Genomic DNA, 62216 nt, shown 5'->3' on the forward strand with positions numbered 1-62216 from the left:
CCGCTTTTGACCTCCTGCAGATCGCTGGCCATGATGTAACTGAGCATACATGGGTTAAAAAGAGACCAGTCCAGCCACTGACAGCTGATCTGTAAGCCCATTCAACTTCAAACTCTGTGTTAGACGGATCCCTGATTCAGGTGACCTTCATTTAGGTATTTCATTATGTGAAGTCCATGCATGAAATAACTAATGGAAAAATGAAGGTCACCCTATTCCAGTGGTTGTCAAACTTGTTTGGCTCAGGGTACCCCTGTAAATATTGTTTCCATCCACGGCACCCCTGAATGACATTGTTTGAATGACATTGTTACTTTATAGCACCTTACATTTATGTCATATTACGGGACGTAAATATATAAATCTTTCCCCCTAAGATGCAGTATGTCAGATACAGTATGTCACGAGGAAAACGGGGAATGTCAGTTTCCATTAGGACAAATTGAAAATAACTTTGTACTTAACCACTTGATCTACAAGCTCGCAACGCGGACGCGTAGATCTAGCTTGTAGATCTGCTATTTTTAGGTGAAGAGATTTGGTGTAGATGAAAAAAGAACGCACCAAGCATCTCAGGTCCGTTTGACCAAGAATAGAGAGTTACGGTTAAAGTGGTTAAATTGAAGTGATATTGATCAATTCCAAACACTATCAAAGTATTCTGCAGCACCCCTGGACTTGCGTCACGGCACCCTAGTGTGCCATGGCACCCACTTTGAGAAACCCTGCCCTATTCATTGAAAGGACAATATCAGTCACCAGAACCAGGGACGTGTTTTCCATGAGTCTAACACAGAGTTTGAAGTTGAATGTGTGTGTGTGTGTGTGTGTGTGTGTGTGTGTGTCTATCAAAAGAAAGTCAAATATTTAAATTTTGAATCAGCAATATGATAAACTGTCTGAGGTTTCACACAAGTCTGAGTAGACGTGAAAATGATCCCGGAAGTGTTATAAATGGAAATCCCCCTTTAATGTGTGCAGAGTTTCAAGCTCACAACGCTCATAAAAACAGTTAAATAATAATTTCGAACGCTATTAGCAATGGCAACAAATACTGTATCAGCGTGCACTCTTGTATAATAGCAACTGTTTTTGTTGACATAAAAGGTGTGTGTGACTTAATAATTTTCTATTTGTTCTGTATCAATGTTTGTGCTTCTTCCACAGCTCCATGATGAAGACACTCAGAGGAACACCTAGACTACACCTAGAGTATTATCATTGTCTTTAATGATATAAATCACAAGACAATGTGTCTTCATCATTTGGTTGGGTGAGGCCTGTCTGTCACCCTGCGACTCGCCAGTGGTGGAAAGTAACTAAGTACATTTACTTAAGTACTGTACTTAAGTACAATTCTGAGGTATTTGTACTTTACTTGAGTATTTCCAATTTCCAATACTTTCACTTCTACTCCACTACATCTCAGAGGCAAATATTGTACTTTTAATCCACTACAATTATTTGAAAACTGAAAACTTTAGTTACTAGTTACTTTTCAGATACAAATTATGATATAATGAAACATACATTAACCACTTCAGCCCTATTTTATAACTAGGCTTTTTGAAAATAGCAGATCTGTAGCTCTCCTATTTCCTATTTTCAAACATGTTAGCACTTTTCCTTTTGTTACTTTAAGTACATTTTGATGCCAATACTTTTGTACTTTTAATCAAGTAAATTTCGAATTCTGGACTTTTACTTGTAACAGAGTATTTCTATATTGCAGTACGTCACCTTGCTAAACTAATGGCCTAAGTCATTTTTTGAGGAAAATTAGATTTTTGCCTATTAAAGTCAGCTCCTCATGACACTGGCCACCTCTGGTAAAATGGCCCATCTCCTAATTGAAAAGGATCATGCTGTTCCCTCCCCTTTTAGTATAATGGCCTAACTCCCTAGTGTGACTTAGGCCAAAATAGGCCTTTTTTTTTGCCTAAGTCACATGGTTTTGTGACTTAGGCCAAATTATTTACTGATTTAGGCCTTTTTTTTAAATTTTCTTTTTGGCCTAAGTCAGATGTAATCCTATATAAACCTATTTAAATATCTTATGTTACATAACTGACAGTGTTATTTCTATTTAAATAGTCATAATTTGTTATAAACATTTTGGGTGAAATGATTAAGAAATATATAGTTTTGTTTTGGATCAGTTTTTTATTTTTCCTGAAAAACTTTTAAATAATTACATACCGTAGGCCATTAGTTTAGCAAGGTGACGAGTATTGATACTTTTACTTAAGTAAAGAATTTGAGTACTTTTTCCACCACTGCGACTCGCTCTGATTGACTGTCTATTGACTGACTGTCTCTCTCTCTATGTATGTCTGTAATCCTGGTCAGAAATGACCTCCTGATGGCGGTCGATGATGGCTCCCCCTCTCTGCTCATCTTCCTCCTGGTCCAGCCATTGTTTTCCACTGCTATGTCATTTTATTAAGTACTAAAATGTTTGAAAATAGCAGATCTACAAGCGACGTGCGCTTGTAGATCTGCTATTTTCAAATAGCCTATGTATGAAATCGGGCTGAAGTGGTTAATGTATGTTTAATAATGCAATGATTTATATCTGCAAAGTAACTAGTAAACTAAAGTTTTCAAACAATTGTAGTGGAGTAAAAGTACAGCACTTGAGTAAATGTACTTAGTTACTTTACACCACTGCCAATAGTACCTTGGTAGTACCGTGTGTACGGGCCGACCCGGCCCTTCCCTATTAAGAGAGTAACCGTTACTTGTCACTTTATTTTCATAATCTTTGCCTCACTGACTTATTGCCCTGATATTTTAATAATCTATGTATTGTATAGCTAATTGTTTAATAAAGTCATGTTCTATTTTTCCACAAACTGCCTCTGGTAAATTGTTCCCGTTGAAGACCGGGACCGCCTCCGTGTCATTTTTGTTATTTCTTTGGGCTATTAAAAAAATAGCAGATCTACAAGCTCATAGCGCGGTGCTATGAGCTTGTAGATCTGCTATTTAAAAAAAAAATCATGATTCTTTTTTTTGCAAATCTTTGAATATATCTATATTTATTTTTTAAAGGGTACATTTTTAACTCAAATCTTTGCTTCTGGGGGGATTCTACAAATCTCTTCTAAATCCTGACATTAATTTTTTCAGTGGCAGAGTGGGTTTGCTTGGTTTTTATGTACAGTTGTGTCATCAGCATAGCAGTGGAAAGATGTTCCATGACGCGGCCAAGGGGTAGCAGGTACAGGGTACCTGCTACCTGCTTATTATTATTATTATACATATAGAGATTCTGTGCATTTATTGTAAGATGACTGACAAGAGGAAGTGATGCCCACAATTGAGACACACCTCCTTTTCCCCAGTAAGCTCCTTGGGAAACCTCTGGATAGAAGATGAGTTTACCTGCAATTCTAGTTAGTTTTGCAGTCTTCTTTTTACGTTTTTAATTTCAGTTAACATTATTTTTTCTTTTTTGTGCTGTAAATTGTAATTATTGTAGACTAGAGTACAGCATATATTTGAGTGAGAAATAGTCAGTCAGTCAATAGACAGTCAATCAAAGAGCGAGTCGCACAGTAATTCAGTTTTTGTAACCAGAGTGAAATGACTTTTATTTGAGGGTGACAGACAGGCCTCACGATGAAGACACATTGTCCTGTGATTTATATTATTAAAGACAATGATAATACTCTAGGTGTAGTCTAGGTGTTCCTCTGAGTGTCTTCATCATGGAGCTGTGGAAGAAGCACAAACATTGATACAGAACAAATAGAAAATTATTAAGTCACACACACCTTTACGTCAACAAACCGTTGCTATTATTCAAGAGTGCATGCTGATACAGTATTTGTTGCCATTGCTAATAGCATTAGAAATTATTATTTAACTGTTTTTATCTCTAATAAATTAGCGTTGTGAGCTTGAAACTCTCCATTTACAACACTTTCGGGATCATTTTTTGTGTGCACCCCAGACAGTTTTTTATATTGCTGATTCAATATTTAAATATTTGACATTTATTTGATAGACACACACACACACACACACACACACACACACACACACACATTCAACTTCAAACTCTGTGTTAGACTCATGGAAAACACACGTCCCTGGTTCCTGATATTGTCCTTTCAATGAATAGGGTGACCTGCATTTTTCCATGAGTTATTTCATTTCATGCATGGACTTCACATAATGAAATAACTAAATGAAGGTCTCCCGATTCACGGACAAATAGGCTACCAGTCACCAGTCTCAGTAACGTGGAGTTTGAAGTTGAATGGGCTTACAGATCAACTGATATCGAATCGAGCAAGAGCAATAAATAACCGTTCAAGCTCTCATGAAGAACCTCCCCTTCTGTGTGAATAAGTCATGTCAGGAACAAGTACGTTTGATATATTAGGTTTTGAACCATGGTCTCCAGCATGGTGATACAAACATCCCCTGGCCCCACCCCTCTCTCAATCTTTCAGTAACATTTCAGCTGCCCGTTCATATTTTTTCTATAACCCCTCTGCAGATATGCTATTTGTGAATAGCCAAAGTATAATGGTTAAATAAAAAAACCTCCCTCCACATGGACTCTGCCTTGTCGTGGCGTGGAGGCTTGCGTGCCTCTGTGACCCTCGATCCCTGGAGGTCAGACCAAAGAGTCCAAATCCACAACACTTGCGGTGTTCTGCGACCCAACCCATCTGGTACCATTGTACTGCCCCCTGGTGGATGATGTGTGCTGCCGGCCCAGCCCCACGTTAGTAGCAACACACACACACAACTCGCCCTATATAAACTTTGGCTATTTGAAAATAGCAGATCTACAAGCTCACAACGCGTCACGAGCTTGTATATATGCTATTTTCAAAAGCCTTTGACACATTTTAGACGGTTATTCTGCCCACTAGTACTTTTACTTTGTACCCGAATTCATTGCAGTATTGATACTTTTACTTAAGAAGTAAAACATTTGACTTATTTTTCCACTTATTCTTTCTGTAAAAATTTCAGCTGCCTGTTTATATTTTTTCTATAACCCCTCCGCTTTATTGTCTGGAAACCAGGGGGAATAACCCCCCCGCCCAACCCGCTCTCACATGGTCGGGACAATCTTCAGTACCTGGCTTTATGGTGCTTAGCAGGATTTGAACTTAGTACGGCAAGCGGTAGCAATCGAGGTCTGCCAGGCTTGGTGACTCTGACTTAGGTACAAATCTGGATTCGAACCCGCGGCCCTTAGTACGGCAGGCAGTAGCAACTCGGGTGTACTAGGCCTGAATGACTCTGACTTAGTCCGCTTCGCTATGGTACCGGCTAAGTCTCGTTGCGTTCTGTGTTGCTTTTGACTAGTGCTTCAGGGTAAAGAGTGAGTGGAGTTTGAAAACCCACGATCAGATCATGAAGGCAGTGCGTCTCTACACAAGAATGAATATTCAATAAGAGTAGAGACTGCCTCATTATGAGGTCTGTGGCCAACCACACGCACAGGGAGAACGGGATCGACTCCTGTCAGAGGCGGCCATAGCTGAGTGGTTAGTGAGCCCGCCTAGGGAGCCAGAGGCCCTGGTTGCCCCAAGTACGATTCCAGGCCAGGCCAGCAAATGTGTCGATGAAATGACCATTTGTCCCTGAGCAAGCCTCTTAACCCCTAATTGCTCACAGGCCCTCATTGGAAACAAGACCCCGCAAGGACTTTCATGAACAGACCTGCTAAAGGAATTATCCTTTATGCCCGAGCCGAGCCAACTGTGGCCATTTCAATACTGTAGGCTACCATATAACGTAACATACGTACTCTTACTATTCATTCTGTCAGATGATCAAAGCATTACTATTTGCTAGCTGTAGTATACAACCCTCGTAGACGTATTTATGATTCTGACGTCTTCAATCTACGAGAAGACGTCAGAATCATAAATACGTCTACGAGGGTTGTATACTACAGCTAACTATTTTTGCCACGCTTGTAGCCGATAATGCACCATTAACCTGATCAAACTATAAGCACAGTTATTGTCATTGCAGAACGAGAGCTTTTACTGACTCACTTAATGTCCAATACGTTTTATTCCATAGGTGAATTGTTTTCACCCCTCACATTTGGCTCTTTTTTTTGGGGGCCTCTACAGCACCAAACATGGGAGATACAAGCTGATGAGGCGAGCTTGTAGATCGGCTATTTTAGGTTCAAGTGGTTAGTGTAAAAAAAAAAGAAGTCTATCTCACATAGATCTGGCGCAATTGGCGGACCCCCTGTAGTACTATGAGGACCCCCTAGAGTAACATAATGCTATGGTTTAAAACATTATCCAATTGCTTTCTTGTTTTTACATCATATCAGACGGCAATTCATTAACGTCTCTTGTTCTAGCTTCCCCTAACTAATAAAATAGCCTACATTTTTCATTCAGTCATGTCATTGTTATCCAAGTTACTTGCATTTACTCATCGGTGGAAAAAGTATCAATACAGAAATACTCTGTGACAAGTAAATGTCCGGAATTCAAAATGTACTTAAAGTACTCATGCAGAAATCCTTTGAAAAAATCTGATCTACAAGCTCATGATGTTAATGTGTTAATGTATGTAATTAATGTATTAGTAATATAAATGCTTTATCTCCGCGCTGACGTGTATGTAATTAATGTATTAGTAATATAAATGCTTTATCTCCGCGCTCGCCCCGTCAGCCCTCTAGGCCTAACGGGGAGTAATCTCAGGCATATTCATGTAAATATATCTCCTCCTATTGCTAGACCCACATCCAACACGCTGCATTCGTCTGAGTCTATCCCAGCTCCCACTTTAACTCCACATACTTTTAAAAATAGAAAAGGTCTGGGTATAATGCACCTTAATATTAGAAGTATTTTAGCAAATGAAAGGCTAGATCACCTAAACATTTTGGTATCACAAACTGACCCTGATATTTTGGTTTTAAGCGAAACTTGGCTAAAGGAAGGTGTCTCTGATTCTGAAATATCTCTAATTGATTTTAACTTGTTTAGAATAGACAGAAATACCAGAGCTGGTGGAGTGGCCATTTTCATTAAATCACGCTTCTCAGTTACTGTTTTGAAAACCTTAACTATGCCAAATTACTTTGAATTTATTGCTCTTTTGGTTAACCTGGGGCCAAATAATTCTATTACTGTGATTGGGGTTTATAGACCTCCCTCTTAAATTGATTTCTCAATATAGTGCCTCTGAAATTTTATTTTTTGGAGATCTAAATTATAACTGGTTATCAAATGCTTCTGACTGTCTGAAGGTCATATGTGGTAATCTAAATCTAGTCCAACTGATTACTGAGCCTACCAGACCTAACCTAAATAATATGTCACGATCAACCTTAATTGATTTAATTTTAGTAAATAAGCCTGATAAGATTACTGCTTCTGGTGTCTTTGATCTAGGAGTAAGTGACCACTGCCCAATAGCCTGTATTAGAGATACACATGTAAAGAAAGCTCACTCAGAAATTGTAATAAGGAGAAATTTTTAACATTTTAACGAGATGGCCTTCTTATCTGATCTTCAAAATAGTAGCATTGCTAATATTCTAAACATCATGGATGTAAATGTAGCACTGGATCATTTTATACAAGTTTTTAACTCTATTGTAAATATGCATGCCCCTTTCAAAAAGCAAAGAATACAAGCTAGGACTAATCCTTGGTTCACTTCAGGATTATCATCTCTGCTTCAGGCGAAAAACAAGACCTGGGTTTTAGCCAAGAAGTCAGGAAACCCCTCTCATTGGCTTGCTTTTAGGCAACTGAGAAATGCCTTCACATCAGCTGTAAGGAAAGCCTTCACATCAGCTGTAAGGAAAGCAAAATCGGATTACTATCTAGATGCTATACTTCGATGTGATTCTAACCCAGCTAAATTCTGGAAAACTGTAAATTCAGTCAGAGATAAAAAAGGTACCTCACTACCTGCACATGTAAACGTCGGTACCTCACTACCTGCACATGTAAACGTCGGTCAGTGTGTCTTTTCTGACCTAAGCGATATATGTACAGTTTTTAATGAACATTTTGCTGCTGCAGGTCACCTTTTTGAAAATGAGGTCATAGCAAATGAAAACTCTGGAAGCACACATGTGGACGTTGTGAGCCATGTCTCTCACATTGAGAGACATGACTCTCATTTCTCTCTGAAGCCTTTTATTTATAATGATATTTTTACTGCCTTGCTCTGCATTGATTCGAAAAAGTCAACTGGGGAAGACTGTTTGGATCCATTTTTCCTTAAATTAGCTGCTCCATTAATTTCTGAGCATATAACATGGCCCATATCTCACCACTACACAAAGGTGGAGTTGGAAGTGACCCAAATAATTATAGGCCAATTTCCAAGCTTTCCTGCTTAGCGAAAACTCTGGAGTCATTGGTAAATAAGCAGCTTAAAATATTTTTATCAAACAACTCTGTATTAACCCCACTTCAGTCGGGTTTTAGAGCTAAGCACAGTACAATCACTGCCACTACCCTAATTGTAAATGATATTGTTTCTGCTGTAGATAAAAGAAAACATTGTGCTGCACTATTCATAGATTTATCTAAAGCTTTCGACACAGTTGATCACTCATTACTCTTAAATATACTACACAGCACTGGGTTTGATAGAGATACCTGCACTTGGTTTCAGAGCTATCTGACTGAGAGATCCGTGCGTGAAAGCTGGGAGAGCCCAATCAGGGTTCTTACCAATTTCCAAAGGGGTCCCTCAAGGGTCAATTCTGGGCCCTATTTTATTTACCTTATATATAAACAACATGGCTTTGTCTCTGGGTAGCTGTCAAGCCCATTTTTATGCAGACGACACCATCCTTTATTGCATTGCTGAGTCTGTCCAGCTGGCAACTGAAAAATTGCAGTTGTCATTTAATGTGTTTCAGGATTCCCTTAAAGAGCTGAAACTTGTACTTAATGAAGGAAAAACTAAATACATGCTATTCTCTAGGGCCAGGGAAATAGATTATAATAGCCTACATATTACTACCTCAAATGGAACCATCATAGAAAGGGTTACTGAATATAAATATCTTGGAATCTGGCTTGACGAAAAATTAACTTTTAAATATCATCTAGACAATCTTGCCTGCAAGCTCAGACAAAAGATTGGCTTCTTCTATAGGAATAAAGCTAGTTTCCCAATGACCTGTAGAAAAAGAGTCATTGAAGCTGTTGTTCTCCCTGTTTTAGACTATGGTGACGTCATCTATAGGAATGCTTCCCCTTCTACCCTCAAGGTTTTAGATTCAGTTTACCACTCTGCCCTGCGCTTCATTTCTGGTGAATATTTTAGGACCCATCACTGCATCCTATATGACAGAGTAGGTTGGCCATCCTTGGCTGACAGGCGAAACAAACATTGGTACCTATTTATTTTTAAGGCAATTGATAGGACTTTGCCATTATACATTAATTCTTTGATGGAATGGAATCCTGGAGCGCATGGGACACGCTCAAATAACTGGCTGACGCTAAAAGTCCCTAGGGTAAAAACTGAACTGGGGAAAACAGCCTTTTGCGTTAGTGCCCCAACTACGTGGAATGACCTGCAGCTGAAATTTAAGATCAGTTCGCCCATAACATATGGTCAATTTAAATCTTTGATTGCAGATCTCCCCACAAATGTCTGTAACTGTTTTTAATTTTGTTTTTGTTCTGAATCTGTTATTGATATGAATATGATGTTGTATATATGTTGTACTGTGCTGTATCTCGACGACACTGCAAATGAGGGCAACCTCAATGTCTTTTGAGAATAAATAAAGGTTTGAATGAATGTTCTGTAATAATAATCCAAATCAACTACATTTTGTCAAATAATTGTAGTGGAGTAAAAGTATGATATTTGCCTCTGAGATAGTGGAGTAGAAGTACTGAAATGTGCTAAAAATGGTACCTAAGTACAGTACTTGAGTAAATGTACTTAGTTACTTTCCAGTTTCCACCGCTGCCTTTAGAATTTATTGACGTGTATGCAAATGAACCATGCGGTCTTAGAACGTAAACAAGCACGCGCTAGCCCGGTTGTCTGTTAGACGTTAGACCGTCATGGATGAACCTTCAACCTGGTGTTTGCACTTTCTCACGGTTTGCTCCATACATCTACATAAACGTTCAGATTTCAAATATAAAGTGGCCATTTTATAATAAAATACTGGAGCATAGCTTTGGGTCTGCACGTTTTTTATACTTTGCAATTGCAGGGGTGATGTTTCAACCAGTGTTTTACTCAGACTATAACGCCAGTCCATCAACATAATTAAAGGTATTGGCTGTAACATTATGATCAGTCAATCAAATTGGATACTAAAGAAATGAGGCCCACACAGTCCGTATTTTGGCAGATCCAGTGCGGTTGTAGATTGGCTCTTTTTTCAGCAAAAAAAAGAAAATAAATCCGAGCTAGATGTGTTTTTCTAAATCTCATAACATGGGAGTGGATGGACTAACAGTTTAGGATGATGTATTATTTTTTAATTGACTTGTCAATGGCAGGGAATGTGTTAAAGTATTGATAGTGTTCTAAGTGAAAATAACAATGAATCATACTGAATGACTTTTCTCTTTCACTGCTGTAGAGTGTGACTGACTCCCCTAACCAACATGGACGTAAGTAAAAGTATCAATATACTCTGTTACAAGTCAAAAATTCAGAATGTACAAAAGTAGGCCTATTATGCAGAAATGTCCCATTTCACATGTATAACAAATATTTTGATTTTGCCGAAATGTATATAGGGCTGAAGTGATTAATGTATATTTTGCAATAACTAAAGTTTTCAATAATTGCAGTGGAATAAAAGTATATTTGCCTCTGAGATTTAGTGGAGTAGAAGTAAAATATTTTTTACTTTCCACCATGCACTGATCACAAGGTCTTGATACAGACAGGGATAAGTGATATTCCTTTGGTACAGACAGGGATAAGTGATCTTCCTTTGGTACATCATTATGGACAACCTATTAGGCAGAGGTAAGTACATACTCCACCACTGGGTGTGATACAAACTGTTCATCACTATCTAACACTCTATAACATCAGCAGTGAGTTTAGGAGAGGGGCAACAGCTTGCCCTGTCCTACACTACGTTAAAGACAGAAACATTGAGTATTTCCATACTTTTATCGCAGATACAAATATTGAACTTTTACTCCACTACAATTATTTGAAAAATGTAGTTACTTTGATTATTAACCACTTCAGCCCTATATAAACTTTGGCCCTATATAAACTTTGGCTATTTGAAAATAGCAGATCTACAAGCTCAACACGTCACATGTAGATCTGCTAAACCAATACCTTGAATTCCGGACAACCAATACCTTGAATTCCGGACTTTTACCAGAGTGTTTCTACATTGCAGTATTGATACTTCTTTTAGAAAACACACTGGTATGGAACTCCTGGTTTACAATTCCCTACAGTGTCCTATACTACTACACTATATTACTACTAATAGACTATACTATATTACACTATATTACTACTAATAGACTATACTATATTACACTATATTACTACTAATAGACTATACTATATTACTACTAATAGACTATACTATATTACTACTAATAGACTATACTACACTATATTACTACTAATAGACTATACTATATTACTACTAATAGACTATACTATATTACTACTAATAGACTATACTATATTACTACTAATAGACTATACTATATTACACTATATTACTACTAATAGACTATACTATATTACACTATATTACTACTAATAGACTATACTATATTACTACTAATAGACTATACTATATTACTACTAATAGACTATACTATATTACTACTAATAGACTATATTAAACACAAGTAAGACGCGCGAACGCAGTTCGAAAATAACGAGCAATTTGTAGAGAAGTGGGTTGAACGCACGCACGCACGCACGCACGCACGCACGCACGCACGCACGCGGTTGCATAGTAAGCTCCACTTGGGCGGAGGCGCGGCTCCTTCCGCAACTACACTATATTACTACAAATAGACTATACTACTACATATAGTTGTAGTGTCCTTATTATTTTCATCTCTCTCTCATCCCTCTCTTGCTCCGCCTCGCTCCACCCCTTCCTGTAATATTTCAGCTGCCCGTTTATATTTTTTCTATAACCCCCTCCGCTTTATTGTCTGGAAACCACAGGGGAATAATCCCCCGGGCTCACCCCGCTCACGCATGGATGAGATGATCTTCGGTACCCGACACTGGTGTGACTTATTTCGACTAGTCCTGGCAATGCCAGTCCTTGTGACTTGAATTTAGTCCACTAGGCCATCAGTACCGGCTGAAATTCACTGCTTTCTGTGTTGCTTTTAAGGGTTTCTGGGTGTGTGAGTTCAAACCTCACTCACTCCTTACCTGATTCATGGTAAAGAGTGAGCGCGGTTTGAACCCACAGCCTCTGGATTATGAAGGCAATGTCTTACCCACTGAGGCTGAGCTATCAACTGCCTGTCTATGATAAGGTTCTTCATTCCTATTTGACGAACAACACACACAAAAAAACGGATCCTCTTTGAGGAACAACACACACACACAAGGATCTTAACAGCTTATTTTGTCTATGATTTGTAGTACTGTTGCTTGTCTAGATGTTTGAATGTTAATGAACCCCAATAGAAACGAAGCCTTTGGCTTTTCTGTCATTTTCTACTTGGCCTTCAATCCTTAATACAGCACAGTGTTCCACTGGATTAAGAGCCTGCCTGAGAAACCAAAGGTTATAAGTTCGATTCTTATCTCTGACAATGTGTGAAAATATGAACACATTTGGAATAATGTTTTATTTTTAGTAAATCTTTGTCATGGGGGGCCCCTGACACTACATCTTTTTTCACAATGAGGTCCACTGCCAAATAAATCTCAATTTGGGGGTCCGGGTCCTTGACAACAAAATGTTTTAGAACCACAAATTCCTAGTTCAGCTGTAGGTGAATGGTTAGTGTGACTGTCTAGTGAGCCATAGGTTACAGGTTCAAGGCTCAACCACAGCAATTATTAGATCAGAAATCCAGAATACAGAGCTTTAACTTAAGAAGGGGGGGGATAAAAATGATTATTTAACACCTTTCAAATTAGTTTAGCCTGACTTTCTGTAAAGCAGCTTGACTCAGTCTGCCTTTTGTTTTCCTTTAAAATGAAAGTGCCATAGCTGAGTGGTTAGTGGGCCTGCAATATGGTGTATGCTTAAGAATGATTTGAGGCTGCTAGTTGTTGTTATAGTGAAGAGGACACATTTGTGACTGTGGCTAGAAAAAGGTTCCCCTGCAAAGTTATGTTGGCTTATTTTCCCCCATATTAACACAGTTCGAATGTTGAAATTCCAACAGATATCCGTTTTAAAGTAAAGTAGGCTGCTTTTGTGTAAAGTAGGCTGCTTTTGTGTGTGTTGCATAGTGGTAGGCATTGTAAAGTGTCACATATGTGCAAATCAAGGGAGTCCACACAAAGTCAAACGTTTTAAATTATATTTATTGATCTTAAAAAGAAGCGGGTGTGAGATGTGAGCAAGTCAGTAATGTCTGCGCTGTGTGAGTTTTGTATAAAAAGGTAACAGGTGATAGCCTCATACACCGAGTGATAAATATTTTACACTAACACTTTAAAGCACAAAGCATTTAACACCTTCGACCCTTAGAAAGAAAACTAACAGAGTATTTCTAGTAAACACACATGAGTACTTTTTACACCACTGCTCACTGTATCCCGTCATAAGACAAATAAAGCGTCCATTACAATCAGTGGCTCACCGTATGCCGTCAGACACAAAGTGGGGGTGGGGGGGGATGGTTGACTTTCACTGACCACGCAAGAGGGTCACAATTCAAACTGAAAAAAGTGCTCCTCGGAGCACAGGTCTCCGCCAGGTCAGGTAGGTTAGTGTGAAACTGAAACACCCGTTTCGTTTAATGACTATAGAGATACTGTGTACCGATTCGCGTGACGTTTGGACAAAATCTATTAGATTACTGTCAAAAAATGTGTTTTGCAAAAAGCGGCCTCCTGGTGGGGCAGAGGTTCGGAAGGTTTTGGCATCCAGGGAGTGTGCGCGCACAGTTTCGCTGCGATCAAGCCAACGGAGCCAGAGATTCGGACGGACAGGGTGCAAAACATACTCTCTCGCGACAACAAAGTGCGGTGAGGCACTTATTTGTGCAGCCTGGTGAAACTACGTGTCAATTATTTGAAATAATCACCATTCTTTTCCATAATCGTCAAATTACGATGTTGAAAAATTTCCGTACATTTTCAAATCTACAAGCTCACAACGCGTCACAACGCGTCACAAGCCGTGTTGCGTGAGCTTGTAGATCTGCTATTTTCAGATAGCTTAAGTGTGTGTACGGCTGAATGTTTTACAGTACTTAGTTAGTTAATTTACATCACGGCCCACATGGTGTTTGTATATGGCGTGTGCACGGGCTGCTGGTTGGGTGAGCCGAGGCGTCCTCTTTTACCTCCCTCTCCTTCACGCGCTGGACGAACGACCGCCTCATCGCGGTGCTGCAGCTCGGCCTGGAACTCCAGGCCTCCTGCAGGCTGGTGGATGGATGATCATGCAAGCAAAACGACCACAGCAGTGGTCAGGATGTCCCTGAGCAAGACATTTCTAATTACTCCTCTGAGTTAAAAAAAAAAAAAAACACGATTTTTCAAAAATAGCAGATCTACAAGCTCATAGCGCGGCCGCGCTATGAGCTTGTAGATCTGCTATTTTTGAATAGCCAAAGAAATCAAAAAGTGACACAGATGCGTTCCAGGTCTTAATGGGTTATATACAAATCTTTCTTATGACACAAAATATTTTTCAGATATTTAACCGTCTTTACTGCATAAACGCACGCTCGCGTACACACACACAGATAGCATTACTTTTAATTTGACACGGTGATCTACCCTCCGCATCCATTATTTATGACTGCTAATGGCTGGAGCCGTGTCTATTGATTGGGCTTTTCTTACCTCAAACCTAATCATACTGGTGCCTGTCTGGAGGGTGAGGCCGACTCTGGTCTTCACTTTCACATCTATATATGAGCTATGTCTGTGTTGATGGCGGTTCTTATTGTTACGTTCTCTCCTGAGTCCTTTGTATTGCCTTGATGGCGGTTCTTATTGTTACGTTCTCTCCTTTGTATTGCCGTTTACGACAGTACTTTCTTTACTCTGAACCTGTAACTCTTGACCAATTAATTAATTAACCCTTTAAGGCCGGGAAGGGAACGCATCCGTGTCATTTTAAGATTGCTTTGGCTATTCAAAAATAGCAGATACACAAGCTCATAGCGCGGCGGCACTCGGTGCCGTGCTATGAGCTTGTAGATCTGCTATTTTTTAGAAAAATCGTGAACATTTTTGCAAACATTTTTAACTCACATCTTTGCTTCTGGGGGTCGCTGCTGGAACAATATATTTTTAGATGGGAGGGGGTCCGCGGACAAATACATATGACATGAAAAAAGTTTGAAAACCATTGATAATATTGCAACATAAGTATTTAAAAAAAAAGGAAAAAAAACTGTTAGGATTTAGAAGACATTTGTCAAATCCCCAGAAGCAAAGATTTGAGTTAAAAACGTTCACATATATATATTCAAACTAAAGATTTGCACGATTAAAAAAAATAGCAGATCTACAAGCTCACCGAGTGCCGCGCTATGAGCTTGTAGATCTGCTATTTTTGAATAGCCAAAGAGATCTAAAAATGACACACATGCGTTCCCTCCCCGGCCTTAAAGGGTTAACAAACAGGAGATGTACCGACTCCTTTATCCAGACACTTATTATATTATATTCAACACTGATGTATTTTATACCTAGTTTTTAATGTCCGACTTGTTTTCTCTCTCTCGACTTTTCTTGGAGGCTGCAGGTTTGGAAACAGGGAACAGCATACGTTTTTCCGGAAACAATTAGGAATTAGAACAGTGGTTCTCAAAAAAATAGCAGATATACAAGCTACATCCGCTATTTTAGAAAAATCTTGAAAGTGTTTCCGGGGGTCCCTGGCTGGCACAAAACATTTTTAGATGGGGGGGTCCGCGGCCAAATACACCCCCCACCCCCCCTTTCCCTTTAAAAAATATATATATATTCACAAGATTTTTCAAAAAGTAGCAGATCTACAAGCTCAGTGCCACGCTATGAGCTTGTAGATCTGCTATTTTTGAATAGCCACAAGTACAAAATAATGGTTTAAGTGGTCACACAGATGCGTATCCCGGTTATAATGGGTCAGTGCCTTAACTCTTTGACTGCCAGAGTATTTTCATAAAGTACTCCCCCAGTGCCAGCAATTTTCGTGTTTTTTTATTTTGAATTTTTCTCATGAAAATAATTTAAGGACACATAATTTAAAGACCCAGCACAAATCCACCACTAGAGAGCAGCACATGACAGCTTGATCAGGTCGTTGGGTCTCTCTCACCCTTCTTGATAGATTAGACAGGGAAAAACATGAAAACGGATGTGACCTCGTCCCAGATTGTCTGATCGGCCAAAATTACGATGGCGATGACTGATCGTCACCCAGACCATAGATTATAGAAGAGAACCTGTCCGTTTGTCCGTCATACCGTGTGAAAAACCGTTTATTTACCTATTTTGGACGAAAATGACTGGGGAAAAAAATAAAAAAACCGAAACGGAATCCAGGTCATGAAACCGGATGCAGATGTCCGTGAAGTAAGTGGAACTCGAGAATAACATTGAATATTAAGCAGCATAGCGCAATCAGAGATTAAACAATGAACGCGCGTCCAGCGCGTCGAACGCGTCGACGGCCAACTGGACAAAGTAGCACTTGACGAAGTAGCACTTGACGCGTTATCGCGTCGTCCGCAGTCAAAGAGTTAAAGATGACCATGACGGTGTAGTCTGGCCGCACGTCGTTGATCTGAACTAAAGCTATGCATGCAGATAGATTCTGATGAATAATTATGACTGCAACAAAATCAACATAGAAATTGTGTTTTTTTTTAATTGAAGCACTACTGTATGTGGGGAAACGTGGGTACGGTAATATCCAAAGACAACCCACCTCATTGGCTTTCTCAGCATTCAAAAGGTTTATTTTTTTTTCCCCTCTCAGGCTGAGCTTAAAGGAGTAGTTCCACCCAAAAGAATGACGCATTTCCTATCAATTACACACCTCACGAAGCCTAGTTTATTGTCGCATTCCTAAGCCAATAATTCGATGACCGGCGGAAAATATGCTATTATAACGTCTCTGGTAGGAGACTCCGCATGTCATCAAATTATTGGCCCTAGGAACGCGACGCAAAAACAAAACGATCTCCATGAATTCAAGGCTTCGTGGGGTGTGTAATCTTATAGAAAATAAGCCTTTTTTTTTGGGTGAACTATAGTCCTTTAAAACAAAGAGACCACAGACCCGGGCTGGGCTGTAGTGAAGATCTCTCGCCAAAGTGTCTTTGTCCCGTGGTTGACACATAATCCAGGAACAGAGGACAGTCAGTACGCCTCAAACACGCTTGCCGCTTGGGGAAGGTTGCCCCCCCCCCCCCCTGGATTGGGTGGGTACAGGCCCACCCTGGGGTCTATTTGGAGGTAGTCCAAAAAATGTTTAAACATGGCATCATATAACACAAAATCCTAACTCGCTTTCATCCACTCAATGCGATATCAGTCCCAACTTTGTTATAATAGAAAACATTCTTTCTAAAAATGTTCAAAAATAGCACACAAAAAAAAGGCTCACAGGCTCACGACGCGCTGTGAGCTTGGAGATCGGCTATTTCTTTTGCTATTCATCGCACAAAAAAAATATGAAGGGCTTGAAGTGGTTAACGGGTCTGAAAAACACAAGAGTGCGTGTGTGTGTGTGTGTGTGTGTGTGTGTGTGTGGTGGGTTTCAGCTTTTGACCGAAGTAAGAAGAGGGAGGGGCTCCAAGGTAAAAAAAAAGTTGGTAACCACTGGTTTGGGTGTGTGGGTGGGGGGGTGAGGGGGTGAGGGGGGTCCTCCACCATGAGGACCATGATGTGAGGTGGGCTCGGTCGGTAAAGTCTCTGCCTCTCTGCTCAAAGTGGGCCCACCCTTTTCCACCGTAGGTTGAACTGGTTCCGTTCCTTTCCCCCCCCCCCGCCTAATTCTGAACCAGTTCAGAGTGTTTCCACTGAAAATGAATTGGGTTCACAAGCCTAAAAAGTTGGTTTGGAACTGGAACCGAAATAACTATTTCTTTTTCTGGGAACCAAACTGGGCGTGTCACTATTCTACAGGTTTGGAAGATGCAGATGCAATATAAACAATGTAGTCAGGGAATATCATCAGAACAATGTCATATCTAGGAATAAATTCCTTACCAAGAAATTTCTTCACCAATGTGTCTGTAAAGGTGTCGAGTAACACATCTCACAAAGACTGAAATGCAGTTTCACTAGGAGAATTTTTGACAGCTGCTGAAAGTTGGGGTACCCACCATAACCTTATGCGGGGATTTAAAAAAAAAAAAAATTCTGTGTGTGGGGTCAAACTAACTAGGGTGTTTTTATGATTCTGAATCCATTGCAAGCATTTTTTTTGCACCAAAACCACTCCTTGGGCTAAAAACGGCCCAATCTCAATGGGCTTTTGTTTTTACACAAAAAACTTACCTGGAAATGGTTGACTATGGCCGTTTTTAGCCCAAGTGCCGTTATGACACTTTTACAAACACATTGGTGAAGACATTTCTTCACATTGGTGAAGACATTTCTTGGTAAGGAATTTATTCCCAGATTTTTTAAATATCCCCTGACTAATGGCAAAGAGTAAAGAAAAGGGAAACTGTAACTCAATGGTTCTCAAAATTTTACATTTTGAGGTCTCCCTTCAACTCTGACAGTATACAAACGGAACCAAATGGACCCGTTAGGGTCCATTTGGTTCCGTTTGTATACTGTCAGAGTTACAGACTTGTACGGGTCTTGTAGACCCCCCCTAAAGGAACAGAGTGGATTCCAGAGAGTCCCTGGAATCCACTTTGAGAACCACTGCTGTAACTGCCATTGAATTTCCCCCCGTGAAATGGGACACTTTGGACCGGTCATATTCCACACATCTCTGGCCAGGCCTGGATGGAATCGAACCTGAGGGGGGGGATTGGGGATTCCTGCTCCCCAAACGGGCTCTCTAACCATTCAGCTACTGTCTGCCGCCCCGAAATCACAACGGTTCTGCTTGAAACATGGTGGAAAAACGCAAGCCGCCGGGTTCACGGCCGCCGGTTCCCGTGAGAAAAGCACCTACGGGTTCCAAGAATCTACAACGGAACCGGGTTCTAGAACCAACGTTCTTTAGGTGGAAAAAAGGGGGGGGGGGGGCCAGTGTGTGAGCCAGCTGGAGGGGGTTCTTCTATGTGGCGGAGGGGGGCGGGTTAACTGGGTCCTCCTCCTTCCTCCTCCTGTTTCATCCTCTTCCTCAGCTGCTCAGCGATGTCTGCCAGAGGGTTGGCCTTGGAGGCCAGGCTCTTCGCTGCCTCGCCGAAACGGCTGCTCTCCGTCTCTCTGGAATAAAAAATACACAGAAATACGGATATATATAAATTACATTGTTTTGTATTAAACCCACTTTAATTTTAGCCATAACCATATTCTTTTAATACTTTGCCTATTCAAAAATAGTAGATGTACAAGCTACAAGCTACGAGCGTGTAGATCTGCTATTTTTTTTTAAAATCTTGGAACAATTGTGCAAATCTTTGAATAGCCTACATATTTTTTTTTTTAACTGGTGGGGGTCCCTGGAACAACATATTTTGACGGGGGTCGGCGGGCCAAAAACATCTAATTTTGGGGGGTCCTTGACATGAAAAGGTTTTGCTCCAGGGACCCCCCCCCCCCCCCCAGAAGCACATTTTTGAGTTAAAAATGTTTAAAAAAAAATATTCAATATTCAAAGATTTGCTAAAATGTTCAAGATTTTTTTTTGCAGATCTACAAGCTCATAGCCGCACTATGAGCTTGTAGATCTGCTATTTTTGAATAGCCCAAAGTACAAAATAATGGTTATAGCTAAACATTTAAAATGACACAGATGCGTTCCCGGATTGAATGGGTTAAACAGAGAACAAACCAACAAACCAGTGTTACTTTTGACAGCAAATATTTATTTAGTTTTAGTCATAGTCTTTTTGCATAAATTAAATGTTTTAGTTTTAGTCTAGTTATGGTTGACCAAATATCATAAGAGTTTAGTCGACTAAATCTACAGTGTGTATTTTGGCAGGCCTTGCTGCCAAAATAATAATGCATGATTTATACTGAAAATAGCCGATCTCCAAGCTCACAACGTGGCTGAGGTTGTAGATCAGCTATTGAGAGGGGGGGGGGCAGGAAGTGGGGTCCCTTCCTGGCACAAAAAGTTTTCATATGAGGGGTCCGCGGCCAAATACACATATTGTTGGGGGCCAAAAAAAGTTTGGCAACTACTGATTTAGAAGGCAAGAGGCAACTGGGCTCTAACCCTCTGGGCAGAGAAAAGCCTGGTCACGACCTAATGCAGAGTGTGTCTATAGAGGGGCGGGACTTCCGTCGTACCCATTTCCCCCGGAAACTATCTTTTTCGACCAATCACAACAACTCGTTTCATTCACAGAGAATGGGCGGTATACTTCCGCCAGATTCCGGTACTTCCGTTTAGACACTCAGTCGGCTGTGTCTTGCCCAGCATGGTGGGCAGGGGGAGAGTAATGTTTCTCACTGTGGTGGCTGTCAGCGGGAGGAGTATTAGGTCGGAGAGGTGCTACTGTACATCCTCCTGGTGGGGGCGCCTCGCTGGCAGGTGAGCCAGTAGGGTTGAACAGTGACTACAAATGTGTGGGGACTCAGCATAAACCTATATATATATATAATAAAACTACATTGGGAGGAGAAAAGGGGGAAAACATAATTGGCTAATCTAAATAAATACAAATTGAACATATTTTAGCTGCTATGTGAGCGAGTAGTCAGGGGATATTAGCAGAAAGATTTCCAATCTTGGAATAAATTCCTTACCAAAAAAAATCTTCACCAATGTGTTTGTAAAGGTGTCTAGTAACACATCTCACAAAGACTGAAATGCAGTTTCCCTAGGAGAATTTTTGACAGCTGCTGAAAGTTGGGGTACCCACCATTTCCCTGCATCTCCAAAAAAGAAAATCTAATTTTAATTCTGTTTTAAGTAGCATGTGAGGGGTCAAACTAGGGTGTTTTTATGATTCTGAATCCATTGCAAGCATTTGTTTTGCACCAAAACCACTCCTTGGGCTAAAAACGGCCATAGCCATCCTTGTCCAGGTATACTTTTTGCGTAAAAAGCCCATTGAGATTGGGCTGTTTTTAGCCCAAGGAGTGGTTTTGGTGCAAAACAAATGCTTGCAATGGATTCAGAATCATAAAAACACCCTAGTTTGACCCCTCACATGCTACTTAAAATAGAATGAAAATTCTTTTTTTTTGCCCTGCATGGAAATGCAGGGAAATGGTGGGTACCCCAACTTTCAGCAGCTGTCAAAAATTCTCCTAGGGAAACTGAATTTCAGTCTTTGTGAGATGTGTTACTAGACACCTTTACAAACACATTGGTGAAGATTTTTTTTGGTAAGGAATTTATTCCAAGATTGGAAATCTTTCTGCTAATATCCCCTGACTAGAGGCCAGAAAACATTTCAAAAGTGTTTCAAAAACATTCGAGCGGAGCTGAATTAATTCTGAAATCTCTCTCCATTCCTTGCCATGAAACTGAAAAGGCCAAGAAAAGTGAACATATGGGTTATTGCATGAATGCGGTGTCTATATTCATAAAGATGCTTTGAAATTGAAGCTGCAGGAAAATGCTATGATCTTTTATTTTTACTTTTTACCCATTTTTCTCCCTAATTTAGTCGTTATGCCAATCAATTCCTCCTTCCCCCTCTATTACCCCCAAAAAAGAAATTTCAAACGAAAATCGGCGATCGGAAACTGGCGAAAGTGGCCGTTTCAAGATGTTTCGGCCATTATCTCTGGAACGGAAGGTCCAATCTGCTCAGTTCAAAGCTTGTTGGATGCGTGACTTTGAGGACATTAAGCACGCATGACATGTTGGCACCACATTTTCGGGTTATTTGGGTTTTCTAGGGGAGGCGAGATCTTCGTTGGGCAGGCGACCGACCGACCGCCCGCCCCGCCTCTACAGTGGGTACGCCACTGCTGAACACTGTGTTCGTATAGACCAGCGGTTCTCAACCAGTGGTCCTTGAGGGGGTTCCAGGTGGTCCCCAGCTAAATGATGGAAGAGTTGGTAACCAAATGCACCCTTATAGATCTTTAAAGGGATAGTTCACCCACCAAAAATGACTTTTTTTCCCTATGGATTAGTCACCCCATGGAGACTTGAATTCATGGATATTTTTTTTGTTTTTGTCGCATTCCTACGCTCTCAAGAGTTACATTATTGTTAAACATCTGCTTTACTTAATTAAAGAATTGTTATTTTGATCAACGTCTCTTCATCTCTTCTATGGTACCAACATCAATACAACATGAGTGGAATTGTGGACAAAATGTTATCCAACGACAACGAAATATAATAATATATATTAATAATCTAAGTCTTGGGGTCTGAGAGGCTAAATGTCATCACACGATGGTCCGTGGCTCAAATGCCAAATAAATAAAAAATAGCAGAAATAGCAGATCTACAAGCTTACAGCGCGTTGTAAAGCTTACAGCGCGTCACTTCTATTTTTGCATAGTCGTCATAATCGTTTCCATGTTGAAACATTTTCACACATTTTCAGATATATAAAAATAGCAGATCTACAAGCTTACACATGTCTAAGTAATCCTGGGCGCTAAAGCTTACAACGCGCTGTAAGCTTGTAGATCAGCTACTTCTGCTTATGTATAACATTATTAAATATGTCAATAATTTCTTTGTATATTTAAATTGTTTCTCATATTCTGACCCGTTGTGTATTGACAGCCCCTAGTTTGTCCCTGCTGAGTGTCTCCTTATTATTATTGGTGTCATATCAACCATTATATGGATATACAACATGAGCTGTGCAATGTTTGATAACGAAGCCTAAAAGGCAAACGTTATTAATATGTTCCTTCTGATGTTCAATGCCAAACACAATTAACTTAGTGAGATCCTTTCAGGGTCCATTTGTACACCCTCAGAGTGGAATATAAACACTCAGGATTTTATGGTGTGTGTGTTTGTGTGTGTGTGTGTGTGTGGTGGTGAAAAACGAGGTGTTATCTTACAGGAACTTGCGTTTCTGAGGCTGCTTCATCAGGCTGAAGTCTGTGGGCTCTGGCTTCTTCTTCACCGGTCTGGAGGTCAACATGGAGGAGAGAGAGAGAGAGAGAGATACAGGTTATACAGTTATATATACAGGTCTGACATGAACCAAGGTTATTATAGTTAACCAAAACTAACACAATAACGAAAATTGAAAAGAACATTTTCGTTTGACTGAACTAAATAAAAACTAGAATAAACATAAACGATAACTGTAAATGTGTTGTGTGTTTACAAAACTAACTCAAACTAAAACGAAATTATAGACAAAATGCCCTTAGTGTTCGTTTATTTATTCATAACAGTTGTTTGTGGATGCGGTTTGGTGGTTCATCTGTAACTGAATACATTTTTAAATGCTATCTTCTGTTTTTATTACACAAGTTTTTATTACACAATACTTACCTTTTCAATCCTGCACCTGACAAATAACTCAAGTACAAAACAAACTAAAACTAACACTAAAACTAATAAAAACTAACTAAAACTATTAGCATTTTCAAAAATAAAAACAAATACAAACTAGCAAATCCACTCTAAATGAAAACTAAATGAATTAGAAAATAAATATTCAAAACAAACTACTGTAAAAACTAAACTAAAATTAAACATATTGTTGATACCGGCCAGAAATCTCGAATCTCCATATTCTAAATGTTTTATATTTTTTTGTAAATTAACACCCTGTACTAAAGCGTGACCAAAAAAAAGCATCAAAAGTAGCAGATCTACAAGCTCGAAACGCTGGGCGAAGCGGCGCGTTTCGAGCTTGTAGATCTGCTACTTTTGTTATTTTTGAATTAGGATCCTGAAAAGATAACAGTTTTGGACCCATGAGGTTTCCACCCGACAGAGACGATATTATAGCTAAATAGGGTTTGGGATCCGTGGGTTAGGCCCCCCGAATGAATACATATTATTTTGGGGGTCGCTCACATGAAAATGTTTGAGAACTAGTGCATCGGTGCAGAAGACAGTTTGCTCCGAGCTGTGAAGTCAGCCGGACGTTTACCACCCCCCCCCCCCCCCCCCGTTCCCCCCCCGGTCACAATAAGTGCTCTCTGCTGTGACCTTCCCCCAGGAGAGCTGGAGCATAGTGCACAGAACAGGGTGGGAGAGGCGTTCATGATAAACCCAGAGAATGGGAGGGAGGAGGGCTAACTGGAAAGATTCAAACGGGAGAGAGAGAGAGAGACACACAGGCTGCTTTTACTGTACAGCAGAGGAGGAGAGACTCCTCTCTCTGTCGGCCTCCTCCTGCCCGTGGCCTTCAGGCCATTGATGTTCTCCGTTTATCACACCTTTAACCTATTAACACATTGACCGCCGGGCCCGTAGTTCTACGGGCTGTGGTGCTTTTTCTTTTTTTTCCGAAAAAAAAAACTTTTTTCAATTTTCTAGTACGGCACATTTCATTGTAACACCACCGGAAACAGAATTATTTGGGATCACGTTTTGACGATCACGCCGGCTCCCATTCTAAAGCGCACACTGATACGCCATTTTCTTCGATTGTAGTTTTTCTCCTCGCTGATCACTGTTTAACATAAACCGTTCTAACTCAAACATGGATGCCCCGTTTGACACGTGGTTTGGACTGGTAGACGCAGGGAGATGTCCGCGATGTTTACAAACAGTGCACAGATCAATCTTAAGGATTTTAACGAGGTCTATGGCGACGTGAAAAAAACAAAAAACAACAATAAAACGTTGGCACTGGTGAGTACATTATGAGATTAACCTCTGGCTGTCAATGTGTTAAGACCTGAAGCCGATTCTACAAATGTCTTCTAAATCCCAACAGTTTTCTGAAAAAAACTTATGTTTCTATATCAGTGGTGCTCAAACTTTTTCATGTCAAGGACCCCCCAAAAATGATATGTATTTGGCCGCGGACCACCATCTCAAAATGTTTTGTTCCAGGGACCCCCCCAGAAGCAAAGAATAGAGTTAAAAATGTTTGCTTTAAAAGAGTATACTGTATATTCAAAGATTTGCACACATTTTCACGATTTTTCAAAAATAGCAGATCTACAAGCTCAGTGCCGCGCTATGAGCTTGTATATCTGCTATTTTTGAATAGCCAAAGTGTAAAATAACGCTTTTTAGCTCAAATGAAAAAGTGACACAGATGCGTTCCAGGTCTTAATGGGTTAACATTATTCAACCCGGGAACGCATATCGTATCATTTTAGATTTGTATAGCTATAACAGTTATTTTATACTTTAGGCTATTATTGAAAAATCTCTAACATTTGTGCAAATATGAATATATATATTTAAATAGAACATTTTTTACTCAAATCTATGCTTCGGGGGTCCCTATTACAACATATTTTGATGGGGATCGGCGGCCAATTACACATAATTTTGGAGGTCCTTGACATGAAAAAGTCTGAGCACCACCGATATAGCAACATACGATTTTTCAAAAAACTGTTAGGATTTATGTCAGAAACATAAGTGTTTTGTTTGCTTTAAACAAAACATATATATATATTCCAAGATTTGCACAGATTGTCAAGATTTTTTTTTTTGCAGATCTAGCAGATGAGCTTGTATATCTGATATTTTTGAGTAGCCCAATGTATAACATAATCATGGTTATAGCTAACAAAACTAACTATAACAAACTGAAATGATAGACAAAATGCCCTTCGTTTTGTTTTTTCTCGTTGATTGTCCAACAGTAACTGGATATATATTTTTTAAATGGTATCTTTTGAGTTTTTATTACACAATACTTACTCTGACCTTTTTGAATACTGCACCTGACAAATAACCCATAGTATGAAAAAAAAACTAAACTAAAACTAAGCGTTGTCACAAAAACGAATAAAAACTATCAAACCAGCTCTAAAAACGAATTAAAGCTAACTGAATTAGAAAACACATATTCAAAACAAACTAAAACTAAACTGTAATGAGAAATGCCAAACTATCATGACCTTGGTCTACACACACTGTGTCTCAGAGGTAGACTGTGGATGGTTTGAACATGTGCAGCGCGCACATTCAGCATGATAACTTTACATGAAGAGAAAAGGCTGCCGTTTCCATTACAGTATTACATTATAATCAGTCAGTGGTGTAAAGTAACTAAGTACATTTACTCAAGTACTGTACGTAAGTACAATTTTGAGGTATTTTTTACATTACTGGAGTATTTCCAATTTTCAGTACTTTTACTTCTACTCCACTACATCTCAGAGGCAAATATTCTACTTTTACTCCACTACAATTATTTGACAACTTTACGTTACTAGTTACTTTGTAGATTTTGATTATTATTACAAAACACACATTGACCACTTCCGCCCCATTTACATTTCGGCCATTTGAAAATAGCAGATCTACAAGCTCGCGATGCGACACATTGTGAGCTTGTAGATCTGCTATTTTCAAAAGATATTTATACATTTGAAAACTGGAAATGGAACATTCTGCATGATGAGCACTTTTACGTTTTGGTACTTTAAGTACATTCTCATGCCAATACTTTCGTACTTTTACTCAAGTACATTTTGAATTCTATATTGCAGTATTGATACTTTTAGTAAAAGTCAAACCATCCAGTGTCACGTTTTTTACTTAAGTAAAAGTAAAAAACGTGACTGTGGATGGTTTGAGCATGTGCAGCACGCACTTTCAGCATGATAACTTTACATGAAGAGGAAAAAGGCTACACTTTCCATTATAGTATTACATTATAATATATATCATGTTAAGCTAAGAGTCCCTATCTATACAGCCAATGACAGGCAGGTTTCTGAACTGTTCCCCCCCCCCCCCCCCCCGGCCCTGAGTAGACAGAAACGGTCCCGTCTCATAATGAGCATGAGGACCAATTATAAAGCTCAATTATAAAGCTCGGCTGTTTCCGCTATATCACGTTTATAGGGCTTAAGTGGTTAAACACTTTACTGTCAGTATTCCCCGACACTCCGAGGGTTGATATGATCAACGCAAACTCTGTGTGTGTGTGTGGGGGGGTGTGTGTGTGTGTGTGTGTGTGTGTGTGTGTGTGTGTGTGTGTGTGTGTGTGTGTGTGTGTGTGTGTGTGTGTGTGTGTGTGTGTGTGTGTGTGTGTGTGTGTGTGTGTGTGTGTGTGTGTGTGTGTGTCACCCCAGGGACATCAGGGCTTCCTAGCCGTGCTTCATTAGGCTGGGCTCCATTCCAACAGTGAATTCGTGTCCTGTGCTTCTAGCGGCTCTGGTAAAAGGACGTTACATTACTGCTCTGGCGTAGCGGAACCTGCCTGACTGAAATTTTTATTCGGTTTTAGTCATATTTCAGTCATCTGAAATGTTTTTGTTTTTGTCTAGTTTTTGTCTAGTTTTAGTCGACTAAATCTACGGTTGATTTAGTCGACTAAAATGTATTTTTGGCGGTGCCTTGATGGCGTCGTAATGGCTGATTTTACACTTGGTCGCATGCTGAAAATAGCCGATCTACAAGCTCACAACGCGTCGCAGCGCGACGCGTTGTGAGCTTGTAGATCTGCTATTTTCAGAGTGCAACACCCGAGCGCAACCACACATAAAACGACTTGTCATTTAGTTCTACTGGATCTCTTCTCCACTAGATCCCTCACTAACATTTTGGTCTAGTTTCTATTTGTTGACGAAATTGTCAATATATTTTAGTCTTAGTTTTAGTCACTGGGCTGAGTTTTTGTTCAGTTTTTGTCAGTGAGAAAAAGGTAGTCGACGAAAATGTTTCGTGTCACAGTTTTAGACGACAAAATCAACACTGCCTGACGGTGGTGAAAAGGTCAGCATTTAACTCTCTCAGTGCCAAGGAAATAAAAAAAATATGTTATTATTAAGTTAAAAAAAAAGTGCTCAGGAGCCGAGATACAGCCTTTTTCAGTAATAAGTTAAACAAGGAGTGAATGGAGCAGCAAATCTTCGGATCACGAAATCTTGGGTTCTGAACATTCTCAACACACTTTTCCAAAATAATAATAATAATAATAATTTAAAAAAAATGTTTAAACTCGGAAGAACTCGTTCTTGGCACTGAGGGTAGGCGAGGAAAGAAGGACATCTTGGACAGGGATGTAACGATGTGAAAATTACATGTCAGAATTATTGTGGCAAACATCCATATAACCGCCTATAACCGATATTATCACGATATTCAAAATATGCTTAAAACTTAAAATGCCACATTTTGTCAACCACTTGAATCCCCAGCATCCCTGTTCTGGGGGGGGGGACGGGGGGGACGTTCACCAAAAATAGCCGATCTACAAGCTCACAATGCATTGCAACACGGCTTTAACCCATTAAGACCTGGAACTGTGTCATTTTTAGATTTGAGCTAAAAAGCATTATTTTACACTTTGGGCTATTAAAAAATAGCAGATATACAAGCTCATAGCGCGGCACCGAGTGCCGCGCTATGTGCATGTAGATCTGCTATTTTTGAAAAATCGTGAAAATGTGTGCAAATCTTCTGAATATATATATTTTTAAAGCGAACATTTTTAACTCAAATCTTTGCTTCTAGGGGGTCCCTGGAACAACATATTTTGATGCGGGTCCGCGGCCAAATAGATATCATTTTGGGGGTCCTTGACATGAAAAAGATTGAGCACCACTGATATAGAAACATACGTTTTTCAGAAAACCGTTGAGATTTAGGAGACGTGTAGAATCGGCTTCAGGTCTCAATGGGTTAAGATTAGTCCACTCTTACAACAGACCTGGCTCATCATTACTGAAACCTTTATTCACATCATTTGTTCAGTGACTACCTTTATCTGATGTTGTTATATCGTAGAACGTGTGGTACAGTAGAACATTTTCATAAAACGTGAGCGGACGGACGGTCCATGCACTAGATCGCGTTATTTGTATCGCTTTTTTCCGTCGATATCTGACTATTCATAATGACAGAAACCTCGCCACAGTGTTTTTAGTCCCAAATGGGCCGCCGTAGTGTTTACAAGCCGACTTGGATGAAATCACGGGGTGAAATCTGGTCTTGCGGAGGGGGAGCATCTAACACAAACACAGTGGAGAGTTTTCTGTCAATATGAAGGTCAGATCTCACCAAAAAACAAAGCGATAAAAATACACAACTTAGCGCAAGGACCATCCACTCACGTTTTTTTAGCTGCGGATGGAGTTATGAAAAGATTCAGCTGTACCACTCGTTCTAGGATATAATAACATCGGATAAAGGTAAGAAAAAAAGCTGGAATTCTCCTTTAACCCTGGCGTCCATATTTTGGGGGCATGTCGTTATAGAGGCACAAACCTCTCAGAAAACAACCTATTATGCTTCATTGTCACGCTGGGAAACGGCCGATCAGCTTGTAGCTTGTAGATCAAACTTATTTTCGCCACGCCACACCATCGTAAGACGAAACATAACTCAAGAGTAGCAGAGGAAGAACAGACTGGAGATGGAATGTCATCTTTACAGCAGACAGACAGACAGACAGACAGACAGACAGACAGACAGACAGACAGACAATCTACATTCATATTAATCACACTTGTCACAATCCATCAGCTGATCTCAGATCATCTGGTTCAGTAGGTTCTGCTCAGCGCTGCTACCTAGGGGTGGGACGATATGGGTACCTCACGATACGATATACATCACGATATTAGGCCCACGATAACAATATATATCACGATATTCGACGATGTTCGATATATTGCGATATCACGATATTCGATATATATTGCAAGAAATTTCACCAACGATATATCACGATATCTGAAAATATCGATATCACGATATATTGCATGTAAATTCACCAACGATATATCACGATAGTCCTTGTATTCAATTCATAAACACATAAAATAGCACCAAACAGTTCAAAATCATCATTACACAAATACAGAGTAGGAAAAACAACATCTCAATCCGCAGCTTGTTTTGTCCATAGTACATTATTTAGTTTGATTATTGGAAGGTTATCTGTCATATCAGCCCCCCCCCCCCCCCCCCGTGCTTAAGGTCATTACACACCGAGAGCAGACGCGAATAAACGATACGAAATTATTTCACAATCAGACTTTTATTTTGTTAATGCCTCCATTCATACAGGTCGATGATTTTTTTTTCGTGCTGAAAAATCAACCTCGTTTAAAAAATTAGGCAAACAAATGAAATTTTGATTGATATGATCCAAATGTTCAATGCCAAAAACGCAATTAAAATCTTTAACTCTTTCACTGCCAAGAGTATTTTCATAAAGTACTCCCCCAGTGCCAGCAATTTGCGTTTTTTTTAATTTTGTAATTTTTCATTCAAATAAATTATCTGATTGGGTTAAAGCAGTTCTACCAGTAGAGAGCAACAAATCGACACATTGATGACCTCGCTGGCTCACTCGCCCCCTCCCAAACAGGCTCACGTCACATCCGGTCATAACCGGATGTTGACATTTTTGACAATCGTTGATCGGGCTAAATTACGATGTGATACACGACTACGATGACTGATCGTCACCCAGACCAAAGAGAGTAGACGTGGACCTCTCCGTTCGTTTTTTATACCGTGTGAAAAAACGTGACTTTCCCTATTCTGGCCGAAAATGACCGCGGGAAAAAAATGAGAACCGGGAACGGAATCTGCGTCATGAAACCGGAAGAGTTAATGGCAATCGCAATTATTATGATTATTTTATCAAATTGGGGTCCGTGACCTAATGCATATTAAACTGAGGGTCCATGAAATTAAAAAGATTGAAAATCACTGGTATAAAGGTATTACCCAGTACTAAAACTGCTTCCCCCTCACCCCACCACCCTACCCCACCAAAATAAACTGAACAAACAAACAAAATACAACAGTTCAGAGCTGTGTCCACCAGCTTTTCCCAGCATTTAAAACAAAAAAAAAACTTCAAAAACTGCTGAAAGAAACACGCCAGACTTACACTTTATTCTTCCTGTTGTTGCGGCGCTGTGAGGTGGAGGCTGTGGAGGGCGTGGAGGAGGGCGTGAGGAGCTGGGAAAGCTCCGGCAGGGCCTCGGCCAGGGGCTTCATGTCTCCCACCACCGGCATGGCTTTCCGGCGCGCCTCCGCGACCTGCTCCTCCCTGGCCTGTTTGATGGAGCTGATCTCTGGAGGGGAGAGAGAGAGAGAGGGGCGGACAGACAGACGGACACAATACAGGTCAGGAGGGCCAAGGTTTACCGGCACCGCGCCCTGTGGAACGCCTTTCCCAACGATTTAAGGACACAACTCTTATACTGCCAAAAACGTTTATAAACATTTTTTATTTTTTTATTTATCAAAAACAAAATAAAATAAAATCTAAAATTATTCTTTATTTTTTGGGTTTTTCCGTTTTTCACAAAGAACCAGGAGACAACATTTTCCAAAAAGTCGCTGCTCAATTCACTTCAATGTTAAAAAATAAACAGAAAAAAATAACATGTTTCCTTTACCTGGAAACTATTTTTGAAAAACCCTGGCAGTTTAAGAGTTAAGACCATGAATGCATCAGTGTCATTTCTTTGGCTATTAAAAAAACAGCAGATCTACAAGCTCATAGCGCGGCCGCGCTATGAGCTTGTAGATCTGCTGTTTTTGAAAAATCATGAACATTTGTGCAAATCTTTGAATATATATATATTTTTTAAACGAAATTTTTTTACTCAATTCTTTGCTTCATGGGGGTCCCTGGAACAACATATTTTGAGATGGGGGGGTCCGCCACCAAATACATATCATTTTGGATGGTCCTCGACATGTAAAAGTTTGGGAACCACTGATTATAGGAACATACGCTTTAAAAAAAACTTAATAGATCCGTCCGTTGTATCATCCGTTGTATCATAAGCCCTGTGCCACTGGACGTCTAAGACGTAAAAAAAAAAAAAGAAAAGAACCCAAGATATCATGATTTGAAAATGTTCTGCTCCATTCACTTCTTGTTTTACTTCTTACTGAAAAAAGGCTGTATCTCGGCTCCTAAGCACTTTTTTTTTACAATGAATTTTGGCTTTGGCACTCAGAGCCAAACTGCCAGAAATAAGTCAGGCACTGAATGAGTTAATGGGTTAAGACAGGCCTAAAGACCTTTCTATTTAGGAAGGCGTTATCGTGTTAAATTGTGTGTAACTACCGTCTGCAAAATCCTTTTATGCTTAGCAAAATGTTTTTACCTTTTTCGATTGATATCATGCTTTTGACTATGTAGCACCCTACTGTGAATGAAAAGTGCAATACAAATACAATTATTATTATTAGTAGTATTATTATTTTATATATATAGTTTTATTATTATTATAAGTACCAGTGTCGCAGCAAATAGCCGATCTTTGTGACGCGCTGTAAGCTTGTAGATCAGCTATTTCTGCTGTTTTTACATGTATAAAATTATCAACTCATTGAGTGCCAGAATTATTTCTGGCCATGTGGTCCCAGTGCCAGAGATTTTTCAATGTATCTTAGATTTTCAAGTAGTCACAGAATTCTTATCTCCAGTATAATCGATCCCCTGATGGGTGCTAATCACTGAGGGTTGCACTGTGTGGTTTCACAAATGTCAACGAGGTCATCGCGACCTTGCTGATATTAATTGTCTGATGTTGAAAATAACATGTCTGGGCCAAAAAATCATAGTACAAAAAAGGAGCCGAGATACAGCCTTTTCAGTAATAAGTTAAACAAGGAGTGAATGGAGCAGCAAATCTTCAGATAATGATATCTTGGGTTCTGAACATTTAAAAAAAATAAATATATATATATATTTTTTTTTTTTATTACGAAGCCTAAAAGGCTTCATATATTCCAATGTTGATTGATCATTATTATTTTATTAGGCGAAAATGTAAAACAGCACAAGTACAGTTAAAAACACTTTGTCTAAAAAAGGTCCGTCCAAAAAAAGTCCTCGTTTCCACTGAGGTCCTTGAATTCAATGTTCAACGGCCAAACACACAATTAAAATCGTTAATCACAATTATTTGAGTGACAATGAAATCGTCAATCTGTAACGGTGACAGCCCTAATAACGACACATAGAGTAAGGAATAAAATGTGACATTTATATTTCAGGGTTTTAATAATTGTGTGGAAACGACACATAGATTAGATCAGGTATTCAGACCCCGGTTAACAAGCTTGTTTCCCCACACGCAGCCTCCACACCCATTCCTGGAATTATTGTGCCAATAATTACGACGATAATATGAAAAAAATAAACGGATAAATAAGGCCGTCTTCTCCTCGTTTTCTTGCTAATAATTTCCGAAAAACTGCCAGAGCGTGGAGGGAGGGAGGGAGGGAGGAGGAGGGAGGGAGGGAGGGCCGGGGTCTTGGGTTTCAGCGAGAGACTCGCGCGGCGGAGCCATTAGCGCCTAATTATATACGCGTAGAGAGAGAGGATGAGTTTTGTGTTACCCAGGAATTGATTGGCTCAGCAGATAGATAGAGTTACAGGGACTGATCACAATTATAGGAGGATGATGGTGTCGGGATGGGGGGTGGGGGGGGGGGGTGGTAGTGTTGCCGGATTTTGTTTGAAAAATAGGCGACCAGGTCTAGGAAAACAAGCCCAAAAGAAGCGACTAGTATATGTAGGGCCGTCACGATTACACATTTAAGTTGACGATTAATTGCCACTCAAATAATTGCCATTAACGATCTAATTCTCTGTTTGGCATTGGAACATGTGAATACAAAAACGTTTTTGCCTTTTAGGCTTCGTAATGAAAAATTGCAAATAACTTAAATATACAAAGAAATTATTGGCATATTTCATATTTTTATACATGTACAAATAGCAGAAAGAACTGATCTACAAGCTTACAAGGCGAAGTGACGCCTTGTAAGCTTGTAGATCAGCTTTTTCTGCTATCTGAAAATATATGAACATTTTGCAACATGGAGATGATTATGACGATTATGCAAAAAATAATTGCGATTATCTCAAATAATTGTGATTAGACAATTATGTAATAATTGTGACAGGCCTAAGTATAGGCCACTTTAAACCTACAGTATATACTGTATACATCGGCTATTAGAAAATATCTGATCAACAAGCTCACAAAAGCTTGTAGATCTGCTATTTTCAGGATATCTTCAAATAAGATGTGGAATATTTGGAATATTTATTAAACATTCTAATTACTACACCAATTTTATTTTCAGATGGGGGGGTTAGGGGACAAATACATACTAATTTGGGGGTTCATGACTTCAAAGTATTTGAGAACCACTGGTTTAAATAATAATTAAACGATTTGGAAGCAAGCCCAAAAGCAACTACACTTTAGAAACGAGCCCAAAAAACACAACCCGCAACTACCAATATTTACAAGCGACTTAACAGGAAAATAAGCCCAAAGTCAATTATAATAAGCAGACATGGCAACACTCGTAATTGCTGAACTTTGCTTCGTGGCTAGAGTCATTTATACTCTGCCATACGCCCTGTGTGTCATGAGGTAAAACATATCTATAAGCTCAAAGCGTGTGAGCTGGTATATCGTTGCGGTCTTGAATGTCCAAAACCGTTCCTTTTTTATTATTATTTTGAAAACATTTTAGAGTTGTGAAAATAGCCTTATGGATGTGCTTTTTTCACTACTTGTGTGTGACACTCTTGTGTGATGAAATAGGGCATTAATTTACAAAATACGGAGAACGTGTCTGCCTGACAGCATGGATATGTTGGACACACCAGAGTGGTGAATGAATGAGTATTAATGCCTCATCATGGACACTCACTATTGAGCCAGCGGTCTCTCCTCTCCTTCATCTTCTCCTTCTTTGACTTGAGTTTCTTCTCTTCCACGCCTGCGGAGGGGGGGAAAAAACACACTTAATGCCAAATCATACATTAAATTACAGACGCTTTTATCCAAAGAGACTTACAATAAGTGCATTCAACATAGGTAGGGAATGAAACTACTATTCACCAGAAGTATTAAGTGCATTTTCTTCTAAAACAAGCAACTTAAGAGTATACCTAGCGCTAAAGTAAAAGTGCAATATATCAGCTATACCTACTTTATTAAACAGATGAGACAAATAGGAAAATCAAATGAGCAAGAGCTAAAACTAATAAGTGTATCGAATAAACAAGATCCAATAAAACAATAAAAGAGCTTGTAAAAATATTTGCAGTAGGCAAGGCGAAGAGGAAGGGTAGTGTTTCCTGAAGAGGTGGGTTTTCAGCCTGGGGCGAAAGATGGGCAGTGACTCTGCTGTCCTGACATTAGTGGGGAGTTCATTATTATATATTATATATATATATATATATACACATTGGCACACAGCCACAGGTATGAGAATTATGCCTGCGTTTGCTTCGAGCATCGCTGGAAGAAAATAACGCCATCCACCCTTGTTTAGGTGTAAAGTGGGCTATAGTTTGGTGAGATGTGGTTGTATGACTAATGACATCAAAACACAACCAGTTATGTTACATGACGCTGACCATCAAACACAGCGAGGCTCCACTCTGCAGAGGGAGCACACCAATAAATAAACATGGGAGAGAGACAGAGAGAGAGAGAGACACAGACAGACAGACAGACAGACAGACAGGATACATTTGATTTGATTTTGGTAGAAGACATACATTACACATTTTTAGTTTTTGGCTAGTGAAAGTTACAGGTACAGTATGGTGTGTGTGATATCAAATGTGAGCTTCGATAATCACAGTAATCCTTAATCATATTCCATCATATTCAAGGGCTTTTGGTGAGAATTACGGTTTCGGACAAGAATTTTCCTTTTGGTAAAAAAAAAACGCCGCTTATTAATTAATCGATTAATTGATCGATGAGGTTATCAACTATGAATGAATGAATACATGGATCATTTGCATCCCTACTGGAGACTGGCTGACACACAGAGGCAGCTCATTCCACATGGAGGGTACATGGATGCAGCGTGCTCCATAAAGGCACACTACAACTCATTTGACCCTATAGTTACAGCTATCTTTTTTCCACTCCTGTGGGAAAAACATCCTGGGCGGAGACGGAAAAAAAACCTTTTTCTTTAATGTTATTTTATCAGCAGAGCCACCTTGAGCCCCCCCCCACGTCCAGGACAACCTCAGGGGCCCACTGGGGTGTGTGTGTGTGTGTGTGTGTGTGTGTGTGTGTGTGTGTGTGTGTGTGTGTATGCGTGTGTGTGTGCTAATGTAAGGGTGAGAAAGAGAGATGAAGAAAAGAGGGGAGAAAGAAAAATCCGATCGAGGGAAAACAGCCGCGAGAATGAAGTAAGTGAGACAGAGATGAAAGGCAGAAAAAGAGAGATGTGGATGGCGTGTGTGTGTGTGTGTGTGTGTGTGCGTGCGCGCTCCACGCCAGTGCTTCTTAAAGTGGAGCGCGTGTGTGTGTGTGTGTGGGGGGGGGGGGCATGGTTCCCATCCCAGCCCATCCTGGGCTGAACAGCAGTAGGGTCAGCGAGCCGCTGCCATTGGCCGATGATGCCAGAAGGTCAAGGGACAGACCGGATATTTCCTTGACAGTGACGGTAGCCATGTGGCCACCCTACACACACACACACACACACACACACACACACACACACACACAAGCTTCTAAAAACACACACCCATCAGCTTAAAAAAAAAACACACACCTCAATGACGTGTGTAAATTGTTTAGTTTGTTTCATTGGTATAAACGATAATAGTGATTATTGTCCCGTTCCTAGTTAGCTGAGCACCATGTCCAAACCAAGCTTCTTCTCCCCCAAATTCATTTATATATATATATATATTTGGCCCACCCTAGAAGAGAAGATTTGCGATGCTATTTTTCAAAGATTGTTTAAAATTGGCGCAAATCTTTGAATATATATATATTAATTTATTTTTAAAGAAAACATTTTTTACGCAAAACATTTTCAAATGGGGGTCGGGGGCCAAATACATATCATTTTGGGGGTCCTTGACATGAAAATGTCTGAGCACCACTGATATAGAAACATACATTTTTTTCCAGAAAACTGTTAGGATTTAGAAGACATTAGTAGAATGGGCCTCAGGTCTTATAATGTGTTAAATGAACACAGTGAGATTTTACAGTGTAGACCAGAGATAAAGCATCGTCTGTTATGTGGGTCTAATCAATGCACATTAAACTGGCCGTCCTTGAAATGGAAAAGGCTGTGGAATCCGAGGCCTAAGAGATGATGGAGGAGTACTTTTATCACTTTTAATCCGGGAACGCATTCTGTGTCATTATTTTTCATACTTTGGCTATTCAAAAATAGCAGATCTACAAGCTCGTAGTGCCGCACTGCTTGTAGATCTGCTATTTTTGAAAAATCGTGAACATTTGTGCAAATCTTTGAATATAGTCAGGGGATATTAGCAGAAAAAAATCCAATCTTGGAATAAATTCCTTACCAAAAAAAATCTTCACCAATGTGTTTGTAAAAGTGTCTAGTAACACATCTCACAAAGACTGAAATGCAGTTTCCCTAGGAGAATTTTTGACAGCTGCTGAAAGTTGGGGTACCCACCATTTCCCTGCATTTCCATGCTGTTTTAAGTAGCATGTGAGGTGTCAAACTAGGGTGTTTTTATGATTCTGAATCCATTGCAAGCATTTGTTTTGCACCAAAACCACTAAAAACAGCCCAATCTCAATGGGCTTTTTACACAAAAAGTATACCTGGAAAAGGATGGCTATGGCCGTTTTTAGCCCAAGGAGTGGTTTTGGTGCAAAACAAATGCTTGCAATGGATTCAGAATCATTAACCTATGTCAAGGACCCCACACAATGATATGTATTTGGCCGTGGACCCACAGCTCAAAATATTTTGTTTGCTTTAAATATATATATATATATATTCAAAGATTTGCACACATTTTCACAAAAATAGCAGACCTACAAGCTCATATGAGCTTGTAGATGAGAGGTTCCACAAACAGTGTCATACTGTTGTGCCTCGAGTCTGACACACACACACACACACACACACACACACACACACACACACACACACACACACACACACGTATGAATTATGTTTACACTAAAAATATATATATAAATTCTAAACCCGAGAGCAGAAAAAAAGGCTGGCTTCCCTATTTTGGGTATGTCATTAAAGGTAAACATTTGAAATGTATTTATTCATGTATTTATTCAAATACAAATAGAACGTGATCATTGAAGTAGCAGATTGGCTATTTATTTGCTAGATTTTGTCATGCCTAGCGCTGTGCCTTGGGACCAAAAAGTTGAAAACGTTTTTCTTTTTGCCGTCATGTAATCCTGTACTCAATTTTCCTTTTTTTCCCCCCTCATGATTCCTTATTGATTTGACCTGACCTGATTAGTACGCTGTCCATCACACTGAAAGGAACGCTGGGACGCCATCGATCTGTGGCCACACGCCCGCCATGATGGAGTTCAAAAGGTCACGACGGTGGCGTCGCAATAATTGTAACCACTATCATTTCATACTTTGGGCCATTCAGAAACAGCAGATATATATATACAGTATATAAATATATCACTTCCGTGCCATGATGTGAGCTTGTAGATCTGCTATTTTGGAAAAGTCTTGAAAATGTTTTGGACATTTTTTTGTAGTTTTATTTATGATGATCTCGCCATCGATCTGTAGTGACACGCCGTGCAGATGGGGTTCAAAGGTCACAGCCAGCACACGGGTCTAGGCGTCTCTTCAGTGTACTCCACCGCGCCCTGACGTGTCCCCCGTCCGTCCTGTCCCCCTGCCCCGCCCTCTCAACCCCCTTTCCCCCCCCACCCCTCTACGACCGCACGAACGCAGATCTCAGTGGACGCACAGGCACGAACACACACACATGCATGACACACACACACAACCATGTGTTACTATACACGAATCCACGGAGCGCTGCCCTGTAGGTGGCGCCGCCATTGCTGCGGTGTCGGACTCGGTCAGCTGCTGCTACGGTTCTGTCCGTCTGTTGACGTTACTCTTTACCTGCTTGGCTGTTGGAGCAGCCATAAACTACACAGGTACAGCACGTCCCCCATTTTCTGTACATTTTTGTAAAGTTAGTGTTAGTAAAAGTTAGTAAAAAGCAGGTAAAAGAGTAACGTGAGCAGTCAGTGACAGCAGCTGACTGACACCGCAGCAATGGCGGCGCCACCTACAGGGCAGCGCTCCGTGGATTTGTGTATACTTAACACATTGACTGCCTAGAACGAGTTAACTCGTTTTTACTCGTTTTTAAAATCCATCACTTGATTGCCTAGATCGAGTTAACTCGTTTTTAAGGAAACATTTTTTTTTCCAAAAATAAAAAAAAGTTTTTTTTAAATTTTTAAATTTTTAAATTTTTTAATTTTTTAATTTGACCCAAAGACCAAGGAGATATGATTAGTCGAAGATCTAGACTCCTATCCACTTCCTTGTTAACTTAAAACTTTAAAATTTTGTATCTCAGCTCCTGAGTACTTTTTTTTTTCAATGAAAAATCTCTGGCAATAAACTGCAAAAAATCTGAAATAACTCAGGCAATCAATGTGTTAAAGAGGACATCAACCAATATGTTTTTGTTGACATCACCACACAACTAAGCATAACATAGGGGAAACTCTAACCCCCCCCCCCTACAATAATCTACAAGCTCTCATCGGCTATTTTCGCTGCGCAACATGCTTCTGTAGAAGACATGATGTCTTCTATTATGGAATCCAATTGATGGAAATCAGTCGTGATGACAGAACTTTGATCCATGCATTATTGCCCTAAATAAGCCTGGTTTCCTGTACATCATAACCAGGCTATTAGTTCTGTCAAATGTAATCACTTAACCCTTTATAGACCGGGAACGCATCTGTGTCATTTTAAGATTTTTTTGGCTATTCAAATTTGCAGATCTACAAGCTCATAGCGCGTCACTCATGAGCTTGTAGATCTGCAATTTCTTTGGAAAAACCGGGGAAAGTTTGAGCAAATCTTTGACTATATATATTTTTAAAGCGAACGTTTGTAACTCAAATCTTTGCTTCTGGGGGGTCCCTGGAACAAAATATTTCAGAAAATGTTCGCTTTAAAAAATATATATATTCAAAGTAATTTTTTTCGATAAATAAATAAATAGATCTACAAGCTCATAGCGCGGCACTCGGTGCTGCGCTATGAGCTTGTAGATCAGCTTTTTTTGAATAGCCAGATAAATCTTAAAATGACACAGATGCGTTCCCGGTCTTAATGGGTTATACCTCTTGCTGGGGGGGTTAACTTGGCTGTCCGTAGGAAGGGTCGGCGGTTGCGTCTCCAGACAGACACGCCCCGGAGCGACCAGGTTGACCCACATGACCGGAGGAGAGAGAGACGGCTCTTCATCACAGCCTGGTGCAATGAGACGCATCGCTCTGTCTGTCTGCTAGATGAAAGGCCTCCGTCTACACTACACACTTCACTGAAGGGGATGGGGGTGGGGGGGGGGGGGGATGGGGATGTGAGTGAGGGGGGGGGGTTTGATAGGGGTGGTTGGGGTGTGTGTGGGGCGCTCGGTCGACATTATGTTCGTCTGGGTGGAAATAAGCGTGCTACAGTTAAAGGTAGGTCAAGTGATTTACTTTGGGTTAAAATAAGTGTTAAATAGCTCTATATTGTGATAGTACTCATTGCTATAGAGTGTTTGTTCAGTTAAAGGAGTCTCCATGTCTCTCCAGCTCTTTATTAAACAGAGAATGCATTTTCAGTGCTCTCTCCTGATTGGCTTAAAATGTATCACCTATACCTGAAAATGTACTATACTGTGTTTACTAAAGAGCTGTAGAGACCCCTGTGACCCAACAAACACTCTGTAGCAATGATTACTATCACAATATAGTACTTTAACCTTTTTAAGAAATAAAAATATATTTTACCAAAAAATATCACTTACCCTACCTTTAACCGAACAAATAAAATGTATTGAGTATTAATACATATTTTAGTCATACAATATCTAGATACATATTTATTTTTTTAGTCATATAATATATACATTGTTTTTTTTTATCATGAATTTGTTTTAAATTGTCTTTTTGATTTTTTTAATACAACAGCAACATTCTTGTACAACAACAGTGGTTAATCACACGAATCGATTTAGTTGATACAAAAATAATCTATACATTTGTTTTATTCGCTTAATTGATTGCATTTTTTTAAATATATATTATATAAAAAAAACACACTTTTAGATGATTTGATTGATCAGGTAATGGATAGAAGAAAATCAGAAAGTAAAATAAACAGATCGCTGCAGCTGTAGGGACAACATCGGGCCGAGGCGGCCGGCCGGGCCGGCTAGCGGCGAGGCTCCTGGAATGTCCCGTCTCTCTGTGACGGGGCTCAGACGGGCCTTTATCTATAGTTGATGATCGGCCAGGCATGCCGTAACGTAGCGTAGCGGGCAGCCTGGCAGCCTGGCAGCAGCAGCAGGCGTTTCTTTTATCTTGCCACCGCAGCGAGACAACAAATGTGTTAGAGCTGCTGTTTGACAGGACCTGATAGGCATCTATATAGAAACCCTGATCACTGCTGCTGACTGAGGATGCGGGAAGAGAACAGGGATGGATGTGTGTGAAACACGATCACCCTGGGGTGGGTGAGTGAGTGGAGGAGGGGGGGGGGGGGGGTCAGTGGATCTATAGTGTTTGAGGTGGTGGGTGTGGGGAGGTGGATGGGGGGTCAACTCCCACTGGGAGCATCGTCTTCTCAGCGTTTATGGTGAAATGGAGAGCTGTGATTACAGGCCGGGCTAGAGACTTCTAGAGTACAACCCCCTCCCCACCCCACACACCCCCTCCCCACCCCAGCATCCTGTAAGGCTGTTTGGGCCTCAGCTTTCGCTTTTCTTTGGGGGGGGGGGGGTGAGAGGGGGGGTGAGGGGGGGGGGGTGAGAGATTGGCACTGTGCTCTTCTGACAGAGAGACAGACAGAGAGACAGACAGACAGACAGAGAGACAGACAGAGAGAGACAGACAGACAGAGAGACAGAGAGACAGACAGAGAGAGACAGACAGACAGAGAGAGACAGAGAGACTGACAGAGAGACAGAGAGACAGACAGACAGACAGACAGACAGACAGACAGACAGACAGACAGACAGACAGACAGACAGACAGAGAGACAGAGAGACAGACAGACAGACAGACAGACAGACAGACAGACAGAGAGACAGAGAGACAGACAGACAGACAGACAGACAGACAGACAGACAGACAGACAGAGAGACAGAGAGACAGACAGACAGACAGACAGACAGACAGACAGACAGACAGACAGACAGAGAGACAGAGAGACTGACAGAGAGACAGAGAGACAGACAGACAGACAGACAGACAGACAGACAGACAGACAGACAGACAGACAGACAGACAGAGAGACAGAGAGACAGACAGACAGACAGACAGACAGACAGACAGACAGACAGACAGACAGACAGACAGACAGACAGACAGACAGAGAGACAGACAGACAGACAGACAGACAGACAGACAGACAGACAGACAGAGAGACAGAGAGACAGACAGACAGACAGACAGACAGACAGACAGACAGACAGACAGAGAGACTGACAGACAGACAGACAGACAGACAGAGAGACAGAGAGACAGACAGACAGACAGACAGACAGACAGACAGACAGACAGACAGACAGACAGACAGACAGACAGACAGACAGACAGACAGACAGACAGACAGACAGACAGAGACAGACAGAGAGACAGACAGACAGACAGACAGACAGACAGACAGACAGACAGACAGACAGACAGACAGACAGACAGACAGACAGACAGACAGACAGACAGAGACAGAGAGACAGAGACAGAGAGACAGAGACAGAGAAACAGACAGACAGACAGACAGACAGACAGACAGACAGACAGACAGACAGACAGACAGAGAGAGAGACAGACAGAGACAGATGAGTACTTTTTCCACCACTGAACTTGTGTTTTTGTTGTCGATGCAATGCAGGAATCCAGCAGGAGGACACTGAACATCCAGCAACACTTCAAACTAATGGAGGACACTGAACATCCAGCAACACTTCAAACTAATGGAGGACACTGAACATCCAGCAACACTTCAAAGCAGAAAAAGCCCTTCAAAGCTCTTGAGTTGAGCATGAGAGGAAGCAAATGGAAAACGATGAGGATTGAAGTGTAGAGGAGACATGAGGACAGAGGCTCACTGAGGCGGTGTAGGGCTAAAACTATCGCTTATTTTCTTGGCGATTATTCTACAGATTAGTATTAGGCCTGTCAAAATAATTACAATTATTTTGTATAATAATTATTATTGTATAACTATTATTATACAATCGCCTAATTGTAATTATTTTTTAGATAACAATTATTTTTGCATGATCCTCATAATCGTTTCCATGTTGAAAAATGTAGCAGAAATAGCAGATCCACAATCATACAACACGTGTTGTAAGCTTGTAGATCAGCTATTTCAGCCATTTTGACCATTAATCAAGAAATCGCCTGGTCTTTTAATGCATCAACACAAGTGCTCGGATCCAATAATAGATTGTTTTTTGTATGTTCCTGTCAAATAAACATAACAAATAAAATTATTATTTTATTTTATTTTTTATATTAATTTTCATATTTGAATACACATATTTCCCCCATATTCGAAATTAGAATATGAATTTACCAGCCTTATGTGTTACCATATGAACCCTAGCGTTCCTATATTCACATTCTGACCTTGTATTCTGACACAAAGGCTAATTTTCTCCGAAGCCATTTGGTGCATAGAGAATAAAGGAGGGGGCCAAGCACAGACCCCTGGGGGACGCCCTATCAAACACGTATATATATATACTGTAGGGTTTAGCCCATTAAAACCGGGAAAGCATCTGTGTCACTCACTTTACATTTCAACCACTTTAACCATTATTTTATACTTTGGGCTATTCAAAAAAATAGCAGATCTACAAGCTCATAGCGCGTCACTTCGTGCCGCGCTATGAGCTTGTAGATCTGCTATTTTTTTTAAAAATCGTGAACATTAATGCAAATCTTTGAATATATATATATATAATTTATTTTTACTCAAATCTTTGCTCCTGGGGGGTCCCTGGAACAAAATATTTTGAGATGGGGGTGGGGGGGGGGGGTCCGCTGCCAAATACATATCATTTCGGGTGGTCCTTCACATGAAAAAGCTTGAGATCCACTGACATAGGAGGTTTTTCAGAAAACTGTTAGGATTTAGAAGACATTCGTCTTGTCCGTCGTTAAATGCTTCGATGAATTGAGTACAAAGGACCCCAATGGAAACCAGCCATAGTGCTTTCTTGTGTTTTAAAATCCTCTTAGCAGACCTTGTGCTGAGAACTGTAGTTTCCTGTGTTTTTTTTTTCTGTTGCAAACTGCTAATAAAGTATTCAATCAATATTTTTTTGAATTGGCCTCAGGTCTTAAGGGGTTAAGTGGGTTTTAAAAAGGGTGGAGGGGAGGGGAGAGGAGAGGAGAGGAGAGGAGAGGAGAGGAGAGGAGAGGAGAGGAGAGGAGAGGAGAGGAGAGGAGAGGAGAGGAGAGGAGAGAAAAGAGGAGAGGAGAGGAGAGGAGAGGAGAGGAGAGGAGAGGAGAGGAGAGGAGAAAAGAGGAGAGGAGAGGGGGAGAAAAGAGGAGAGGAGAGGAGAGGAGAGGAGAGGAGAGGAGAGGAGAGGAGAGGAGAGGAGAGGAGAGGAGAAAAGAGGAGAGGAGAGGAGAGGGGGAGAAAAGAGGAGAGGAGAGGAGAGGGGGAGAAAAGAGGAGAGGAGAGGAGAGGAGAGGAGAGGAGAGGAGAGGAGAGGAGAGGAGAGGAGAGGAGAGGAGAGGAGAGGAGAGGAGAGGAGAGGAGAGGAGAGGAGAGGATAAGAGAGGAGAGGAGAGGATAAGAGAGGAGAGGAGAGGAGAGGACTTAGAGGAGAGGAGAGGAGAGGAGAGGAGAGGAGAGGAGAGGAGAGGAGAGGAGAGGAGAGGAGAGGAGAGGAGAGGATAAGAGAGGAGAGGAGAGGAGAGGAGAGGAGAGGAGAGGAGAGGAGAGGAGAGGAGAGGAGAGGAGAGGAGAGGACTTAGAGGAGAGGAGAGGAGAGGAGAGGAGAGGAGGAAGAGGAGAGGAGAGGAGAGGAGAGGAGAGGAGAGGAGAGGAGAGGAGAGGAGAGGAGAGGAGAGGAGAGGAGAGGAGAGGAGAGGAGAGGAGAGGAGAGGGAAAGACAGGCTGGCAGGCTGGTCTTTGGGGAGCTGACCTCTGAGGTCATCGTTGACACATGGACCTTCTCTCAGGGGTCTGGTAGTAAATACTTCATTAGACTGCAGCACGCAGTCCTTTTGTCACGTGGCTCTGTGTGCGACGCCCCACTGCAGAATAACTAAGACAGATGTGTGACACGAGCCGGGGACTCTCTCTCTCTTTCCCAGGTGTTCCGCCCAGGTGGGCGTGGTTTTGAGGTTAGGTTATAAGGGCAGTGGTTCCCAAACAGTGGGTCGTGGACCCGTTTTTATGGGTCGCGACTCGCAAGTAAATATCCCTTTTTTTACTTCTTATTCGATTAAAAAAATACATATATTTGAAAAGATTCTTTTCACAATTATTCATAAAAAAATCGTAATTCCATAAAAAAAAATACATAATTTATTTTTTATAAGTAGCGAAAGTAGTACAAGCTCACAACGTGTCGCATCGTGACGCGTTGTGAGCTTGTAGATTTTGTTTTTAGTTTTTTTCCCACAATTATTCATGAAAAAAAAAAATCTAAATTCCATTAATAAATACAGATCTACAAGCTCACAACTACAATTGTGAGCTTGTAGATCGGCTATTTTTTAAGGTCCCGGGAAGAATTACTCAGAACAACAATGGCGGAGAAAAGCACTACGGCGCGATTAAAGAAACTAAAGTGCTCTGGAAGGTGTAACTGGAAAAAAAAATCTGGTTTTACCCATCAACCCATTCAATTGTCATGTGTCATTTTAGATTTTAGCTATCACCATTATTTTATACTTTGGCTATTCAAAAATAGCAGATCTACAAGCTCATAGCGCGGCACCGAGTGCCGCGCTATGAGCTTGTAGATCTGCTATTTTTTTTAAATTTTGAACATTTGTGCAAATCTTTGAATATATATATATTTTTTAACCGAACATTTGTAACTCAAATCTTTGCCTCAGGAGGTCCCTGGAACAACATACTTTACAAATGTTTGCTTTAAAAAATATATATATAATCAAAGATTTGCACACATTCTCGCGATTTTTCAAAAATAGCAGATCTACAAGCTGGAATCTCTGTGAGGAACCTGTGATTTCCCAAGGGGATGTTGTTGGATTCATCGAAAACGCGGCCCGTCCTTGGTTCTGCTTTTGACTGATTTGATTGAATACTTTATTAGCAGTTTGGTGCAGTGGTGGTGACTGATATTGTCCTTGTCCTGATATTGTCCTTCCATTTATTTTTTCCATTTATTTTATTTTATTATGTATTACTTTATTTCTTATTCAATTTATTTGTATAAAGAATCCCCCCCCCAAAAAAAAACAATAAAAAAAAAAGAATTGAAAGTAAAATATATAATATATATTTTAAGTACAGCACTCAAGTAACTTCATTACTGTCCACCACTGCTCACAGTATTCTAGTGTCTGCGTGTCATTTCAGTACACTGTAAGACCTTACAGCACAATATACACTATGTGATCTGTAAAATATCACATCTCAGCCACATACTTCAAAATGGGAACTCTCTCTCTCTCTCTCTCTCTCACGCGATGCGTGAGAGGAGGTTAATGATGGCACAGTATAATGTGAGTCAATGCCCTGGGGGAGGGGGGGAGATCTTCGCTCGCCCTCTCCATCGGTCTCTCTCTCTCTCTGCATGGAATCAAAAGCTCAGAGACGGGAGCTGGACAAACGTGTGTGTGTGTGACGTGTGCGTGTGTGTGTGTGTGTGTGTGTGTGTGTGTGTGTGTGTGTGTGTGTGTGTGTGTGTGTGTGTGTGTGTGTGTGTGTGTGTGTGTGTGTGTGTGCGTGTGCGTGTGCGTGCTAGGCATTATGACTTCAAATCAATACTAACTAATCAGGATTATTTCAAACGTATGCAAGCTCAATTTCGATTCTTTGAATGTGAATATAGCAGATCTACAAGCTCAGCTATTTCCTCACACCGCCATTGTACAATGAAGTAGAATACAGTTAACCAGACTAATGGATTTAGTCGATTGTTAAGAAAACAATTGTTTCCCCCAGGGGGGTCCCCATGATTTCTGTGACAGTTGAGTGACAATTTAAGGACTTTTAATACACAATACCTAAAACAATAAAAATAATTAAAAGAAAAACATATATATAAAATATATATAAGAAAGAGGCAAATATTTTGAAAATAGCAGATCTACAAGCTCACAATGCCTCGCAGCGGGAGGCATTGTGACCTTGTCGATCTGCTATTTTCACAATATTTATCTGTGGAACCGAGTCAAGCTAAATGTGATTCCCACAATTCCAAGTGCTTGTCGGGGGGGGGGGGGGGGGGGTCCCTTCATTGGAGTATTTTACATTTTCGGTACTTTTACTTCTACTCCACTACATCTCAGAGGAAAATATTGTACTTTTTACTCCACTACAATTATATAAAAACTTTAGTTACTAGTTACTTTGTAGATATAAATTATTACATTATAAAGGTAAGCCTAGGTATTGTAGATCTGCTATTTTCAAACATTTTAGCACTTACTTTTGATATTTTAAGTATATTTTGATGACAATACTTTTGTACTTTTACTCACGTAACATTTTGAACACAGGCCTTTTACTGGTAACAGAGTATTTATAATATTGTGATACTAAATACTTTAGTAAAGTACAATTGACTCAAAATTGTACATAAGTACAGTAATTGAGTAAATGTACTTAGTTACTTTACACCACTGGCTAGTGGCTACATACACTTCAGGTTGTTGGTGAGGTCACCATCTGATCCTTGGTACTTTTATTCACAGGTCACACACACCATCTAGTGGTGAGAGAAGGTAATGCCGGGGAATCGCTTGATTGAATACTTTATTCAGTTAGGGAGGGGAATCACATTTTTTTATGGCTGATGGACGGTAGGGCATTCCACATTTTAGTGGCATAATAGTAGAATGAATTCATCTCCACGTTTGTGCCAAATCTGGGGGGAATGAGATGGACTGGAGAGTGGACTGGAGTTCCCACTGGTGTTTGACAGGTAAATGGAATACTGGTCCCTAGAGTATCTTGAAGACCAGTAGATCTGCTGTTTTCTCGGTGAAACATGCTTCCACAGAAGACATGCTGGCAGTGGTGTAAAGTAACTAAATACATGTACTCAAGTACTGTACTTAAGTAAATTGTTTAGGTATTTTTACTTTACTGGAGTGTTTCCAATTTTCAGTACTTTTACTTCTACTCCACTACATCTCAGAGGCAAATATTGTACTTTTACTCCACTACAATTATTTGAAATCTTAATTAACTAGTTACTTTGAAATTATCGATTATTATACAATAAAACAGTGGTTTTCAACCTTTTTCATATCAAGCTCCATTATTTATTCGTCATTTTAGCCACGGAATCACCATTTGATGAGATTTAGACTCTCAGAACCAAAGACTTTAGAATATTTTATTATTGTTGGATAGGATTTAGTCCACAATTCCATCCATGCTGTATTGATTAGTTGGTACCAATAGGAGAGATGACAGGCACACGTTGATCAAAAATAACAATTCTTCTACATTCTCTAATTGTGTTAGACTTCTTGTAAATTAAGTGAGGCGGATGTTTAACAATAATTCAACTCATGAGAGCGTAAAATGAAACCAAATGGACCCGTAAGGGTCCATTTGGTTTCATTTTACACTCTCAAGAGTTACAGCTCTTGATATAATAATAATATTCTGGACAAGTGTTATGTGAACATTCCAAATGCATTTGTAGCCAGTGGTGTCATGGAGGCCACACGGAGTAGGGCGTCGTGTGGCCAGTGATTTTTTTCACGCGCAAGGTACGGCACGGTACTGTGCACGCTCGTTCACGCACGTGCACGCTAGAATGTTTCCTCAGATTCCTCAATCCTCACACCTCCCATCTATTCACCCGTTTCCTAGGCTGTGTGTTTTCCACTTCCTGTCGATTTCATTGGATAACATCGGTCATCTGACCAGTTTCATTGGATTCCATTGGATCAAAATCGACAGGAAGTGGAACACACACACAGCCTAGGAAACGGGTGAATAGGCTACACGGTAAGCAACACAGCGTGTTGGCTTCAGTAGGGCTGCTACCAGTATCCTGTCTGCACGCAGCAATGCCTCAGCCACCGTCCAAGAGGAGAAAGATACTCGTTCAAAGCAAACTTTCAGTTTCAGCGCTATAATTCATGGCATTCCTTGAATTTGTATTCGTTTAAAAAGACTAAAATGAAGCTAAAAAAACGTTTCCTATACAAACATGTTTCCTAATTTAAGGTAAAATAAAATGCCTGCGGTGTGCACGTGCCGTGCGCGCGTGACGTCATTAAAACACCGTCCTGCCAGTAACAAAATCACCATGACAACGCTGTATGTAGCCAAGGTTGAGCCGCCTATATTGACCTCTGATCATAATGTTGTGTGCATGACTCCAGTTTATAAGTCAAAACTAAAGAGAGGAAAGCCCGGAGAAGAAAGTAGTTAGGACATGGATGGACAAATGAAAGCAAGGAACAACTAAAAGCATGCCTGGACTGTACAGATTGGGACATTTTTAGAGATGGTTCATTGGATGAAATTACCAGTTACAAATGATTATATTATTTGTGTACAGCTGGATGTTCCTACAAAAGGAAATTAAAATCTATCCAAACAATGCATCATATGTGACCAAGGACATAAAAGATGTAATAAATGAAAGGAAAACAGCCTTCATAAACAAAGATTTCGGTGCACTTAAATTGACAGAAAAAAAAGCTAAAAACCAAAATGAGGCAGGCAAAACTGGCACATAGACAGCATCTAGAGGATGCGTTTAAAGCCAATAATCACACTATGAAATCCATGACAGGAATGTCATCCCCGACCAAACCTATTGTGACAGACAATGAACCTGGCTTACCTGCTAATGACCTAAATACTTTCTTTGCCAGATTCAATTCCTGTAGGTGCACTGAAATACTGAAGGCTGTAACACCTGCCCCCTCAGACAGAATGATCATCACTGAAGAGGATGTCAGGACAGTGTTTCGGTGTACTAACACAAGGAAAGCTAATGGGCCGGACGAGTGCGGTGCTTTTCTCCTCAAAAACGTTGCATCTGAGTTGGCTCCAGTGTGGCAACCAATATTTCAAACCTCTGTAGACACACACACAATTCCTCTGGTTTGGAAAACCCAACCCGATCTCACACAACTTTAGTATACATTGCACGCAGTGTCATTCCGTGCATAGACAACTGGAAAATCCGTGCATAGCCGCCTCGCATCTCCCCCATTGACTCTAAACCATTTCGGAGGCGCGCAGTCTCAAGGGAACTGGAGCCACGTGAGGAACCACCGAGTGAGCTAAAGCGAACGAGTTGCCGACCTGAACGTTGCGTTGAGCCTACTCAGCGCCGGACTCGCCGTACATGTGCACAGATTTTCGGGTTTCCTAGATGACTATGCATGGAAATGACGTGCACTGGATCCGTGCAATGTACACTAAATTGTGTGAGATTAGAAAATCTCACACATAAAACCACTACCCAAAATCCAACGTCCAAAAGAACATTAGGATTATAGACCCATAGCTCTCACTTCAGTGATCATGAAATCACTTGAAAGAATACTGTTACAACATCTTGTGAGTATAACTAAAGACAAATTCGATCCCTGTCAGTTTGCTTATAAGAAAAGGTTGCGGTACAGAGGAATGCGGTTGTCACACTGGTCCACTTCATTACAAAACACCTAGATGAGTCTAATAAGAATCATGTAAGGGTGCTGTTCTTAGACTTCTCTTCAGCTTTCAATACAATACAGTCTGATATTCTGGGGTCAAGGATGGTACAGTTGGAACTGAATCCATGCTTAATTCACTGGTATGCTTCCTTCCTTACTAACAGAGTACAGAGGGTGAAGGTGAACAGAACCCTCTCCTCAGCATTAACCACTAATGTTGGTGCTCCCCAGGGTTGTGTAAGCTCAGCTGTACTTCTCGCCCTTTATACTGACAGCTGTCGTACTGAGGAATGTCTGTCTGAATGTCGCACTGACACACCAGACCAATACATTCTAAAGTACTCTGATGATACCGTTTAGATTTCTCTCTTGGATAGTTCCAGTGATCCTGGACTGCACCAACACAGAGTAAATAAGGTGGTGGAGTGGAAGTGATAACAACGCTCTCACATGCATGGGCCCAGTGAGACACTGTGAGGGCCTCACGAAACTACAGGATGTAGATCACTGATGAGGGTGTAGAGATAACACAAACCACCTGAGAGACCTACAAGCCACTGGCGCTACACCTGCCGTTAGCCAGCCAGCAGCAACAACAACCTGAATACATCATGTTACCTTTGTCTGCAGGTAATGGTAGGACAACATCTGTAGGCTCTTCTATCTTCAGCGTCTGGACCAGAGCCTCACGGCTGATCTTAGTTCCAGAGAAGATCCCGGATGGAAAGGAGCTCAGTGTCTGTGTGTCAAAGAGAAGGCTGCACGTTAATATACAGTACACACAACATAACGTCTCACACACACACACAACATACATCACTCACACACACACACAATCTCTCAAGCTGTATTGTGTTTTATCCGTTTTAAGATACATGTACAAATATTATAAAGATGTCAATCACAACACGAAAAAAACTAAACAAATCATACTAATAATAAAAAATACACAAAACACACACACACACACACACACACACACACACACACACACAGCACACTATCTGCAAACTACAAACACACACTACTGTATCTGCAAACTACAGTACAATTATAATTGTGTCAACTATAAGTTACCTAAAAAATGTTTGAACAATATAGAAAATCTCCGAAGATTTTCTATATTGTTCAAACATTTTAAAAGGAATAGCAGATGTACAAGCTTGCAGCTGTGAGCTTATACGTGCAGATCTGCTATTTTTTGAATAGCCAACGTATGAATGGGAACATATTTTAAAATGACTGTGATGCTGTATTAAGTGCTTTTGGTGGGGACCCCCCTGGGACCCCCAAAAGGACCCCTGGGGGGATATCCCATATCTATATCTAATCTAACAACAGAAATCTTCTCGTATGTTGCTATGATATTGCTGGTTCTCAAACTTTTTTCATGTCAAGGACCACCCAAAAATTATATGTATTTTGGCCGCGGACCCCCATCTCAAAATATGCTGTTCCAGGGACCCCCCAGAAGCACAGATTGGAGTTAAAAATCTTCGCTTTAAAAACATATATATATATTCACGATTTTTTCCAAAAAAATAGCAGATCTACAAGCTCATAGCTACGAGCTAGTGCTCTTGATCTTTATTCAAGGAGGCCACCTCTCCTTGCCCAGTGGGTTTTAACATTGTTCAAATGTTCCTTTCTTTTTTTTGTTGCTAAATCTGTAATGTTTTCAGCCCTGCACTGCCGCATGGTAATTGTTTGACCACGCGTGCAGGCACATTTTTTACTATGTTTCCTTGCTACTGTTTTTTTTTGTATGATGTTTTTTGTTCTATGACCTGTTGTGAAGTGCACAGAGACCCTGTGGGCTGATGTTGCACTATAAATACAAAAATAAACTGAAACTGAGCTTGTATATCTGGTATTTTTGAATGGCCAAAGAAATCTAAAATGACACAGATGCCTTTTTTCCGGTCTAAATGGGTCGTGCGGATCTCTCTGGCGCCCAATCTTTACAAACGGGGTCTGTGGCCTGATATGATATTGTATATACATAATGCTGTATTATGATCATATGTAGACATAATAGCTTGAGCTCCTCTGGATCAGTGGTTCTCAAAGTGGAGTCTGTGGGGTCCGTCCGTCCGTCAGTCCGGGGACCCCCAGGGGTCCTTGATGGGGTTCCAGGGGGTCCCCCCCCCCCCAGCTGAATGAGTGATGGATTTCGAACCAAATGGGTCCAAAAACGTTATGGTACACAGTGCACACGCACTGTCGGGAGTTAAATGAACAGTGTAGATTCATGGGGGGGTCCCCGAGAAACGATCATGTTCGTGGACCCCCAGCTATTAGATGTCAAACTGGGGGGGGGGGGGGGGTCCATGGAAATGAAGAAGGTTTGATCCCCACTAGCTACAGACCCACAGCTCTGTGTGTGTGTGTGTGTGTGTGTGTGTGTGTGTGTGTGTGTGTGTGTGTGTGTGTGTGTGTGTGTGTGTGTGCTACTGCAGTGTTCTCAACCTTTTCAGGTCCGACCCCCCAAACATAATCATATTTTATTTGAACTGGGGACCCCCCACCCTAAAAAACACTAGGAGTTGAGGCATTCCATTTAGTTTGACTCAGTTCCACCGATAAATATTGTGAAAATAGCAGATCTACAAGCTCACGCCTCGCGTTGTGAGCTTGTCGATCTGCTGCAATTTTCCCTTTTTTTTTTGCAGCTTTCTTTTATATTATTTGACAATTTGGCCAATGTTTGACCAGTATTTAATGGTATAGTTTGTCGATTACTTTTTTTTTTAAGTATTAAAAAGGTCTTAATTGTCAATTCACTGTCATCTGGCGAGCCCTCCCCCCAAAAATAATAATAATAATTAAAATAATCATATAATAATAATAATAATAATAATAATAATAATAATAATATAATATAATAATAATAATAATAATAATAATAATAATAATAATAATAATAATATAATAATAATAATAATAATAATATAATAATCACACAGCTTGAGAACCACTACAGGCTGTAATACTAGTTTACCTTCTTGTTCTCCTTGATGGCGTCATGGCGGCTGTTCTGGGTCTCTGGGGGGGGTCTCGTGTTGTTGGGGTCCCTCCAGCAGAGCCCAGATGGTGGGGGTCCCCCAGCAGCAGGGGGGGGTCTCGTGTTGTTGGGGTCCCTCCAGCAGAGCCCAGATGGTGGGGGTCCCCCAGCAGCAGGGGGGAGGGGTCTCGCGTTCTTGTTGGGGTCCCTCCAGCAGACCCCAGCTGATGATGATGATGATGACGAAGATGGGGGTCTCGTTGTGTTGTTGGGGTCCCTCCAGCAGCCCCCAGATGAAGGTGGGAGCCCTCCCTGTCCCCCAGATGAAGGTGGGAGCCCTCCCTGTCCCCAAGATGATGAAGGGGGTCCCCAGACCCCAGAGGATGGGGGTCCCTGGGATAGGGGGGGTCCCTGGGATAGGGGGGGTCCCCCAGCAGCAGCAGGCTCCCAGGCAGCAGGCTTCAGCTGGAGGATCTTCACGGCGTCCTGGTGTCTCTTCTGACGGACGTGCTTTATCTTCCCCACCATGACGGCTTTACTAACAGCTTTATCTATTGTTATTAAAGGGTTTATTGTTGTTGTTGTGATTAAATCATAATTCTAAAGGTGTTTTTAAAGCCTCATGTTGTTGTTGTTATTAAATCCTCATTAAACACAGTTTTTAAAGGCTGGAGACGTTTCAGTGCACGAGGCCACGTACGGTGTCTCTTCTCTTCTGCTCCGTGTTGAAACGTTTGACAACAACCACAGCCAGCGTTGCCAGGTTCTGTGGGAGAAATAAGCAACCACCACTGCAGGTCTAGGAAAACAAAGCCCAGAAGAAGCAGGCCACATGAGCACTTTAAAGAGACCTACAGTGTATATACATTGGCTATTTGAAAAATAGCAGATCTACAAGCTCACAACGCGTAGCGATGCGACGCGTTGTGAGCTCGTAGATCGGCTATTTTCCAAAATAAATCTTGAAATAAAATTTGGAATAGTGTACATTTTCTTACTCCGATCTTCTTACAATACATGTTTATTTGTATATTTGTTTTATTATTTGTTCTGCTAAACTCAAATAAAGTGTTGATCAGAAATAAAATGTTGAATATTTGGAAGATTTATTTTTGAAACATTCTAACAACACTAGCCATGGTTCACATGACGGTATGACAGTCATGTTTCAGGGCTATAACAACACAATTCTGGAACAGGGGGCTCCCTGGCACAAAACATTTTCAGATGGGGGTTTTAGGGACAAATACATGTTAATTTGGGGGTCAATTGACATATTGAGAACCACTACTTTAAGTAATTATAATTTGGAAATGGAAATAAGCAACTACACTTCAGAAACAGGCCAAAAAAAAAATCTATATATTTACAAGCAACTTTACAGAAAAACAAGCCCAGAGTCGCTTATAATAAGCGGACATGGCAACACTGCAAGCGAGCACTGTTGGTGTTCCCTCTTAACGGGTCCGTAGGAAACATAACGACGTGCGGTGCGATTCCGCGTTCCGTATTCTTCTTCTTCTTCTTCTAATGGGGTTTCTGGCAGTGTTGACGCTGTTGCTTATTACTGCCCTCCACTGTTCAGGATGATATTCCGCTCGTTAGAGTTCTAGATCCTCTGATAGAACACAGAGGTTCTCAACCTTTTCAGGCCGTGGCCCCCAAAAATAATCATATTTGAACTGGGGACCCCCCAAAAATAATCATATTTGAACTGGGGACCCCCCAAAAATAATCATATTTGAACCCCCAAAAGACTTTGAGGCGGGTTGTAATTATGTCAGGATATCCTTAGACATATATGATGTAAAATAATAATATACTTAATATTATACTTAATAAAATAAGTATAATATTATAATATCATATAATATCAATTTCAATTTTCAAATCTTTGCTTCTGGGGGTCCCTGGAACAAAATATTTTGAGATGGGGGTCCGCGGCCAAATTCATATCATTTTGGGGGTCCTTGACATGAAAAAGTTTGAAAACCACTGAGATAGAAACAGGTTTTTCAGAAAACTGTTAGGATTTAGAAGACATTTTGCAGAATCGGAACCTCGGCCTCAATGGGTTAACCGCTTTTGGTGGGGACCCCCTGGAATATTATAGTCACAAATATACCACCGAAGTCCCTCACTCGTTCATCCCCAGGTTTGCGGAAGTAATTTCTCTATGGAGAATAACATTGGGTCATCTTAGAATCGTCTCATATAAGAATTGTGGTCCAAAAATAAACAAACTGTCCCGGCGATATTGTCAGGGAGGAGGTTCTGTATCGTTTATGATAGTCAGTCACTTATATTTGATACAGTCTGTTTATGGCGAAAATGTAACTAATTCGGCGGAAGTAACATTAGCGTTTTCTCACCGTCAGTTGATGCTTCATATCCATAAGAGTCAAACCGCCGGGGTCATTTGTTTATTTTTGGAACACAGTTCTTATTTGACGCGATATTAAACACGTCTATGGGATTCAGAACGGGGGTGGAAAACTGCGAACCAGGTAGACAAACAAAGGATGTGTAAATGACGTCAGACTTCGGTGGTCTATAGCAGTCACTTTGGGACAATTAGCAGCATTCGCAAAACTATTTAAATAGTAGACTATACAAAAAGCAGCTCTGTTTATATGTGCAGTAGGTCTAGAGATCTAGAGGTACAGATAGTGTTTATATGTGCAGTGGGTCTAGAGATCTACTCTGTACAGACAGTGTTTATATGTGCAGTATGTCTAGAGATCTACTCTGTATGATAGTGTTTATATGTGCAGTACTGTAGGTCTAGAGATCTACTCTGTATGATAGTATTTATATGTGCAGTAGGTCTAGAGATCTACTCTGTACAGACAGTGTTTATATGTGCAGTAGGTCTAGAGATCTACTCTGTATGATAGTGTTTATATGTGCAGTAGGTCTGGAGGTCTACTCTGTACAGACAGTGTTTATATGTGCAGTAGGTCTAGAGATCTACTCTGTATGATAGTATTTATATGTGCAGTAGGTCTAGAGATCTACTCTGTATGATAGTGTTTATATGTGCAGTAGGTCTAGAGATCTACTCTGTATGATAGTGTTTATATGTGCAGTAGGTCTAGAGATCTACTCTGTATGATAGTGTTTATATGTGCAGTAGGTCTGGAGGTCTACTCTGTATGATAGTGTTTATATGTGCAGTAGGTCTAGAGATCTACTCTGTATGATAGTGTTTATATGTGCAGTAGGTCTAGAGATCTACTCTGTACAGATAGTGTTTATATGTGCAGTAGGTCTAGAGATCTACTCTGTATGATAGTGTTTATATGTGCAGTAGGTCTAGAGATCTACTCTGTATGATAGTGTTTATATGTGCAGTAGGTCTAGAGGTCTACTCTGTACAGATGTTTATATGTGCAGTGGGTCTAGAGATCTACTCTGTATGATAGTATTTATATGTGCAGTAGGTCTAGAGATCTACTCTGTAGAGATAGAACAGGAAACTCAATAGTAGGCCTGAGGGTTTTTGTTTTCCATTGACATTGGCTAGCCTTCTTTAGTTCTTTTATTTTGTGTGCAGTGTGCTGTGGGTGCATAGTCTGTCTTCCCATGGGAGCGGGGTCTGTCTGTGGCGGCCTTTCGCTATTATATCAAGTAATATCATAATATAGTACTATATGGAATGTAATGGAATATCATATCATATATCTGAAAGACCTAACTGCCAGTTATGTCTTTAACCTTTAAACACACCAATGAAGCACATACATTAATGTAGACATTAACAGTTCACCACATGATACTGACTGCTATTTGCACTTTGTTTGATAACTTATTCTTCCTTATACTGCATGAATGTATATTCTGTGGCTATATATTTGATATGTAGATTTTGTCCGTATTCTTCTCTTTTTCGCTGCATTATTAGGCCTACTGTATACCCTATCCTTCATCAATAATATAAGGCAAGGGGGGGGGGGGGGGGGCATTCTGAATTGTATGTAGGCTACTAATAATATATCCAGTGTTTGCAAGAGGCCTTGCCTGTTGCCAGGTCACGATTACAAGTAAGAATCTGTTCTTAAATTAGTTTTGCGTGGTTAAATTAATTGGTTAAATATGGTAGAATTTAGGCCAACTATTACCACTGGGATCCTAGTGGTAAGCTAAGACCAGCAGCCGTCTTAACCCATTAAAACTAGGAAAGCATTAGTTTAGATTTGAGCTATATCGTTGTTGTCGGGCAGAAACCTCTTATCTCCATTTTCTATTTTTTTCGTAAATTAATGTCCTTCTTGATCATACTACAGCGTCACACAAAAGCATCAAAGGTAGCAGATCTACAAGCTCGAAACGCGGCGCGAAGCCGGCTAACAGGGTCCCAATTATATGGCTACTCAACCACACTTTTCGTATCGTATTCATAACTTTTATTTTGTACCTCTTTTTATCTTCTTATATTATGTATGTTGTTAAATGTCACTGCTCGTACACCTAGGAGTATGTGAATTTACATGTCTGATATTATTTAGGTTCATTGTTTACCTGGTATCCTATAGTTTCAATGTACAGATTATTATTTTTGATATTATATTAGACTGATGCTAGGTTCTTGGTTTACCTGTGATCCTACAGTTTACTGAGTCACTACACATCTCTATGCATGTGATGTATGTGTTTACCTTGCTTACTGTAAGTCTCTCTGGATAACCACTTAAACCCTATATGGTTGAGTGGAGTCTGAGGAAGAAGTTATATGGCTGCTTATAACTAACCTTTACCATCCCTTATTAATACTTCTACAATACATTATGATATTTGTCAACTTGTAAGAGCCTAGATGTCTCCACTAGGCCTAATAGCTATTGTTTTGGTACAGCCTATCTTGCTATGGTTCAGTTTGTCCTTGAAGCAGCTACAGTATAACTATGATCTCTGCCCTGTGCTCCAGGCAGAACTACCGTACCACTGACATGAGTGTTAATGTACTTCTGACCATGATATCATGTAACATAAAGCATAACCACCACCTACAATATTGTCTCGACTCCTATGTGCCTTATTGATTGCTGATTGATCAGAATTCTACGACAAGTCCCTCAGAGCTTTATGCTAGTGTCTTTTCTGTTTTCTGTTATTGTGGAGAAAGTTTTCACAGAAAATAGCAGATCGACAAGCTCACCTGAGCTTGTCGATCTGCTATTTTCTGCGAAAACCTTCCCCACTTTACGGCTGCTGGGGTTTAAAGGGATAGTTCACCCCCAAAATGATTTTTTCCCTATGGATTAGTCACCCCATGGAGACTTAAATTCATGGATATTTTTTTAGTTTTTGTCTCATTCCTAAGACAATAATGTGATGACCGGCAGCGGTTCCGGTAGGAGACACAAGACACAAAGAGTCTCCTTTGTGTCTCCTACCGGAACCACTGCCTACCGGGTCCGCTGGTCATCTAATTATTAGCCTGAGGCTACGAGCTCAATCCATGGTCTTGAAGGGCGGACCCAAACACAGCCGCCTGGATTTGTGCGTGGCTTCCTATTGCTTCACCAATCTATGTCCCCGCCTCCCCTCCCCTCCCCCCCTCGGCCTGTGCACGGAGCACGCTGACGTCACCAAATTTAGAGCGACGCCCCTCTGCACTCTGATTGGTTAGGAGATAACAAGGTCCAAGACCATCGTTCCTGCATCGCTCCCCCAGGCTTTTTTTCTTTTGTAACAAAAAAAAAAGCCTGGGTTTCCGAGGCTATCTAATTATTGGCTTAGGAATGAGACAAAAACAAAAAAAAATCCATGAATTCAAGTCTCCATGGGGTGACTAATCCATAGAAAGAAAAATAAAATTGGGTGAACTATCCCTTTAAGTAGTTAAGAGTGTCTGCTAAAGGCCTAAATTCCTAAATAGATAAAGATTCTGTGACACATTCTTCACATCAATGTATTCCTACCCAAACTGGACGACTATAGCCTACTTCTGGCAAAAAAAAATGCTCCAAACGTTAAATGAAAATCACATTTATTTGAAAACGGTGGTGGCAAATGAATATGAGGTCCTCTACGAGAATATAAAACACAGTTCTGTGCTACAGTTTGATGAGCTTATATTACCACATGCTATACACAATATGAACGCGTTAACAGAATGTACAAAAATAGACGATGCCTTTTACACAAACAGGGAATATTTACAGACTATACATAAACAAAAACCATATATATAGCGTGAAACAAGATTAACTGTGCCGTTCTCTATTAGGGTATTAACGCCCCGGGATTCGAACCCCGGGTGTCTCGCGCGGGTGAATGACACTGAAAGCCAAACATCTTCTCCGCTAGTCTAGAAGGGGCATCTCTCCTGGCCTGGGCAGAGATATTAGGCTTTGTGGTCATCAGGAAGAGGCTGTACACCCCTCTTTGACTGAACCCACCGCCGGGTAACCCGATCCGAGTCGCGGTACCAATGTAACGCCCTGGGATTCGAACCCGAGAAAGCCAAACATCATTATCCACTAGCCTAAAGGGGAACCCCCCCCTTTTGGTCTTCAGACAGAAGCTCTGAGCATACACTAGTGCTAGCACTGTGCTAGCTACACTAGCACAGTGTCTCTCAACCTGTGGGATTACACACATATTACAGTGAAGTGACAATTTAAGGACTTTTTCTATACCTAAAGAAAAGAAAAGAGACCATTACTGTGTTAAAAGCAATCAACAAACTGTTGAACTGGTCAAACATTGTCAAAGAAAGAGTCCAACATTTTTTTAAATAGCTGATCTACAAGCTCACAACGCCTCAGAACGTGAGGCGTTGTGAGCTTGTAGATCAGCTATTTTCACAGTATTTATCCATGGAACTGAGTAAAAAAAAAGGTAATGCCTCAACTCATACAATTCCAAGTGCTTATCAGGGTGGGGGGGGGTCCCCAGTTCAAATATGATTATTTTGGGGGGTCCCCAGTTCAAATATGATTATTTGGGGGGGGTCCCCAGTTCAAATATGATTATTTTGGGGGGTCCCCAGTTCAAATATGATTATTTGGGGGGGTTCCAAGTTCCAATATGATTATTTTGGGGGGTATCCAAGTTCAAATATGATCTTTACTCAGAGAATTAGTGACAATGACAGTGCGTCCTGTAGCCAAAGGAACAATCCTTCTCCAGGTTTCAGGGTGTGTAGTCCAAGCTTTGAACAGCTGTCCATAATGTGCTATGCTGCGTTTATGTAAAATACTGATAGGATTATATATAGCCTGATCTACATAAATCGGTGGCACATCTTTAAGTAACACAAACTTTACACCAGCAGGAGGAGAAACTACAACTTAACATGAGCAGCAAAGTTCAAGTAATGTCAAGCAGCACACAGGTTTAGAGTATGTATGTAATGCGTCGCCATATGCCAACGACTCAGGTTTGCGTACACAATGGTTGACGACAAAGAAAAGCACTCAAATTATGCTATCACACTCCCTAAACTACACAAACAAACATTTGGCTTTGGATTCTCTCCCCTCTTCTACCAAGAGTGAATACTATTTTGAGGAGGTGTGTCTGTGAATATATATATACGTACATGATTGGGACTGCTCTGTTTCTTCATCTTATTCTACATTCTAGGGCTGGGAAATTGACCGAAACGGAAATATTTAGAAGCAATAACCCACTTCTTCTTGCCTCGTGCAGGTTAATCGAATAACATAGAAGCATGTTTTCTTATAGCCTTTTTTGTATCGACTAAATTGGTTTGTCTGATTAACCACTTAACGCTGTATACAAAAATAGCAAAAATAGCCGATCAACAAGCTCACAGCTCGTCACATTGTGACGCATTGTGCGCTTGTAGATCTGCAATTTTTACTTCATTAATAGTAATCAAGGTAAAGGTTTGAAATAATGGTGATATTGGTCATATCGCCCAGTCCTAACTACGTTCCACTGGGATGTTATGTTTTTTTCTTCATGTGCAGAAGGCATGGGGAGGTGCATAGAGGAGGTACATAGAGGAGGTGCATAGGGGACATAGCAGAGGTGCATATAGGGA

The 62216-nt window shown here is 40.5% G+C and overlaps 1 protein-coding gene across 1 annotated transcript; it reads right to left on the minus strand.

The window, feature by feature from the left end:
* Positions 1–18950: 18950 nt before the first annotated feature.
* slx9 (SLX9 ribosome biogenesis factor) lies at positions 18951–54891 on the minus strand. Its single transcript, XM_080422187.1, has 6 exons — positions 54197–54891; positions 51814–51934; positions 35012–35080; positions 31206–31392; positions 23263–23331; positions 18951–19533 (listed from the first exon to the last, which is right to left on the minus strand). The coding sequence occupies exons 1-6, from the start codon at positions 54725–54727 to the stop codon at positions 19404–19406; spliced, it is 1107 nt and encodes a 368-aa protein (XP_080278313.1). The 5' UTR covers positions 54728–54891; the 3' UTR covers positions 18951–19403.
* Between the last annotated feature and the right edge of the window lie 7325 nt (positions 54892–62216).

Source organism: Gymnoscopelus braueri (genome assembly GCF_963280865.1).
Source record: "Gymnoscopelus braueri genome assembly, chromosome: 24".
Lineage (NCBI taxonomy): Eukaryota > Metazoa > Chordata > Actinopteri > Myctophiformes > Myctophidae > Gymnoscopelus > Gymnoscopelus braueri.

Coding starts and splice junctions, on each gene's coding strand:
- slx9 (XM_080422187.1), bottom strand. CDS start 54,727: ATGGTGGGGAAGATAAAGCACGTCCGTCAGAAGAGACACCAGGACGCC. Junction 31,393..35,011: donor GAGAGACCGCTGGCTCAATA/GTGAGTGTCCAT, acceptor TCTCCCCTCCAG/AGATCAGCTCCATCAAACAG. Junction 23,332..31,205: donor AACAACAGGAAGAATAAAGT/GTAAGTCTGGCG, acceptor GTTGACCTCCAG/ACCGGTGAAGAAGAAGCCAG.